Source organism: Setaria viridis, chromosome 8 (genome assembly GCF_005286985.2).
Source record: "Setaria viridis chromosome 8, Setaria_viridis_v4.0, whole genome shotgun sequence".
Lineage (NCBI taxonomy): Eukaryota > Viridiplantae > Streptophyta > Magnoliopsida > Poales > Poaceae > Setaria > Setaria viridis.
Window position 1 is genome coordinate 37,770,828 of NC_048270.2, and position 72,089 is coordinate 37,842,916.

The 72,089-nt window shown below is 44.6% G+C and overlaps 3 long non-coding RNA genes and 1 pseudogene across 3 annotated transcripts; 3 read left to right on the forward strand and 1 right to left on the reverse strand.

Annotated features, from left to right (window-relative positions):
* The first annotated feature begins 5,910 nt into the window (after window positions 1-5,910).
* LOC117866203 (uncharacterized) lies at window positions 5,911-12,392 on the forward strand. The gene is made up of 3 exons (XR_011899082.1): window positions 5,911-9,151; window positions 9,658-9,783; window positions 10,546-12,392. It is a non-coding gene; the product is annotated as an uncharacterized lncRNA (long non-coding RNA).
* A 13,412-nt stretch (window positions 12,393-25,804) lies between these two features.
* On the reverse strand, window positions 25,805-28,679 carry LOC140220157 (uncharacterized). Its single transcript, XR_011896271.1, has 3 exons — window positions 28,490-28,679; window positions 26,778-26,866; window positions 25,805-26,169 (listed from the first exon to the last, which is right to left on the reverse strand). It is a non-coding gene; the product is annotated as an uncharacterized lncRNA (long non-coding RNA).
* A 16,483-nt stretch (window positions 28,680-45,162) lies between these two features.
* Window positions 45,163-48,490, forward strand: LOC140220309 (uncharacterized; annotated as a pseudogene).
* A 15,225-nt stretch (window positions 48,491-63,715) lies between these two features.
* Window positions 63,716-65,043, forward strand: LOC117834104 (uncharacterized). Its single transcript, XR_004635700.1, has 3 exons — window positions 63,716-63,948; window positions 64,065-64,109; window positions 64,206-65,043. It is a non-coding gene; the product is annotated as an uncharacterized lncRNA (long non-coding RNA).
* Window positions 65,044-72,089: the final 7,046 nt, after the last annotated feature.

A 72,089-nucleotide genomic window follows, 5' to 3' on the forward strand; every position in this document is an offset into this window, starting at 1 on the left:
AGTGGGCATGTGCATGCACACAGTGCATGGCCTTTGCATGACAGTGCATGTGCATGGCGGGTGTTTAAGTGGCCGGCCAGCACTGAACATGTACATTTGTGCTAGCGGGTGATTATGTGACCCGTCAGCATAGTGGCTACTGTACTGGCGGGTGCTGCCCTGCCAACATAAGGAACCTTTATGCTGGCGGGTGCCAATCATGTCTGCTAGCACAAATCGTTTTTGGCGTAGCGATGGTGTCAGTGCCATTAACTAAAACTCTTTGATATTTCACTTCCATCTATGCTCTTGGAAATGCATTGAGACTCCTTTAGGATTCAACGAAAGCTGTTGCCGCCATACATAGAAACACTCATCGGCTCGGGCTCGACGTGAAGTTTCCTAGCAACGGCATCTTGCTGCTATGTTTTGCAGGAGCCTCACTACTAAGTCTCCCTATCCTGAATTTCTTCTATGCACGTGCACCCCAAGATGTATTTCAAATTACATTGATTACGGAGGAAAATATGTGCCATGCATTTAGCTATATGCACATTTGGAGGCGTGCAAGCCACAATCGTGCTGCCTACAAATAACGCAGCTGCTACTGTCCCGATATCGGCATCAGCGTATATCGCTATCTTTCTAAAACGTGCGATGGCCGCCCGGCTTGTGTTCGTGCCTGCAATGACTTCGTTTCTAAAACATGCGATATAGTCATTGACATCGCCCCTATCCTTTAAACTGTGACTTCCTTCTTACGGACGTGCAAGCGGAAAGTCTCTCGATTATGGCCCGTACGTCCTGATTTGGACGGCGGAAAATCCGTTGCCACCTCTAATTTTCTTGTGCAAAAAATTAAATGGAGCACGTTCGCTCATTGTCCACTCCGATCCCTTGGGTCAATGCGTACAATGCGTACATGTCCACCCCTAGTTGTCTTCCTATGAATTGATTACCCTAATCTCATGTTGGACTTGGCATTGGATCCTAGCCTACAAATAGTGCATCTGCTATAGTGTCCCGGGATCCTGCTGCATGCATCTAGTCCCTGCTCATCAATGGCTTCCGCTAACGGCGCCATGCTTAGGAAGGCTATTCCTGTTGCCGCCTTCATCGTGCTTGTCTTACTGTCCATGGGTCCTCCGGTGATGGCCGACATACAGGATGAATGCCGCGCGGCTTGTCTTCCTCCCTGCAATGACTTCGTTTCTGATGCGTGCAATATCGTCACTCGTATCGCCCCTGTACTTAAACTCAAGAAGTCCTTCTTACGGGAGTGCAAAGAGCAAGTCTCTCCAGTTTGTGTTCCCACCTGCATCAGGTTCTGCATCGGCTTCAGCATGCTGCCTGGCGCCCCGACACCGGCGCCGGCCAGCACCGCCGCGCCACCACCATGCAAGCCATGATGCTGCCAGCGAGTTACTTCTTAAATATTACTAATACATAATATCTATGTAATAAAGTGTCCTATAGCTCCGGCTATGTGCCAACTGCCGTCCAGATGAAGCATGCCTGTAATGCGTTGTCATCGGTGTTCATGAGCTAAGCCTCAAGAATATGTATCTGATCCGGTGTTTAATGGGGGTATAAATTCCCCCCTTATCGTTCTGGTTGTTTTCTAGTTACTCATCTCTGTGTGCAGAACTCTATACTCCCTGTTGGGGAACTGATCTCCGTGTTGAGTTCTTTGTCTTTCAGTGTCTAGAGTCTAAGACCTTGGACAAAGATCGAAGGTGATGTGGCCCTTTGGAGAAAAGACAGAGGCTTACAATTCATCAGGTGATATGGTATGTTTCACTCTCCTAAAGCAGAGGAGACTTCACTAGATAAGCAAGAGGGGTTTCGCCAATTAAGCCGGATGGGCTTCGCTTGTCAGAAGAGTGAAAGGTGTCAAGAAGTTACACGAACGTGTGTGGAGAGGAAGAGAAGAAGCTTCAGTGCATATACATGTCACCATGTTCTTGGTAAGTTGGCTTGGAATACAAATCCTCTGAAACAATTTTCTTCCAAACTGCGTATTCATTTTTAAAACTGTTTGCACCAGTATATTATTTATGGTTAATTCAACAAAACTATGTCACACACATATATATTTTTTAAAAATTAAATGTAGAAATAAAGCTTTGGAAATTTTTCTGTTTACTTGAAATTTTTATTCTAAATTAACTTTTTATTCTATCCGGAATATTTCTTTCTTGATCACAATTTTTTCTTTAAAAATATTTGTTCTCAGAAAAGTTTCTATTCTTTGTGGAACATTCTTATTCCTTCCATGAAAAAATTGCTTGGAACATATTTTATTATTGAACAATTTATTTAAATGAAATATTTTCTCAGAATATTTTTCTTGTGCCCACATTTTTTTATGTCTTTATTCGTTGGCTAAATAATAAGCCCAATTGCATCGCTTTAGTTGGACTTAGTGGGCTGACCTATTACCTACATCTAGGACTTCGTCTAACTCCCCGGCCAATGCTATTTGTCAGTCATTCAATCTTTCACTCCATACTTGGTCACCTTTAGATTGGTTCTACCAAGAGGATTCATAGCCTTTTCTTGTTCTCGAGCTTCCTTGAGACCCAGACGCACAACACACCATTAGAGTACAAGCACTAAACTCCCTCTCCCCTCACCTCTCCAATTTAGATGAATCATTTTGGGGCTTCTACGCTGCTTAATTCACCCACATCAGATGGACCTATAGGGCAGCATAATGATTTGGCGTCTGGAGCAGAATGGGGTGGTGAGCTGGGCAACGTCATCCACCTGTACATGTTTTTAGATGTACTGTAGCAACACGCTCGTCCTAATAAATTAATTACCAGCCTCCCCCCAAAAAACTTTCTTTTTCAGAATATCAAGCCACCCCGCGCCCATACAAATTGAAAAGGTTGCATTGGTTGTGGGTGTTGCGCCCTCCCTTCTCTCTCTCCCTTATCTCCCCCCCTCCCTTTCCCTTCTCTCACTTATCTCTCATTCCCTAGCTTCTCTGTCACTCGTCTCCTCCCATTCCCCCCTCCCCCTAGCAGCGCGACAGCTCCTAGCTCAAGCTCATATGCGACTGTAAACTCGGCCGATGTGTGTGCCATTTCTCTGCTAGTTCCACAGGCATCACAGGTAAGGACGAACCACTGTTTCTCTGTCGTAGACGATGGCACGCATGGCGACGCCGATAAGGATTATTATCGCCAGCCTTATCAGGTTGTCAATAAACATTTTTAATACGTGATGTGTCAGACGACATACCAGTACATGCTGCATACACAAATATATATATGTCAGAAAGATCAGCTGCATAGTTTCAGACAGTGCCAAAGCTTACAACCGGTTGTGATTTGGGCGATGGACCATCCTATGCCACCCCCTATAATTTTCAATGTAAGTTAAGATTCTATATCAATGATCGGGGAAAGCAAGCACCACCATTCTGAAACATGGCCAGCAGAGTGTTCCTCCTCCTCGCCGTCACCGGGGTCCTTTCCATCCGTCCGGCGGCGGTGGGGATCAAGCAGGAGTCGTTCAAGGATGACCCCCGCCGCTCCATTCTCTTCGACAGGTTCAGCTCCAGCCGCCACGGTTGGGTGTCTATCTCCGTCACCGGCGCCAAGGCTTCGTCCACGCATCCCGAGCCAGACCCGTCGCAGCTAGGCTTCTTCCTCCTCTCCGACGAGGCTCTCTTCAAGGCCATCAGCCTTGAGCCGCCGCTGCCCATGGATCTGTACCGCAACCCAGAGTGGTCGTCTCCCAGTTGCGTCCTCTACAGAGCCTACATCATAACTCTCTTCACCTTTGCCTACCTCGACGACGAAGGCCACTTCAACTGGACCTTCACCGTCACCCATGCCAACGAGTACAGCCTCTTCTTGGGCAGCTGCATGCTGGAGGCCAAAGTCACCATGGAGGTCCAGACCCACATCTACAACACCAACCCAAATCATTCCGTCGGCACGGCCTCCGTCCGCTCAAGCTCATATAAAACGTATCATGGACAAATGCAACGAAAAGCCAGGAGAGCATATGCCAGTGGTTCCAAAAGAACAATTTTTGGATCAAACAATAAAACTTGCTAACATACCTGGTAACATAATTTCAGTTGTTACCTTTTGTCATATATACATACGTAGGTTTTATAAACGTGCATGTTGTTCTTTAGTGGGGTGTAATTTTACCTAGTGGTTTCCTTATTTTAGACACATGCTTGAGATGAAGCATGTATAAGTATGATGAAATTCTCCAAATTTCTCTATTATCACAGGTGTTTTCTTGACACAAGGCTTTATTACTTATTAGTAGAACAGTTATTATTTGTACATTTAACTGATGAAAATATCTATCGCATATTTAAGATCACGGCCGGTCCTGATTCGGGTGGCAGAAAATCGCATTGCCACCCACTAATTTCATATGCCAAGATTGACTATGAGCGCTAAGTGTTAACTCCAACTCCCTTCAGTCAACAATACGGGTGCCTGTTAGAAACTAGCTCCCCAAGTGTTAGTACCAAGTGCTTCCTCCGTTTCAAATTTTAGTTCGGTGTGGCATTTCTTGATATATATAGTTTTTGCTATATATGCATCTAGATATAACGTATATCTAGATGCATAACAAAAATATTGAACTTAGAAAAGTTAAAATAACCTATAATTTTGAACGGAAGGAGCATTGTGAAAAATATGTGCGTAGTTAGCTTTATGTACATTTATTATCGTATCAACCACAGATCTGTATTTATTATCGTATCAACCACAGATCTGTCGCGTAGCACAATTGTGGACTCTCAAAAGGCCATAGACGTTTGACATCAGCTCATACTCTGTCAGCCTTTCTATCTTTCCGTTGCAGCCATCGTCGTGCTGATCCTGTTGTCCACCCCGCCACCCCCCCCCCCCCCCCCCCCCCCCCCCCCGCCCGCAGATGACGCCTGCGTGTTACTTCATGATAATATTGCTACTGCATAATCACGATGTCTCTATCTTAATAACAATGATCAGGAAAAGAAAACATCTCATCGTTCATCCCAGGGGACCAAATTATGATTATGCATATTAAAATAGCATTGTTTAGGTCTCTGATAACACACGCCATCTCATAAAGAAATCCTACAAGGCTCATCATGGAGTCCTTCGGTTTTGACCACGTCTATCCATATTGAAGGCAAGTTAAGAAAAAACATGGGAACTCTTGTCCTCCAGCCGTATACCTCATTATTCTACTTGAATCCGGGTTACCTTGGCCGCCAAAAAAACCACCAAGGAATATAGGTAAACCATCACACTAATTGTCCTAGACAGCCAACTGCCAAGTAGAGACAGCCTAGGAGAAATAATCTACTTGTCGGCTGACTACCAAGAATTATTTCCTTTGCTGTTTGCCTGCCGAGCTAACTAGGCAACGTTACAAATTTCCAATGTGTTAAGAAAATATTTCAACCGCTAACAAAAAAAAACTAACTCAAGGTATCCACATCGATGTGTGTCACCATGTAGAACACATTTACATGTATGTAGATCAAACACATAGTTAAAAGTTAAGGTTTCAACTAAACACATCAAACGCATAGAGATGATATGCAAATGGAAAAACTATGAATCAAGAAAGAAATGTTATAAAGTAATCGGTGACTAAATTATATAAGGACCAGATTTAGAGAAGTATTTATATCAGAGTATAGTATTAGAATATGAACAAGAGAGAGCAAAGATAAGTCATACTGATTTAGAGCACTTGCGCAAATTGTCAACTCCCTTCTGTCAACGGTACGACGGTACTCATTGGAAATTATTAGCACCCAATGCAAGTAGTCATTCTATGTATCCAATTAGCTCTATGAACATTAATTTGTTGGCGTATCAGCCACAGATGTCTACTTGCACAACTTGTGTATACTCTGTCTGGTCTGACATTGGGCAAACTCGATCGATCGTTGCCTACAAATAGCGCAGCATGTGTTGTCCCAACAAGGCCATCACTTAGCTGATACTTCTCCCCTGTTCCTCTAGGTACCCAAGCTACATCGAGTCCTGTTGATCAATGGCTCCTGCTAATGGCGCCGTGCTTCAGAAGGTGGTTCCTGTCGCCACCTGCATCGCGCTGGTCCTGTTGTCCATGGGTTCGCCGGCGATGGCTGACATCCAGGACGACTGCCGCGCAACTTGCCGTCCTCTCTGTGATGGCTTCAGTTCGGACGTGTGCAATGCCGTCATTGGCATCGCCCCTACTATCCTGAATAATCTCAACTTCTTCTTCACGACGTGCAAAGTGAGGGTCTCTGGGCTGTGCACTCCCGTCTGCGTCAACGTATGCAGCCTCAACACCCTGTCGCCGGGCGCCCCGACACCGGCGCCGGCCAGCACCGCCGCGCCACCACCATGCAAGCCCTGATGCTGCCTGCGTGTTAACTTCTTAAATATTACTACATAATATCTATGTAATAAAATCTCCTATAGCTCCGGATATGTGTGCCAACTGCCGGCCAGATGAAGCATGGCTGTAATGCGTTGTCATCGGTGTTCATGAGCTAAGCCTCGGAATATGTATCTGATCCGGTGTTTAATGGGTGTATAAATTGCCCCCTCATACAAAGGTCGAAGGTTCTGTGGCCCTTTGGAGAAAAGGCTGAGGCTTTCAATTCATTAGGTGATATGGTATGTTTCACTTTCCCAAAGCAGAGGAGACTTCACTAGATAAGCAAGAGAGGTTTCACCGATCAAGCTGGATGGGCTTCGCTTGTTAGAAGAGTGAAAGGTGTCAAGAAGTCACACGAACGTGTGTGGAGAGGAAGAGAAGAAGATTCAGTGCATATATATGTCACCATGTTGTTGGTAAGTTGGGTTGGAATACAAATCTTCTGAAACAATTTTCTTCCAAACCACGTATTCATTTTTAAAACTGTTTGCACTAGTACATTATTTATGGTTAATTCAACAAAACTATATCGCACACATATATATTTTTTAAAAAATAAATGTAGAAATGAAGCTTTGGAAAGTTTTCTGTTTACTTGAAATTTTTATTCTAAATTTACTTTTTATTCTCTCCGGAATATTTCTTTCTTGATCACAATTTTTTCCTTTAAAAATATTTGTTCTCAGAAAAGTTTATATTCTTGGTGGAACATTTTTATTCCTTCCATGAAAAAATTGCTTGGAACATTTTTTATTATGAAACAATTTATTTAAATGAAATATTTTCTCAGAATATTTTTCTTGTGGCCACATTTTTTTATGTCTTTATTCATGGGCTAAATAATAAGCTCAATTGCATCGCTTTGTTGGACTTAGTGGGCTGACCTATTTGTTTAAAAGCACCTACATCTAGGACTTCCTCTAACTCCCCAGCCAATGCTATTTGTCAGTCATTCAATCGTTCACTCCATACTTGGTCACCTTTAGATTGGTTCTACCAAGAGGATTCGTAGCCTTTTCTTGTTCTCCATTCGAGCTTCCTTGAGACCAGACGCACAACACACCATTAGGGTACAAGCACTAGCGTCCCTCTCCCCTCACTTCTCCAGTTTAGATGAATCATTTTGGGGATTTTACGCTGCTTAATTCACCCCCATCAGATGGACCTATAGGGCAGGATAATGATTTGGCGTGTGGTGCAGAATGGCGTGTTGGGTGGTGAGCTGGGCTCACTCCTATAGTCCAGGTAGGCTCCGTGCTCCCTGGACGAGGTGCAGCTGCTAGGCACCTAGACCTGAACAAGAGGGAGAGCATGGATGGTGGGTTGCTCCACTGCTATAAAAATGATTTGTAGGGAGCTCCTAGTTCTTCTTCAGGAGTGGATGAAAACTTCATCCACCTATACCTGTTTTTAGATGCACTGCAGCAACCCGCTCACCCTAAAAAATTAATTTCCAGCCCCCCCTAAAAAAACTTTCTTTTTCAAAATATCAATGCTAAAATTTAAGCCACCCCACGCCCATGTAAATTGAAAAGGTTGCATTAGTTGTGGGTGGCACGCCCTCTCTTCTCTCTCTCACTTATCTCTCCCCTCATCCCCTTCCCTTCTCTCACTTATCTCTCATTCCCTACCTTCTCTGTCACTTTTTTCGAATCGAAACACATCGAAATGGTACCAGCCGTACTTAATAATAGAAGGATTTGTCTCCTCCCCCCCACCCCTAGCAGCGCGCCAGCTCCTAGCTCAAGCTCAGATGCGACTGTAAACTCTGCCGATGTGTGTGCCATTTCTTTACTAGTTCCACAAGCATCACAGGTAAAGACGAACCACCGTTTCTCTACCGTAGATGATGGCACGCATGGCGACACCGATAAGGATTATTATTGCCGGCATTATCAGGTTGTCACTAAACATTTTTAATACGTGATGTATCCGACGACATCATTGTACATGCTGCATACACAAATATATATATATATATATATATATATAGTAATACTATATGGTGTCCTGGGTAGCCCTCTCCCACCGAGCTGCTCGCACCGCGTTCCGCTGGTTTTTTCTTTCGGTTTTTTTGGCTCGTTTTTTCTTAGTCGATCCCACGTTTCCGAACTAATCTAGATCGTGTCTCCTCGGTCCGTTCAGTTCCTGGCATTGCCGGTTCCATAGTCGCCGCCCTCGCTCTGCCAACCGCGGCAGCGATGTGCCGACCCCGGCCGCGACTCATCGCTGCCGGCGCAAGGTGCCACTCATGCCCTTGGCCACCCGATTCCAGCACCCCAACGCCGCTAGCTTGCAAGTTGTTCTCAGTTCATCCGCACATCGTCATCTTCAATCCAGCATTGGAAGGACTCCGTTGCCTGAAGAACAAAGCTGCTGCAGATTTCGTTGGTCTTCGCCATCGGTGAGCCCCGCCTCCATTTGAATTCTGAGTTCGCTGATTCCCAGCAAGAGATGATCCTGATTTGATCTCCTCCGCACCCTCCAATGGAGTCGCCTTCTTTATCCGTGGCCAGCCGTCGTATGTTTCCTGCCTGTGGCTGAGCTCGCGCGCGTCAGCAGATCACTCCTCCAAGCCTTCCTCCTCCCGCTGTCCGTCTCAAACACCTTGCTGGTCGAGTATCTGCTCGACAATCTCCCCGCAGATGCTCATCTCGAGATCAGCATCTTATCCATCGATCTCACCCACCCATTCCTCTCCAGGTTCGGCAGTCGGCACCAAGATTCTGTGGTGGCATCAATAGACGCGCATGTGGAATTTCAGGTATAAAAGAGTCTAAGTCCATCTTGTTCTTTCATTTTACAAGTTTTATTTTCAATCGTGCTGTCAAGCGGCTGGTTTGCTTGATTTGTTGATTGAGAGATGGTTGGCATGCTTTGGTCATTAAGTTGTGTTTGACGGAAAGATACATTTATTTGGCGAATAGCATGTATCTCTTTGCCGATTTATCAATGAATTAATTACTAACTTGTATCTTTGATATATATAGTTGCACTCAGTTTTTTTTTTGTCGTCCTCAGTAAATTGGAGCCTGATGCATCTCAGTCCCACAATTTGAGCATGCTATTAGTCTGACAATGTATAATTGTTCAAAGATTCAATGTGCAGATCATATATGCTGAGAGATGTGTACTTTAGGAAGCTCATCTTTGTCACATTTGCTCGTTCATAATCTACTCTTACCTAGAAAGTTCGGATGCATAAGTGTTATAGTTTTGTATGATCATATTGGCAGATTTAAAATGACCATGTTTTATTTGCATTTTCAGTTACAGCTGGACTGCAGGAGCTTGGTCAAGTTGCTGACATATGACGTGAAGGTCATGGCAGCAACCAGTGGTCAGCATGGTTGCAGCAGGTTATCGTGATGGGCGACCCAACCGCACAGGCATAATGTAAGCCACCGCATTGAACTGAACCGTTTTTTCACATGGTTGCGAACTATGAGCTCACTACACAAGATTAAGCTTATTATAATACGCCATTAGATTTGCAACTGATTTGAGATTGAGTGTTAGATTTGGAACGGGACCATATGTACCCCTAAAATGTAGAATTCTCCATTCAGATCGATGCCAGTATCATTCAGTGAAATTTTGCCACTTGGTAATGCGCATCCACGCTCCTGTCATTTTTAGAGACGATCGATCATTTTTCTCTAATTTTTAATTTGAGGTGCTAATCAGAAAATATGCTAATAGAAGCACACAAAGCTTTATTTTGAACTAGAAGGACTAATGTTTGCTTTCCAGGAAGGACAGTATGCATTTTTTGATCTGGTGTTCTTGATGCTCTGTGTTGTGTTTCCGACCAGTTGAAGTGCAAAATGGACAATGGATAATATAAAGTAGGATTGATTTTTTTACTTACTCCATTTTCAGCTGTAAGATTCGTATGTGGAAATGCATGTCTGCTCCATTTTTAGTTTAGGTTAGCTAGTTTTCACTATATGTCACAGTGATTCATAAACCTTTCTGATATCTGAAACTTTTCTAATTTCGTTATGTCAAAAGGACCAGCTTAGATGTCTTATATGCAGTCGTACATATATCTTTCTGCTAAGCATTATGCTTTAAAATAATCTACTTGTTCAGTATCACAAGTCTGACTAATCCTCAATGGAGTTTTTGATTATTTTATATGCTTTTCTTTTTCAGATTTATTTGGGTGCACATGTGCTGCTGCATCTTAGATGTAAGTACTCGTGCCTGATGGAGGATATGAGTAATGTCTGACGAACTTCCTGCAGTAACCTGCAAGACCCAAGAAGCTCCTCAATTCTTTGGCATTAGTTGGTTGTGGCCAATTTGTAATGGAGGTGATCTGTCTCTGGCCAAAAGAACACTTGGATAGTTTAACTTGCCATTGGTCAGCAGCCAGCAATTGGAGTACAGCTCTGAGGTGGGCAAGATGCTCTTCGAAGGTTTTGCTGTATACTAAGATGTCATCGAAGAAGACCAGAACACATTTCCTGAGCAATGGCTTGAGAGTCGAGTTCATAGCGCCTTGGAAAGAAGCAGGAGCCCCACATAATCCAAATGACATCACCATGAATTCAAAATGACCAAAGTGAGTTTGGAAGGCTGTTTTGAATTCCTCTCCAGATTTCATTCGGATTTGGTGAAAGCTAGAATTAAGGTCCAGGGAAGAAAACCAACTTGCTCCAGACAGCTCATCAACAAGTTCATCAAAAATAGGAATGGGAAATTGACCACGAATTGTGAGTGTCGACACATGGTCGCCAGGAACCATCCTTTTTCTTGACTAGCAACAGTGGGGAAGAAAAGGGGCTAGTAATGGGTCTAATAATTCCCTTGTCGAGCATCTCTTGAATTTGCTTTTCAATTTCATCTTTAAGGGCTGGTGGATAGCGGTATGGCCGAATAAAAACAGGTTTTGCTCCAGGCACCAGAGGGATGAAATGATCAAATAGTCTAGGCGGTGGCAAGCCATCTATAGGGGCAAAGACTGCAGCAAACTCTGAAAGGAGGGCAGCAATTTGTGGGGGGAGGTCTTGCCCATTGGGATCTGGTTGGTGAGAAGAATCAATGGGACAAACTTGAACCATGAGGGTATCTGGATCAGAAGAGAGACCATGCAGAACTGCTGAAGACCCATGGTAAGGTATGGACATCCATTTGAGTTTCTAGTGCACTTTCATTGGGCTGAACTTCTCAAGCCAATCCATTCCTAATATAAGATCATAGTGGTCCAAGGGAATAATCTTGATGTCAGAAACAAAACTGAACTCCTGAATAAACCATGTCCCATTTGGGATATGGGCCACACATTGTAAGACAGCACCATTAGCAACCTGAACCCGAACAGAGTCAGACAAGGGAACCACCCATCCAGTTTGTGAGTAATGTGGTGACTGAGGAAAGTATGGGAGCTGCCTGAGTCAACTAAAATTTTCAGAGGTATATTCTGGATTGATCCTTCCAATTGCATGGTGCGAGGGCCCTCGGTACCAGCTGATGTATCTTTGGAGAGTGCTAGAAAGAGTTGTTCCTAAAAATGATGATCAGAACCAGCATAATTGACACTGTCAGGTCCCTGGGTGACTTTTGAATGGCGTTGAGCTGTACAGTAGCTGAACACTTGTGGCCATGGTGCCATTTTTCGGCACATTTGTCACACAGTCCTCGAGCCCGCCGATAAGCTCGAAGGGAAGCAAACTTGTCCAACTAAGACTTGTTGAAATCTGTAGGATGAGAGGCTGCAACAGTATTGGAAGGAGACATCACAGCCTTGTCAAGACGGGGAGGGGTTGGCAGAGGTAATGGTCCCCTTGGCGGAGGTCTTGGAGGAAATCCCGGTTCGAGACGACGCCAATCCCGTCGTTTGTAAGGATCCGCCACTTCTTCCTGCAGCAAAGCAAGAGTGCAAGCAGTATCGAGAGTGGAAGGACGCTGAACTAGAACAGTGGAGCGAATATCATCATGTAAGCCATCAATAAAATGAGTGATGTAATATAGTTGATCAATAAAGTGGCCATAAGCTATGAGCTGATCTATTAATTCAGTAAACTTGGCAACATATTCAGCAACGGTGCCAGTTTGCTTGATGTGAAACAATTGTCGGATTAGGAGCTCTTGTTGGTCTCGCCCAAATCTATCAATTAACATAACACTGAATTCAGTCCAGGGAACTGTTTTAACTGTCTGTCCACTGATAAAGCCCAACGAGAGGCGGCACTAGATACCTCAAATTGCATGACAGCAACCTTAACCCAAATTTTAGGATCGACGCGGTACATCTCAAAGTAGCCCTCTTATCTAGATAGCCACAAATTAGGATTGTCATCCTCAAAAACAGGAGACTGTAGTTTGGGTAAATTGCGAAGATGCACACTATCCTGATAGAAATCGTCCTGATGATTTCCATAAGGGCGCGAATGCGAACGAGGAAAAGTAGGGTTGGGGATGGGAGACACACCCTTGACCGGGATTGAGGTATGGGTGAATACTGACCCATACCCGTCATCCCGGTGTATTTGATCGACGCGGTGCCCATGAGGGCTGTCGGTGGTGAGATCCGAAGCAGATGGGCGCTCGGACGCCGACTGAGGCTTGGGAAGAGGCCGGGTTCCGTGGACGCAGAGTCGCGTACGGAACAGTCCCAATGGCGAGTCAGCTTGCCGAGTTCAAGCTTGACGTCATCGATGGCGGCGTCGACCTGGGGGCGCCATTCTTCGGAAACCTTGGACGCGGCCTCGAGCTTGACGATGCGGTCACCATGGAGGCGCTCCGCTTCCAGGAAGCGTTGCTCCCACTTGAGGTCGCTCTCCGCAAAACGCTTGTGGAGTTCGTCGGAGAAGCACTTGTGGATTTCGTCGAGGAGAATTTTGGTGTTGGGATCCATCGCTCCTGCGCGTTTCTGCAGTCGCGTGAAGTGGTGGTGGGGAGGGAGGGGATCCAGGATTGGGACTCTGATACCAGGATGTTAGCAGCCGAGTAGTGGGGAGGGAATCGGCAGCGAGGAAGAAGAAGGATAGGGAGGAACGACGAAGGTTTAGATGAGTTTTGTTCTTGTTCTTGCATACATGCGCACATCGGCGCCGCGCTGCTGTTTATCTTCAGCTGAGCGCATCACGCACGCAACTCACACGCGAGCACTTACATGGGCCTTTACCACTCTGAGCCCGAGATTCGGACATTAGGGATGATGGGCCGTAGGGAACGGCGAGGCCCAGCTTGGACCTTCTCCGCTGGCTTGTCAGTAGCAGACGCAGACGCAGCATGATCAGACGTCTTGACACAAGCATGCCAGCAAGCTAAGAACAGCTCGTCCTTATCTTTATCTACATCCATCTTGGGTAATATGTCGACCTATCGAGGCTTCGCTACCAGGTCCTATGCCATCCTCCTGTGCGGCGTGTGGACTGTGGAGCACCCTCCTGGAGTCCTTCCCAGTACAATGCTCGTGGGCACTTCAATTTTGCGATCTTCAACTGTTGAATGCTCAAAATTTCTCAGTGGAGGTTCTTATATGTTGAACATGTCATGTCACAATAATTTCAATATAAGCTGGCAATCACAAAATCATTTTATTCAAATAGCAATAGGTTTGTATTTAATACCATGTCTGTCACGAAATATTTGTATTCAAATTATAAAGTACTTGTTTTTAAGACCAGTGCCAAGATGCGTTAGCTAAGATGTATTCAAATTATACGTGGAAAAAACACATAGAGTTATATTTTATTTCACTTGGTGTTAGCTAAAGCGAATTAGCTAAAACAAATATGCCCTGCACTTCTTCCATCTTGGCGAGCTGTCCTCCTGGTCTGCGTCTGGAAACCAGCTCTTGTTGTCTTCGCTAATTCCGTGGCATCTACGGTGGCACCGGCTCTAGGCACGTCGAGGAATAGGAGGAAGCGCCGCTCCTCGTCGGCGTAGAGCTCACTGACGTCCACCGTGGTGGTGCTGCCCTCCTCGTCGACACGGCTCTCGTAGCGGCCGGACTTGACCGCGTGGAGGCGCACGCCTGGGTGAAGGCACTCGACAGAGATGTGCGCCCTCTACAAGATGATGGAGAGGAGTCCACCGTCATCAAAACTGCTGCTGTGCGGTTCCAATAGATGGCGTGCGCGGTGGATGGCCGGTCGGTCTGCAGGTTTGTCGCCCGTCAAAAAAAAAAGGACGACGGTCTGCGGGGTTCGCTCACGTGGGACGGTGCGGGGAGGGGGACGGGGCTCGGGTACGAAATAAGCTATACCACCCCCTATAATTTTCAATGTAAGTTAACATTCTATATCAATGATCGAGGATAGCAAGCACCACCATTCTGACACATGGCCAGCATGGTGTTCCTCCTCCTCCTCATTGTCGCCGGGGTCCTTTTCATCGCAGGGCGGCGGCGGGGATCAAGCGGGAGTCGTTCAAGGATGAGCCCCGCTGCTCCATTGTCTTTGACAGGTTCAGCTCCAGCCGCCACTGTTGGGTGTCTATCTCCGTCATCGGCGCCAAGGCTTCATCCACGCACCCCGAGCCAGACCCGTCACAGCTAGGCTTCTTCCTCCTCTCCAACGTGGCTCTCTTCAAGGCCATCATCCTTGAGCTGCCGCTGCCCATGGATGTCCCACCCTTAAATTTTTGAATTTCAGGATATGATTAAAATAGATAATTAAACAATAATTTTCTCATAATTTTAAAAATTTTCCCAACATTTATTTTTTTTCTTCTTTACAGGAAATTTAGTATAGGAAAAATAATTGTTTGCTTTTCTAAATTAAATAATGTTGTTCTATGTGTTGTGCATTCATGCCAATGCATCTTGGTGTTTCTTGAGTGCAAAAGTTTTAAAATTACGTTTAGACGATGTCTAGACCCTTCTGAGAATTTTTCAGCTTTTACTGGAATTTATTCTCCTTTTTTCTAGAGCTAACTCCAATTTTTGGATGGTTCTAGAATTCTTTTCACGAGCTTCAAATATTTTATTTGGGTTTCTCATATCCCAATCTACCTGCAGGATTTTTCCTGGAATTTTTGGGATTTTCAAAGTATTTTTTTGACTTAATTGATTTATCTAGATTTTATCTAGATTTATTTGTACACAGGAAAATATTTCTGGAGAAAAGAAGAAATCCTAACCCTATGGGCCGAGCCCTTGAGGCCCGACCCTCTCCGGCCTGCCCAGCCGGCCTGCTTCAGGCCCAGCCGAGGCCCATCTGGCCGTCGCGCGTAGGTGTTATAAACATGCATGTTGTTCTTTAGTGGGGTGTAATTTTACCTAGTTGTTTCCTTATTTTAGATACATGCTTGAGATGAAGCATGTATAAAGTATGATGAAATTCTTCAAATTTCTCTATTATCACAGGTGTTTTCTTCACACAAGGCTTTATTACTTATTAGTAGAACATTTATTATTTGTATATTTAACTGATGAAAATATCTATCGCATATTTAAGATCACGGCCGGTCCTGATTCGGGTGGCAGAAAATCCCATTGCCGCCCCCTAATTTCATATGCCAAGATTGACTATGGGCGCTAAGTGTTAACTCCGACTCCATTAAGTCAACAATACAGGAGCCTGTCAGAAACTAGCTCCCCAAGTGTTAGTACCAAGTGCTTCAAATTTTAGTTCAGTATGGCATTTCTAGATATATAGTTTTTTTATAAATGCATCTAGATATAACGTATATTTAGATATAACGTATATCTAGATGCATAATAAAAATCGTGAACATAGAAAAGTTAAAATAACCTACAATTTGGAATGGGAGGAGTATTGTGAAAAATATGTGGTAGTTAGCTTTATGTACATTTATTATCGTATCAACCACAGATCTGTTGCGTAGCACAATTGTGGACGACGTTTGACATCAGCTCATACTCGGCAGCCTCTCTCTTAATGTTGCTGCCATCGTCGTGCTGATCCTGTTGTCCATGGGGCCCCCCGGCACCACCTTAGACGCAAGATTGATGATTCATGCGTGTTACTTCATAATAATATTGCTACTGCATAATCATGATGTCTCCACGTAAGAAGTGGTAGAATTATGTGCTCCTAAAAGATTTTTTTTCTAACTTGGAGGGGGCCATGGCCGACTTTGTCTAGTACTGAGCTCCGCCCCTGATCAACTGCTTGCAGATGTATCTATCTTAAGAAATTATAACAATGATCAAGAAAAGAAAACATCTCACCGTTTATCCCAGGGGACCGAATTATGATTATGCAAATTAAAATAGCATGATTTAGGTCTATGATAACACACGGCATGACATCAAGAAATCCTACAAAGCTCATCATGGAGTTCTTGGGTTTTGCCCACGTCTATCCATATTGAAGGCAAATTAAGAAAAACCATGGGAACTCACATGGTAGCTCTTGTCCTCCAGCCGTATGCCTCATTATTCTACTTGAATCCGGGTTACCTTGGCGGCTTTGGCCGCGCCAAGGAATATAGGTAAACCATCACACTAATTGTCCTAGACAGCCAACTGCCAAGTATAGACAGCCTAGGAGAAACAATCTACTTTGGCTGACTACCAAGAATTATTTCCTTTGCTGTTTGGCTGCCGAGCTAACTAGGCAACGTTACAAATTTCCAATGTTTTAAGAAAATATTTCAACCGCTAACAAAAAAAACTAACGCAAGGTATCCACGTCGATGTGTGTCACCATGCAGAACACATTTACATGTATGTAGATCAAACACATAGTTAAAGTTAAGGTTTCAACTAAACACGCATCAAACACGCAAGTGGAAAAACTATGTATCAGGAAAGAAATGTATATAAAGTAATCAGTGACTAAATTATATAAGGACAAGATTTAGAGAAGTATTTATATAAGAGTATAGTATTAGAATATGAACAAGAGAGAGCAAAGATAAGTCATACTGATTTAGAGCACTTGCGCAAATTGCCAACTCCCTTTTGTCAACGGTACGACGGTACTCATTGGAAATTATTAGCACCCAATGCAAGTAGTCATTCTATGTATCCAATTAGCTCTATGCACATTAATTTGTTGGCGTATCAGCCACAGATGTCTACTTGCACCATCTTGTGCATACTCTGGTCTGACATTGGACAAACTCGATCGATCGTTGGCTACAAATAGCGCAGCATGTGTTATCCCAACAAGGCCATCACGTACTTAGCTGATACTTCTCCCCTCTTCCTCTAGGTACCCACGCTACATCGAGTCCTGTTGAACAATGGCTTCTGCTAATGGCGCCGTGCTTCAGAAGGTGGTTCCTGTCGCCACCTGCATCGCGCTGGTCCTGTTGTCCATGGGTTCGCCGGCGATGGCTGACATCCAGGACGACTGCCGCCCAACTTGTGTTCCAATCTGCCAAGGCTTAGCTACGAATGTGTGCAATGCCGTCATCGATCTCATCCATATCCAGCTTCCTGTGGATATCTTCCCGACGTGCAAAGTGCGGGTCTCTGCAATTTGTGATCCCGTCTGTATCAACGTATGCAGCCTCAACACCCTGTCGCCTGGCGCCCCGACACCGGCGCCGGCCAGCACCGCCGCGCCACCACCATGCAAGCCATGATGCTGCCTGCGTGTTACTTCTTAAATATTACTACTACATAATATCTATGTAATAAAGTGTCCTATAGCTCCGGGTATGTGTGCCAACTGCCGGCCAGATGAAGCGTGCCAGTAATGCGTTGTCATCATGAGCTAAGCCTCAGAATATGTATCTGATCCGGTGTTTAATGGGAGTATAAATTGCCCCCTTATTGTTGTGGTTGTTTTCTAGTTACTCATCTGTGTGTGCTGTACTCTATACTCCCTGTTGGGGAACCGATCTCCGTCTAACCCCATCCCTGCCAAAGTGTTAAGTTCTTTGTCTTTCAGTGTCTAGAGTCTAAGACCTTGTACAAAGATCGAAGGTGCTGTGGCCAGGGGTAGTAATGGATCATGGCCTTCATGCCTCCTTCACAATTCAACTTAGCCCTATTTATTTTTAGTTCAAAATCATATAATATTATGACCCGATTCTTATTGAGCTCGATCCTTAAATTTGTTAGACTAAATTAGAAGGCCGTTTATCACACCTAACTGTGGCCCTTTGGAGAAAAGATAGAGGCTTTCAATTCATCAGGTGATATGGTAGGTTTATTTCATTCTCCCAAAGCAGAGGAGACTTCACTAGATAAGTAAGAGAGGTTTCGCCGATCAAGCCGGATGGGCTTCGCTTGTCCGAAGAGTGAAAGGTGTCAAGAAGTTACATGAACGTGTGTGGAGAGGGAGAGAAGAAGCTTCGTGTCGGGGATGGATCCCCAGTACCGGTAAGGAAGGAAGAAGCTAGACTCCTACTAGGATTCTCTTGTAATCATACTAGGACTCATACCGTGTCATCCTAATAGAACTCCTGCATTGTAACCGGCTCGTAATCCCAGCCCCTAGAGTATACCTAGATCGGCAGACCATACAACAAACCAAACAACACCCATGTGCAGGGTGTAATATACAACACCCCAAATAGGTTGAAGGTATTATGCTACTCTAGCGGTCTGAACCTATATAAATATATATGTGTCTTGTGTCCTCGCTTTTACCATCAAGCTCCAGGTCTAAAGATCCCTCACCAACCAATCTACTAATTTAGGATACCTCTCAGTAGGTTACCGGGTTTAAAATACCGATACTTCGCTATTGAATGGCGGCGATGCAAGGGGAGGCCATTACATCATCATCATCAAGGTGTTCTAAGGATCACGGTGCTCCCGAATAACTCTATAGAATGTGGTCGTTGAAGGTTTACTTGTCGTAAAGTGTAAAGTTGATGGTCCGGTAAATAGGGATGCCATGGTGATCCTTAATTGAAGAGGCAATATGGGTTGCTATCTTTTCCTAGTTGGCTTAAAAAATGTCAACACTCACGGCCTTCTACCCATAGATATATGGACTTTGAGTATTATAGAATAAAATTAAGCCGGGGGAAGACTTTCATATGCCCCTCACTCAAGCAACATCCAGCCAGCTCTTTATTGAATATTGTGTGGTTCTTATATTTCGGGACAAAATTCAGAAGCCATAAACCCTTATATTCATGAACGGAGAAAATATATAAAATTAAGAGAAGGAGGGGGGCGGGGGGGGGGGGGGGGGGGGGGGGGACTTTCATATGCCCCTCATTGAAGCAACATCCAGGCAGCTCTTTATTGGATATCGGGTGTTCTTATACTTAGGGACAAAATTCAGAAGCCATAAACCTTATATTCATGGACGGAGAAAATATATAATTATATTTCAAAAGTTACCTACCATATATTATTTATATCATAATATATTTAAATAGATTCTTCCTTACACTTCTAGACTCATGTCATCTACTCTTGTTCTCCATCTTACCCCCACACCTCCTTTCGTAGCCTCTCTGGTAACTCGGATATTGGATCGGGAAAGGGCTTCTAGCCTAGTGGTTAGAGCACCTGAGTAGCACCTAGTAGTCTCAGATTCGACACCCCGTTGGAGTGTACTAGACAGGTTTGGAATAAAAAAAATTATAAAATAATAGGTAGGAGCTTTCCCCTGCTGATTCAGATGGGTTGAGTTCTTTGTCTTTCAATGTCAAGAGTGTAAAACCTTAGTGGCCAACATTCAGATGGGCAAAGATCGAAGGTGCTGTGGCCCTTTCGTGAAAAGGCAGAGGCTCTCAATTCATCAGGTCATGTGGTAGGTTTCACTCTCGCAAAACAGGAGACTTCACTAGATAAGCAAGAGAGGTTTCGCTGATCAAGCCGGACGGGCTTCCCTAGTCGGAAGAGTGAAAGGTGTCAAAAGTAAAATCTTCTAAGCACGACTATTTGGGGGATATACAAATCGATCTCAACAGCACTAACCTTGACTGGCATAGCCATTATTCGCTGTTTGTAGAAAGAATGCATGTGCGACTCACACTGATTGCTGCGTCAGCCACGCTTGAAACGATGCTACTTGCGCAACGCTGTTCGTTAGCTAGCTGTATTATACTTGCTGGGCGCTACTTGCACAACTGTATTATACTCTGAAGTAACGTTACATCGGAGAACCCTTCCCCGATGTAATGTTACGTTCATTTTCATGGAGTTGAATCGCAAGGGCTGCTCTAACCTCGTTGTGTTCAAGCCTCCAAGAAACTTGTTTCCCAACATCAGCACTGTTTCCCTATATTACACTTGTATTTTCTGCACATCATATGGATATGAACTAGCCGTGAGCTATTATTTTAGTTCGAAAACCAAAAAGATCGATATGTTGCATTGATTCAGATTGAATTTTACGCCAGGCTTAGAGGGTGATCCTGATTGAATTATTTATCGTAATTTTTATATGGGGTTGCTGAATCAGGCGAGCCCATTAAGGGCCCGTTCGGTTTGGCCGGAATGGCCTGGATTGCAGCCCAATCCGGACGGATTGGAACGGCCCGGAATGAATACGCCCAATACAAAAATTGTTGTTCGGTTGGCCTGGCCCGGACCAAACCTGGCCCGGAACGATTTCAATCCTACCCTCCTTGGCCCGGAATCAATCCGCACCTCATCCCTGTTGGATCGCTTCCTGGCCACACGCGACGCGAGGAGAGGAACGCTTCGCTGGCGGCACGAGGTGGCGGCGTGGCGGCGCGAGGTGACGGCATGGCGGCGTAGCACATCTTCGACGGCCACCACCGCGACAATGACTGCCGCCTTCTCGCCGGTGAGCCGTCACCTTCTCTTCTCTCCTACTCGCCGGCTCCGTCGTGCTGTCGTGCGCGCCTGTAGTTGGCTGCCATGGCCTGATTGCATTTCTTGATCTCGCGTGAGAGGCATGAGAGGCACTCAAAGGCGAATCACCAGCTTTCCCTTGGCTGGTTGGTTGCCTCCGCGGCGGTTGCAACCGATTGGGGTGGAGCGACACCGTGATGGTAGTTCCTTTTCCTCTACTTAACTCCATTGTTGGTGGATTCGTGCGTGGACTGTAGTTGGCGGAGGAGCCAGAGAGCCGAGATGCAGATCTGGTGTTCGTTGAAATGTCTCAGTGGACTATAGTGGCCTGATTTGTTGTCTTGTGTCTTCTTTTCCTAAGTCAGAACCTGATGAACTAGTCGATTCCATCACAAAGGGGATCTCCATTGTACTGGGGATAAACGGTTCAGCTCCTTTCAGACCTGGTTCAGACCAATGCTGGTAGATTTCGGTTGGCTCCGGAGGTACCCGAAGGGCCTCAATGTGATTTCAGCGGGCAAGGCCGGGAGTGCCCGAACCTGATGAGGGCCTTCCAGGTCTGGTGGCGGCGGTCATTTGTAAGATCCTCACGGCTAAATAGAAAACGAATCCGTCTCGGAGTCGTACTAGCTGAGTCGTGGATCGTCACAGCTAGTCAAGTCCAACCAAGTCCTCCACCTCCGGTTTTTGAATTCCATGCAGCGGCACAACCTGTACCGTTGCAAGGGAGCAGCAGCAGCAGCAGAATGAATCCACTGTGCTGTAGTCCATCTAGTATTTGTATCTTGGAGTCCAACCTGTACCGGCTGGTGTGGTCGATTCAGGTGAATTCAGTGTTTCAGCTTGGCTCTGTTCTACCTTCCATGGAGTCATCATGTTCCAGTAGTATTTGAGTTCCAATGTATTAATTTGTCCATGGCGTGCACGCATCCATTTCCATTACGTGTTCCTGCTTAATTATTCGCAAGTTGTGGATCCAAGTAGCAGTGCTATTCTCATCCTTAGAATCAATTTCCTCGTAATATCTCGATCTCTAGATGGTCCTGGTCTGGTGGCGGCGGTCATTTGTAAGATCCTTAGGTAGCAGTAGCTGAGTGGGTTTCAGTTCTGCAATTCATCATCTGAATGTGTGCATGCGTATGTGCTTTACCTGGTGCCTGATTTCTGATTTACCTGGTGCTGCTGCTACAGCCTGCAAGAGCTGCAGCAATGGCCTGGCGTGCTCTCTGCTTGATGTGGCCAAGAAAAGAAGGCAATGAGTAGCAGCGTTAACTAACTAGTCGTAATAAGTTCTGATATAACCTGTTTCTGTTAAGGTATCTTTGTTCTGACTAGGCGCATGTGGCATATATCAGGTCGCAACGAGTCAGTATAGGATTGTGAAATCATGGTTGGACATATAGACATGAACTTTAGATGTTCAGTTATGGCACGAGGTCATACATGTAGTTAGACAGCCTAAGATGTGGTTTACATCAGTAAATATAAAATTAAGTTTTTGAGAGTAATACACTAGTGAGAAATATAATTAGTTCCTGCCTACTTACTTTCATCCCCAGCATGATCTTTCCTGTAACAACCAATCATGGAATCATTGCTATACGCTTGCTGTGTCGCGCCCATCACCCTCCCTCGGCAGTTCTACTTGCTGCCTCGCATGTCTATACGAAAGCAAAGTAAGCTTTAGGTTCTTGAATAACTGTCATATTGACAGTAGCAGCTGTACTTGTATAACTCTTGAATTGAATTGAATGACTAGCTCTTCATTTCTCGGAAAGGCTACTCTTAAAATACTAGTTCCTATTTATTGATATTACTTGTTCTGACTTTTTCAGCTACTCTTAAAATACTAGTTCCTATTTATTGATATTACTTGTTCTGATTTTTTCTTGTTACTTGTAGATCCCACCAGCACCATTAAGAGTTGGGGAAGGTGAACCACCCCCTTCTTCTTGGGATCCGGTACCAACTCCAATAGGTACACAATTCTATCTATGTTTAAGTCTATTCCAATGAGTAATTTTTTCTATTGCAATGAGTAAAATTGCCATGACAACCTGTTTAGCCTTCCATTTTATCTATTTAGCTTCTATCTGACTATAAATTTATATGCTTTAGTTCTGCAATGAATATCTCATTGAGAGATCGTATTAGAAAGAGGAGGGAGGAAGAAGATGATGACATGATGATGTTTCTATTCCCTGCCTTATATCTGATGGGTTCTGCTAGAGAAGGAGTAAAGAAGAAACGTCATACATCAGAAGAAACAGGAGAGGTTAAGGTTCGTCGACTCCTTGAGGGACATATCAAGAACTGTCAAGTTACATTTAGGATGGAACCCCACATCTTCAAAGAGTTGGCGACTTATCTTAGAAGGAAAGGACTCGTTGTTGATACAAGGATTACGGTGGAGGAGAAGTTAGGTTTCTTCCTATACACGTTAAGTCGCAACGCCTCATATGAGGATCTTGCAGTGACCTTTGGGCACAGCAACGACACCTTCCATCATCACATCAACCACTTCTTCACATCAACCTCATATGATGATTGAATTATTTATCCTAATTTTTATATGGGGTTGCTGAATCAGGCGAGCCCATTAATTAGTAACACATCTTGTCGGCGGGTCAACCGTGTTAACGTGCATGCTACTTGCACAACTGTATTATACTCTGACGTTTTCTGCCTACAAATAGCGCATCTGCATTGCTATCCCAACATGCACTTCTTCTCCTCTCCATCTCTTCCTATAGCTATAGCTGCAACAACTAGTCCTGATCACCATGGCTGCCGCGATGCTCAAGATGGCCATTGTTGCCGCCTGCATCGCGCTGGTCCTGCTCTCCATGGGTCCGCCGGGGGCGATGGCTGACATCCAGGACGACTGCCGCGCGACTTGCCGTGGTCTCTGCGATGGCTTCGGTACGAACACGTGCAATTCCGTCATTGGCATCGCCCCTGCTGTCCTGAACAATGTCAACTTCTTCTTCACGACGTGCAAAGTGAGGGTCTCTGGGCTGTGCACGCCCCTCTGCGTCAATACCTGCAGCCTCAACACCGTGACGCCGGCCAGCCCGCCGCCACCACCATGCAAGCCATAATTGGTCCATGCGTATTACTGCAGCATGAATGTCTCAAGTAATTCAAGTCCCGGCCGTAGATCCGGGCATTTGCGTTCCATTTTAATTTCCCTTTAATTGTGGTGTCACCAAGTACTAGTCATCATTGTGCACACCTCTATATGTAATTTTATTTGAAAAGATTATTACCTATCTTGAGAAATTTACTGCTATTATTTATTTTTACCACGATATATTTACCTGCATTGTACCTTCCACCACAATACTGTGGGTTAATTTTTCAATTTCTCTATCTTCTATCTCTTCCCAAAAGTTTGATCTGATGTGCAACCCTATTTCTCCTAATTTTCATATACAGGGACTGGATGACAAGTTCATTATAAACTCCCTCAGTCAATGGTGCTCATTAGAAAATGTTATACATGCTGGTATGCTGGTGTGTATGCATGTAATATCGCATTAACTACTACAATCGAATGAAATGCATGCTCATCTTACTGTAATGCATTCAAACGACTCTAAGGGTTTGTTTGTTTCCCTCCTAGATTATATAAGCCGGATTATGATTCAAGGGTAGGAGGATAAAAGATCATTATGGGATCACTAGGGGACAATATATAATCTGAAATAAGCTAGCCTTTGGTAGCTTATTTCAGATTATACGTGGTCCCAAAGTGATATTTTACTATAGTACCCAAGACCCATAATCCAACTTATATAATTTAGGTGGATTATAATCCCAAACAAACAGGACCTTATTCGTGTGTAATTTATCTTATACCTTCTAATGCGCTTGAGTTATAGAAAGCATGTGCGACTCATCACACTGCTTGCTGCGTCAGCCACGCTTGCGAACGTGCGTGCTACTTGCACCACGCTGCTCGTTAGCTAGCAGTTTGTAGCACTAAGGCCATGTTACCATTTTCTATCAACGAATCAGCAGCACGCATACACGTACGTGATGGAACAATTGTGTACAGCGGATGCCTATATCTTGCTAGCTAGACTAATAGGAGAGAGTACTTTTGGAATGTCGATGCTAATCATAGCGATCAAAATGCGCTAAAAAAAATTGATAAATCCTTCTTTTTTTGTTATCTACCATTATATATGATTCCTTATGGTATTTGGCTGCATGGATGGAATGAACTTGGGAATATTGATAGGATTAACAGGAACACTAGGTGCTAATCTAGCAGGTAAAACACTTAGATTAAAACAACATTGGACCATAGATCTACAACAGGGGCTTCCTATTGGGGAGAGTGAGAGGATGACCGACTGTTGGGCTTCATCGGCAAGGAGGACACCATGGCAGTGTTGGTGATGGCGACGTTAACACAGAGGCGGAGGCGGCGCGGTTAGGTGTTGGCGGTGCTTCCCGCCGCTGATAGTGCCTCCACTAGATTGGCTAGGGTTTGTTGGTGGGTCTTGTGGGTATGGTGAACCTTGGATTGCGTTCCCCCAGCCCGCACCTTTCCTTTTATTTGGCACTGCATGACAGAGGCCCACCAACCATGAGTTGGTTGTGCGCCCCCAATCAGGGCGCGAGATAAGGCTCGGACTCATATGTTGGGAGATCAAACTAACATTCTCCCTCTTGATCTCACCTTTCATTTAGACTTAGACTTAAACTTAACTTGGCAGCCATTTCATCACAGATCAGTGTGTAGATCATGTCTCATCATAATAGCTAGTTACGTACTATCAAATTCAACAGCTACAACACACCTTTCTGTTTTGAAACAGATTCTTGTTCTAGGCCCTTAGTATCCAGGTATCATAGGCTTTTGTCACACCCGGTTTTAAAACAAAACCAAGTGCTACCTATATGTATGCTAGGATCAAGTTTCATACATATAGTGACATCATCAGTGAATAACAGCAACAATATCACATAAAAGATACAAGTAAGACTTACGACATTATCAGAGATACACAGCTTAAACACGGAATCGGAGGTTCCAAACTTCACAGGCAAACGACTGGGGGTTGCATACGCCTAGAACTCAGCATCATCTTCACAACTTCACACACCTTCTTCTTCTGAGCAGCGATAAGCAAGGGTGAGTACACTTATGGTTGGTACTCAGCAAGGCCACAAGAAATAACCAGAATAGTGATTTAACTCCATCTTCAAGTATATTAATCATGTGAGGGTCTAGGCCGCTCTTGACCGTGAGCACGGCTGTTATAACAGTTTTACACTCTGCAGAGGTTGTACATCTTTACCCACAAGTCGCGTAAAAGTTCAGAAGAACTTTAGACCCAACCATGCTGTGTAAAAGTAGGCACAATACCATACTTCCGAGGTGTGGTTGCATAGGGACGCTACGAGGCCTTTACAAAGATTCACTAGTAAGTGGTAACCCGCTAAGATTTCAGGTCGAAGCAGAGCATAACAGTCCCCTAGTGAGTTCAGTATCTTAGCAAAGCCCACGTCCCAAGAGAGCGAGTGCTATACCCCATCAACGCCTCCCCTCTTGCCCTTTCGGTAAGATTACCCCAGACTAGGGTTTCTAATTATTCAGCCAAGACCAGAGCCATTTAGTCTTGTGGTAGCACTGTTTTCCTGGGTGGTCGCTCCATGTTCCAATTAATGCAAGATATTCTTGTAAATAAGCATAGATAGAAGGATGGTTAGGGACACTTGCCTTTCTCCAACGAAAAGTTACTCTCACTGCTCTTCGGCTCCTGCTCTCTTGAAACTCTTAACCTTCAAATCTTCCGTGCAGCGATCCTTCTACTCGAAGCAATCACCGGCACAAACATACAAGCAAACAAACAAGTACAACTAAGAACAATACACCAAACAAAAGAAAGCTTTAAAAGAGCGTACTAAAGAATAGGGTGCAATTCTAGGATTACGTGAACGTAGGAAACACTGAAACGGATCTATGGTTGAAAAGATAGAGCTATCGAGTGATTTGAATTATAAAAGAAAAGACAAGAGCTACAAGCTTCATTTATTTTAGTTGAGAAAAATAATATAAAGATATTTCAGAGAAATATCCTTAGTTAGAATTAATCAAGTCATATTTATATTTTCATAAGAAAAGACGGTGTAAATCTTAGTCCAATTTTATTTATAAATATTTATGTACAAGTTATACAAATTAAACATTTAATTTGAAAATAAAGTATATGAACATCTAAGCGCATAACTTTATGATTTGGATTGAACTAACCAAATTATAATTTAAAAACATATTTATATCCATATTAGCCAAATTAACATTTAATTATGAAAAATCGAGATATAACCTATGCAACTTTTATTTAGAAAATGAATTGGATAAATATTAATCAAATTGAGTTTAATTTATGAAAAACCGAGGTATAACTCTAATTGACTTTTAATTAGAAAATGATATGAAGTAGGCATTAGTCAAATTGATGTTTATTATGAAAACGGTGTAGATCACTAAACAGATTTTATTTAGAGAAGAACGCGTTTATTAGGCATTAATCAATTTTAATATAAAATTTATTTTTAAAAATATGCGTGAAAACATTACCACTAACATGTAATTTACGTTATTATGAACCTAACGCAACTTGAACGAATAAAAACGGAGTTAAAACGTGGATTCTACGAGGTACAGAAGGTTGCAGGGCCCTAGTCATAATTAACTATATACGTCAGGGGCTAGCAAGGAAGATTGGCAAGACACATGTAATAGCGCTTGAGATTTGGACAAAGCTCAGGGTTAGATCTAGAAAAGTGTGAGTCCCGGCTTAGATTGAAAGAAACCCGAAAGATTGAGGGTTTTTCTGCAAAGTTGCAAAGACACAAGGAAAAGATTACTAATTACAGATTCTTTCGGAGATCCATTTGCAAAATGGCTTATCTCCTTCCTTGCGGACGGGGCATCTTTGGCCAGACAACTACCGGCAGCGACGGCCGAGGAAACGCAGGCGAGCGTGGCCGGCCCGATGCTAGCTTCTGGCGCGTGCGGAACGGCCAAGGCAGGAGCACCGCACGGCAACGGGGCCGGCAGGCGGCGGTGCGGCCGGCTTCCAGGCAAGGACGGCGGCGGCGCACGGTACTGCGTCCCGGGGTGCCTCGGCAGCGGCGCAAACGGCGCGCAGCAGGGCGTCTCGGCGGCGCGGGTGGTAACGGCGGCGGCGGGCAGGAGCAGGCGGCGCGTGCGGCTCGGGAGGCGAGGCGAGGCCCTAGGCGGCGGCGGCTCTCAGGGGCACGGCCAGGCCATGGCCGGGTGGATGAACAGGAACGGACCGAATACAGGGGAAAAAAAAGATTCTGCCGATAACGTCCCCTAGTCTTGCGATTGAACGGCAAAGTCTTGCGATTGAACGGCAAAACGGAACAGGGGCGACGAGATGAACGCGTTGATGTGCTCACCTTCGACCGGGGATGAACGATGGTGGCGGAAAAGCTTGCCGGAGTTCGAGAAAAGCTCGTCGGAGTTGAGGAAGACGACGGAGCCGACACCGGACTCGCGCAATCCACCACATCACGGTGTAGAGCTTGAAGAGAGGAACTCCGTGGTGGTGTCGATGGAGCTCGGAGAGTCAACTCGCGAAAATGTCTTTAGATAATCCTCACGTCGAATGAACGCGGTGATATGTATATAGGCTGGGTTTGGGAAAAGATATTTTCGGGATGACTTTTATTTTTGGAATTTCTGATTTTATTTATCTGCGTGAAAACAATTCTGGAAATAGCCGGACTCGTTTTCTAAAGCAAGAAAAATATCTAGAAACTTCGAAAAATCCCAAGATAAATCTCAGAGTTGAAATAGAACACAAGGAATCCAAATAAAATACTTGGAGCTCGTGAAAAGGAATCTAGAGCCTTCCAAAAATTAGATTTAGCTCTAGGTAAATGAGAAAAAATTCCCGAAAAAGATGGAAAATTCTCAGAAGGGCCTGGACAACGTCTAAACGCATTTTTGAAACTTTTACACTTATGTAACACCAAGATGCATCAGTCATAAATGCACAGACACCGAACAACATTATTTAATTTAGAAAATCAAATAATTATTTTTTCCCTATACTAAATTTCTTGCAAAGAAAAAGAAAAATTGGGAAAATTTTAAAATTGAGAAAATTATTGTTTATTTATTCTTTTTATTCACATCCTAAAATTTGAAAATTTTAGAGTGTGACAGCTTTCCCGTAAACCCATGCCGACTAAGTGTTCTCTGAGCATATTGGGCGGTAAGCCTTTTGTAAGCGGATCCGCGAGCATTTCTTTGTTCTTATATGCTCTAAACTTATGGTATGATCCTGGATTCTATCTTTCACAACATAAAACTTAATGTCAATGTGTTTGGCAGGACCACTTGACTTATTGTTGTGATCATAGAATATTGTTGGCTCATTATCATAGTACATCTTGAGTGGTATTTGAATGTTGTCTACCACTCTCAACCCGGGTACAAACTTCTTTAACCAGTTTGCCTGCCCCGTGGCCTCATAGCATGCTACAAACTCGGCAAACATCGTGGATAATGCTGTGACGGTTTGCTTGGAGCTTATCCACGATATAGCTCCACCTGCGAGAGTGAATACATAACCTGACGTTGATTTTCTATCGTCTACATCTTCCGCAAAGTCTGAATCTGAGTACCCTTCGGAATCAATTCTTCTATACGTTAGCATGAGGTCTTTCGTGCCTTGTGTATAATGCAATTCCTTCTTTACCATTTTCTAGTGATCTATTCCTGGATTATCTTGATATCTGCCAAGTACCCCGTAACAAAAGCTAAGTCAGGGTGCGTACACACTTGAGCATACATTAAGCTTCCGACAGCTGAAGCATATGGAACCACTTTCATTTGATCGATCTCATATTGGTTCCTGGGACTTTGAAAATTTCCAAATCTATCGCCCTTGACTATGGGAGTAGGTGTAGGTCTACTCGCATGCATGCTATACTTCTTCAGAATCTTCTCTAAGTAAGCCTTTTGCTATAATCCCAATACCCCCTTTTTTCTATCTCGGTGAATTTCAATTCCTAAAACAAATGAAGCTTCACCAAGATCTTTCATATCAAAGTTTGAGGACAAGAATTTCTTTGTCTCCAGTAGTAGACTAACATCACTACTAGCAAATAGAATGTCATCTATATACAGGATAAGGAAAACGAATTTCCCACTCTTAAACTTTGCATACACGCAATTGTCCTCCTTATTCTCACTAAATCCAAACTTTCTTATTGTCCCATGAAACTTCAGGTACCACTACCTGGAGGCTTGTTTTAATCCATAAATGTATTTCTTCATACGACATCCATATGTTATTTTCCTTCCATGACAAAACCTTTGGGTTGTGCCATGTAAATATTTTCTTCTAGGTCTCCATTGAGAAAAGCCGTCTTTACATCCATCTGATGTAACACTAAATCATAGTGTGCCACTAAAGCTATTATAATTATGAAAGAATCCTTACATGAGACTGGAGAAAATGTCTCATTATAGTATATTCCTTCTCTTTGTGTGAAACCTGTTGCGACAAGTCGTGCTTTTTATTTTTTGACATTCCCTTTGGAGTCACATTTTGTTTTGTAGACCCATTTACAGCCTACTGTTTTGGCTCCTTTAGGAATTTGTTCTAAATGCCTGACTTTGTTGCTACTCATGGATCTCATTTCATCTTCCATGGCTTCAAGCCACTTTGATGAGTGAGAACTTCTCATGGCTTCTTCAAATGAGGTGGAATCTCCCTCCACTTGAACTTCTTCACTGACATAGACTTCATAGTCATTAGGAATGGCTGGCTTTCTTCCTCTTGGAGACCTTCTGGGGGCCTCAACATTTGGCACATCTTCCATGTGGGGCTGTTGCTACTCTTCCTCATGTGTGACAATAGGTTCGATAGGATCCTGAAGGATAGGTTCCTCATCTTCATTCATTGTTGCCACAGGAGAACTAACAACAAGTGTTGTAGCCACAATGTCCTGTACTGTCAGTGCAGCAACAACATGTACCGAGAAAAAAGGTTCCTGAATCATCGGAGTGGGTACATATACCCACTTCTCTTCAAGGTTAATTTCTCGAGGTACCGTACTCCTCCTAATCATCTCATCTTCTAGAAACACAATGTGTCTCATTTCTACAAACTTATTATGTATGTCAGGACAGTAGAAAAGATAACCTTTTGACTTTTCAGTGTAGCTAATGAAATGGCAACTAACTGTCTTAGGATCTAATTTCTCAATGTTTGGGTTAAAGACTTTAGCCTCAACTGGACAGCCCCACACACGCAAATAATTAAGTGAGGGCTCTTATCTAGTCCACAACTCATACGATGTTTTAGACACCGACTTACTAGGAACCCGATTAAGGATGTGAATGGTGGTTTTTAACACCTCCATCCACAAACTAACTGGTAAAGTGGAGTAACTAATCATGCTTCTCACCATATCCATTAGGGTACGGTTACGTCTTTCAGCTACTCCATTCTGTCTATGCTATTTTCCTTTAGAAACCTTGCAAAAGGTCCAGGAACTTGTCCATATGGGGTATGTCGACTGTAGTACTCCCCCATGGTCGATTCTTACCATTTTAATCTTTAAACTAAGCTAATTTTCTACTTCAGCCTTAAATATCTTGAATTTATACAACGCTTCTGAACGCTCTTTAATTGGATTAATATAACCATAACACGAATAATCATTTATGAATGTTATAAATGAATCATAACCATCCACAGATGTCACAGGAAATGGACCACAGATATCCGTATGAATTATTTCTAAAATTCTTGCGCTTCTTTTGGCGTCTTTCATAATTTTCTTAATGAACTTTCTCTTAATGCAATCCATGCATTGATCTAAATCTAAAAATTCTAAAGGCGGAAGAATTGATTCCTTAACTAACTGTTCTATTCTCCTCCTCAAAATATGGCTAAACGACAGTGCCATAATTTCGAAGATGCATGATCAATTCTTTCCCGCTTATTCTTTACATTCATAGACGAGGAGGCCTTCTAATTCTCAGCGCTTACAACATTCACATTCTCAAAAAGTGATAATAAATAAAGCTCATCTTGTCTGAAGGCAAGACCAATAATCTTATTATTAAACTTGATTTTACATTGTCCATCACCGAAATGACAAGCAAAACCATCATCATCTAAACGCGATACACTTATTAAGTTCCTATGCAAAGAGGGTACACAAAGAATATCTCTCAAATGAAGTACAAAACCATTTGCTAATTCTAATGGGAGTTCTCCAATGGCTTCGACTTCAGCTTGGACGCCATTTGCAACTTTAATGCTTCTATCTCCTCTTTGCAGGGTCCTCCTCGTATGGAATCCCTGTAATGAATTTGCAACATGAACAATTGTACTTGAATCAATCCACCAAGTATATTTTTCATAACTTAAATACAAGGACTCATCTACAAATGTAATAAGATCCTCACCTCTATAACACAGATGCTTTAGGAAATCCACACAGCCTTTCTGGTAGTGTCCTTTCTTCTTGCACCACTTGCAAGTGTCCTTGTCCACCACCTCTTCATGGTTTGATCTTTGATGGTGATCATACATTGGAGCCTTTCCATGTGCCTTAGAAGAAGAGGCGTTCCACTGAGGTTTCCCTTGTGGCTTAGAATTCTAAAAATTGCTCTTATTGTTTTGGCTTAGGTAATTGATAGTATCACCGGACGAGCCCTTAAGACTCTCTTCTTCTTGCACACACATGGCAATCATCTTCTTAATACCCCACTTTTCAGGCTATGAGTTGTAATTCACAGCAAAGGTCTCAAACTCTTTGGGCAGTGAGGTAAAGATTAGATGGACTATAAACTCTTTTGGAAGCTCCATTTCCATAGACTTAAGCTTGGAAGACATATTGTTCATTCTCAATATGTGATCCCTTATTCCACTGCCAATATACTTAATAGTAACAAGCTATCTTATGAGAGTGCTTGCATATGCCTTTGAAGATCCAGTAAACTGACTCTCCACACTCCACATTTGTCAAGTACTCCTTAGATCTACAACACGTACTTCCTAGAGGGGAGAGTGAGAGGATGACCGACCGTCGGGCTTCATCGGAGGACGCCATGGCGGTGTTGGTGACAGCAACGTTGACGCAGAGGTTAGGTGTTGGCGGTGCTTCCTGCCACTGACAGCGTCTCCAGTAGATCAGCTAGGGTTTGTTGGTGGGTTTGGTGGGCATGGTGAACCTTGGCTTGCATGCCCTCGGCCCCCACCTTTCCTTTTATTTGGTGCTGCGCGACGGGGCCCCACCAACCATGACTGGTTGTGCGCCCCCGATCAGGGCGCGAGATAAGGCTCGGACTCGTCCGTTGGGAGATCAAACTAACAAATACGAGTGAGCGAGTGAGCGAGTAACACTTTATCTTTGGATATGATCCCAAATTACATGCTTTTTTTTCCCAGGTGCATAGTTGTATGATGCTTGAGCTATAGCATTGCCAAATTCATCACTGCTTTCCCTATTACACAGGTATTTTCTTCACATCAAATGGATCCACTAGCCAAGCTATTATTTTTTTGTTGGAGATCGAAAAGATCTGTTGCATTGATTCAGATTGAATTTACTACAAGCTTAGAGGGTGATCCTGATTCGGGCGTGCAGCAGGCAATCTTGTTTATCCTAATTTTAACTTGTGTCTCCATGCAAGATATGTTAAAGCAGCAATAAGCTGCATAGCCTGGCATTAAATGCGCACTATATGTGCAGAAACTTATATTTTCACTCAAAGATCACAGCGATTAGGCTCGAGCTTGCAACTCAGAAAATAGAGAGGCTGGAACAAGCGATCAAAGGCTGCGAATAACACTCAGAATAAGCTATGCTCAGTCTAAACCCCCTCCGCGCAAAAGGATGAACGGTGGGGTGACATTTTTCAAATCGAAAATTCATCTTGTCCTTTCGCACAAAGGCTTTAGCCTCAGCTAAAACTATCGCAGCAACGCAAGAAGGTGACGTTTTTCAAAAAGGCATCCTCACTCCCCTTTTTCCTCAGGTCCTAGGCTCGATCCTGACTATGATTTATGTTAGCTCACTTACAATGCTCGAAAAGAGCATGCCAAGCCACAAATAAACCTCATAGTGTAAGCCACGAAGTCGGTAACACCAACCCAAACCAGCAACCTTGTAAAATTTCATGGTTGAAGCAACTAAGGGTGCGATATCAACCAAACTGCAGTTACTTTTTAAGTCAACAAAACTCGAAAATAAGTTTTTCGTTGACTTATCTTGACGATTATCAAGATTCACCTAACCTCGCTCCAAGAAAAAGTTAAGAAGGGTGGACTGACATTTTTTGGAAAAAGTAAAGCTTGTTAATTCTGTCTTTCGCTGTCTGTTCCTAAAAAACAAAAATTTTCAACAGCAGCATCTAAGCTCATTTTTTCGTGGAAAAGAATGAAAAGGGGGGTGACATTTTTTAACAAACAAAATCGTTATCATCCTCTTTCCACGAAGAAACAACCTCGAGTAGGACCTGCGAGCATGCGACATGGGGTTACATTTTTCAAAAAGTGCTTCTCATCCCTTTGTGATCAGAATTTTGGCCCAAAGCCAACAAGCAAATTCCCGTCGCCTAACTCAAGAAACTGGCACAAAACTAAAAATCTACGCGCAAAGGAGCAAAGGGGGTTGACGTTTTTCAAAAAGAAAAAGCAACCCTCGCTCCTTTGCACTATAAATTCAGTTAAACAAACATTTAAAGACCGAGGTAAAAAGAAACCGGCAAGGATAATCACGTTAGAAGCAACTAGTCTAAGCAGGAGTTCTGACCAAGCAATCAATATTTACAAGCCTGGTCTACAAAAGCAGCCCCATAAGTATCAAATGTATCACAGTGATCTCAATAACAAGCATCAGCCCCTAGCTAGCTCCGACAAGCTACTGCTCCCCTTGATCAGCACCTTCCTCCCCGCCTTCACCTTTTGCTTCCTCCTCCTTGGTCTGCGGAAACATGAAGACCAACATCAGGTGAAATACGAGACAAAACAAAACAAAAAAAAACTACGACCTTTGCAAGCCGCTCCTGAGCCACCAGCCTCGTTTACTCTCACCCAGAAGTAGCCCAAAGCTATTTGAAAAAAATTCATCTTCGTGGCCCTCACATTTTTTTTATTTCTCCCTTGCACCAAGTTCGGAGGCTGAGGGGAACTTGTAGGAGTGGGCCGCAACTGTCAAGAAATGAGAGCAACTATTCTCTTCAAGAAGCTGGAACATGCTATCAAAGCAGAACGAGGCTGCAAAGTCGCTAATACTGATTATAACCGCAGGCAGGCCTTTGATTTTCTCATCCATCCAATCAAACATTGCCTTAGCAACTTCATTGCTTGGAAATGGAAGAGGCTCTGCACCGAAATCGACAAGAGCAGCCTTGTATCCTTCATAAATCTCGGCAAACCTTTTCTGAATAATCTGCTCCGCATCCTCAATAAAGATCTTCAGCTGCAGAAGCTTTTTGCCGAGGACATGAATGGGTTGGCCTCAGGGTGCAGAGGGGGCGCAGCAACCTTGGTCTGAGCTTCCGTTTGAGGGACGCTTGCCTCGGGAACTGAAAAGGGAACCACAGATAAGTCCACATCTAGAACAACATCATCATCAATGGCCTTGCCGATGCAAGACTTTCTTGCAGACTTCTTCACTTTCAAACTGGCCAACGCGCCGGCAGACTTGAGTTCGGATTTTGTCGCAACCGGGACAACTTTGGAGACAGGGGGCGCGCAGGATTTTGCAACCTCGCTCGAAGTGCCTTGTCCAAGCTTTTCTTTCTTCTTCTGAGCCTTGAGGCTGGAGGTCTTTAGTTTCGCTTTTGCAGCCTCGAGCACAACGATCGCTTGGCTGTCATCCTTCTTTGAAGTCCCTTTCGTGACCTTAGGAGCAATCCTCTCGACTTTCCTCTTTTTCCCTTTGCCACTGCCACCAGCCTGCTCCGAGCCTATTGTGCTATTTTCTCGCATCCGTTTTGAAATCTTACAAGGTTTGGGGTGAGGCGCAACCTCGACCCCAAGTTCTTCAAACACACGATTGACTTGAAGCTCGTGTGCGACGATCCTCCGGGCTGATGACAGCTCAGTCTTAGTGCAGGGGCCAATAATATCAATGTCATGTCTCTCAATATCCTCTGCAAAAAGACCGGGGTTGGCACCCTTGGGCAGCTCCACCCCGAAGCGAGGGCAAGGGAGTGGGCTAGTACTCCACGGAACCTCCTTCGGCACAATCTCCAGCAGACACCACCCATTGGAAAGGGGCCAGATGTTAGCTGCCACATACTCTTCAATGAGATCCCGCCCGGGGATCAACTTCAAGGCTAGGAGGAAAGTGCACTCGTGTTCCTTGACTACCTTGGACCTCGTAAAAGCAGAGGTAGTACTAATGTCCATAGGGCCTAAGGGAGCATAGTAGGGATAGAAAGGTCGGCTGATACCAGACGCATCGGCCATGTCAATCTTGATATAGAACCAGTAGCTTAGCCAATCGTCTTCCCACCTATTCCTCTATGCATAAGAAAGCTCAATCCTCTTGATTCCCTGCTTCTCATTGTTCTTCCTCTGAGTCACGAAGGTACAACACCCAAACCGTGTCTCAAAAATACCTTCCTCATCATCGAACATAACTCTCTTCCTCTGGATATGGAGTGATATTTTACCATAGTAGCAAAGACTCATAATCCAACTTATATAATTTAGGTGGATTATAATCCCAAACAAACAAGCCCTTATTCTTGTAATTTATCCTATACCTTCTAATGCGCTTGAGTTATAGAAAGCATGTGCGACTCACACTGCTTGCTGCGTCAGTCACGCTTGCAAACGTGCATGCTACTTGCACCACGCTGCTCGATCGTTAGCTAGTAGTTTGTAGCACTAATTAGGTCATGTTATCATTTTCTATCAACGAATATAATCAGAAGCAAGCATACACGTACGTGATGGCACAATTGTGTACAGCGGATGCCTATATCTTGCTAGACTACTAGGATAGAGTACGTTTGGAATGTCGATGCTAATCATAGCGATCAAAACGCGCTAGAAAAAATGGATAAATCCTCCCTTTTTTTGTTCTCGACCATTATGATTCCTTATGGTATTTGGATGGAATAAACTTGGGGATACGAGTGAGTGAGCGAGCAACACTTTATTTTTCGATATGATCCCAAGTTGCATGCTTTTTTTTCCCAGGTGCATAGTTGTATGATGCTTGAGCTATAGCATTGCCAAATTCATCACTGTTTCCCCTATTACACTGGTATTTTCTTCACATCAAATGGATCCACTAGCCGAGCTATTTTTTTTGTTGGAAATCGAAAAGATCTGTTGCATTGATTCCGATTGAATTTTACGACAAGCTTAGAGGTTGATCCTGATTCGGGCAGCAGGGCAATCTTATTTATCCTAATTTTTATATGGGGTTACTGAATCATTGCGAGCTCATTATGAACTGCCAGCAGTAGTCAACGGTACTCCTGCTAGCACCAAATCTTTTAATTCTATTATTGGTGTGGGTGTGGGTCAACCTGTTTACGTGTTGCATGCGCGCTACTTGCACAACGGTACATGAACTGAGGGGGGAACGTTGTTGAAAGTCTAGTCATTCCTCACAGACCAAATACTCCAGGTCATCAGGATAGTGATCTCCATGAAGAAGGGTACATTCAGCTTGTGTTGGATGGAGCTGAGTATCCGGAGTGGATGTCTGGTTGTAATCGTTGTTACTCCAATGGATGACCAGCAGGTATAGGAATGCATCTGAAAAAGAGATGTGCCCTTGTCTTTCTTTTTTGAAGGATGCAAAGCTCACAGGTATAGGAGTCAAGGCTCATTGTTTTCCTACCTATGATATCCTTGTTACTTAGTCTGTCTTTAATTAGCAGCCTGAAAAACACATTATGTTTCTTTTGGTATTTCGACTTCCACAGCCATCGGTGAATTGGGTGGACACTTCTCGTGCCCGTCAAGGCCTTGTAAGTTTTCACAACTGAGAAGAGGGGGTTGCCCCAGATGTAGGTCTACTAATCTCTGTCCTGCTGAGTGACAACATTCCTCATTCTATTTTGCAAAGTAGCTGTTGATGGGCTTCCTCCAAGAGTGGCAGATGGAAGTTGTGAGATAGGGAAGGTCTGCTAATGGCCTCTTTGTATGTGAACAGATGGAAGTTGCGAGTTAGGGAAGGTCTGCTAATGGCCTCTTTGTATGTGATCAGCTTGTTTTTAGCAAACGAAAAGAGCTGGGGAAATTCCAAGGAGAGAACTTGCTCGTTCCAAGTGTCCATCCAGAATAAGACAGTGGAACCATCCTATTAACACCAAAATTTGGAAATATGCTCTGGAAAGAAGGAATCGGCCGATGATGCAGAAAAATGACAAAATCTCCTAAATAAGGCTATTTGTGAGCTGGCCATAGAAATCAGGAACATGTGCATGAAGAAAGAGAAAGCAAGAAAGCTAGAGGAATAAAAGAAGGAAATCAATGCACGCATGTACACGGCAAGAGTTCCAACAATTTGACATCCAAGGGAAGCGCACGTACGGGAGGTTATCTTATAGAATAAAATATTCTGGAAATAGGGTTGGTTAGGGATAAGCTTGATTAGAGATAGAGTTGGATTAGTTAGAGATAGAGTTTTGATTAGAAAAGATTGTGAATGTGACATGCTTTGTACATGGTTAGATGCCAACTATGTAACGTCAAAGGCCGTCCGTCCTATAAATATAAAGGGTCGTGGCCATTGTAAGACATCACACGATGAAGACACCATATTTACCTTTACGCATCTACCTTTCAGCTTCACGCCATTGCCCTAGGAGTAGGAGTAATGTAGCTTCTTGAAGAGTTCCTTCTAGCAAGCTGGGCTGCATCAACCTCGATCTCCAGCAAGATGCAAGTTCCCGTCATCAGGTGTACTAGACTTCAACTTCCGGCGTATCGCTATCGTTGGGTCTGGTTTCATTTACCAGTTATCGAGTATCTTGGATCCTTGACTTATGGCACACTGCTTCTATCTTGATCTACGGTATTCACAATTATCCTACCTTGATTAAGTTTGCATCGGCTGATATTTATCTGTTCTATCATCTTACCGTCTAGTTTGCTTTAATTAGCTCTAGATCATATCATCGTAGACGATAGATCACTTAATAAACTGTTGCATCTTAATCTTGGTTACCCCTCGAGTGTTGTTGGAATAGAGTTCTATTGTGATTGGATTCATCGGCTGGCGGGGTCTAAATTGATGTCCTGCTGAGTGTTTCTAGGCTACAACTACCGGGCGCATCGTTGTGGTTTCACCTAGAGATATTGGTAGTGATGTTAGTTTGAATCTCATTGGCTTGTGGCTCTGGCTATGGTGGAGCGAGAGCTCGATGGAGCTCTATTTCCTATTGGCTTTCTAGCCGATAGTTTTTGCTATATTATGGTGAATTGGCTTCGATAGCCGATGAGACACCCATGCTCATCAAGATATTGGAATCAGCTTCATAGCCGATACATTTATTCACTATGCTTTATTTTGCTACGTCGTCATCATCGCTGGTGCCAGGATCATATCAGCGTGATCGGCCGATTTCCTTGAACTTCGAGAGGATTATTTTCACCTTGTCAGTTGAATGGTCAAACTTACTGGCACGCCCGCGTATACCACGCGCACCGATCTACAACCTGTACTTGAGCGAAGCAGTACTCTCAGGTTTCGTGTGTTAGTACGTGAAGGTCACCGCATGATTTTTGCATCAACACACTTTCCGAAACCCATACTAAGGCTATTCCTTTGTATTTCTCCAGTTATTTAACTATGTCTTTGCACCAGAATGAGCCTTTTTGTTTATGTCCAGGCAGTTTCCCATTATGATAGTAGTTGTCTCAGACTAAATGTACCCATGGGATGTCTGCCTTCATGAAGAACTTATGGAGGAACTTGAGCAGGAGAGCCTCATTTTGGCTATTCAGATTAATGACTCCAAGTCCTCCTTGCTGTTTGGGCAGGCATACCATAGGCCAGGCCGCCTTGGATGGCTTTTTAGATGACAAGTCAGATCCTCGCCAGAGGCAATGCTTCCTATATTTGTCCAATTGAGAGATGACCCCTTGTGAAGCTTCAGAGTAGCCATATGGAACATTGGTGAGGACGAGAACACTGAATTAACCAGCTCTAGTTTGCCTCCGTGGGATAGCATGTTGGAGATACCCCCTATCCTTCTCTCCACTTTCTTGATTAGGGGTAGAAATTCCTCAATATTAGGCATCGTTGTTCCTAGTGGGAGTCCCAGGTAAGTGAAAGGAAAGCTTACAACCTGACCGTCAAAACTGATGAGAGTTGTTGTAGTTTTTCCTCAAGAGTGTTCAGGGGGACCATAATAGATTTGTTGTAATTGACCTTAAATCCTATTGAGTTTGCAAAAAGGTTTAGCAAATGCTTTAGATGCAGCAGCTGAACTGGGTCAGCTTCCATGACCAGTAAGGTATCATCTGCATATTGGATAACTAGGAAATCTAGACTAACTCTTTTAGGTATTGGCAATAGTAAGCTTCCTTCCTCTTTGGCCTTATTCAATATAGATTGAAGGAGGTCCACTGCTAGCACAAAGAGGAGTGGAGACAGCAGATCCCCTTGCCTAACCCCTCGTCTGTAGTGGAAGACTTTTCGTGGTACTCCATCGAGTAGAATTGAGGATGTTCTAGAACCCAGGATGTCCTTAATCCATCCTTTACATCTATCCCCAAAGCCCTTGTGTTTTAGGATGTCCAAGATGGCTTGGTGTTCTATTTTGTCAAATGCCTTCTCAAAGTCAAGCTTGAGAATGATGAGCTCCTTCTTGGAAGTCTTACAAATGTGTAGATATTCAAATGCTCAGGCTAAACAATCTTGAATAGATCTGGATTTTATGAAACCATATTGGTTTCGATGCACTAGTCTTAGGATGATCTTCTGAAGCCGTTGTGCTAGGATCTTGGTTATTAGCTTGATGGTTGAGTTAAAGAGGGAGATAGGTCTGAAATCTCCGACTTCCATGGGGCAATCTTTGTTGGGGATGAGTGTGATGTAGGAGGCATTGATACTTTGAACACATACTCTTTTTTCGTAGAACCCCTCACATAATTCATAGAAGTCTTCAGCAATTACCTACCAGCATGTCTTGAGGAGTTCCCCATTGAAGCCATCTGTGACAGGTGACTTGTTGCTTGGAAGATCCTTGATAATTTGGTCAATTTCTTATTTTGAGAAGGGATCTTCCAGCCATTCTAAATCCAGAACTGGTGTCAAAAGAGAGGGGAGTTCAAAGTACATGTGGGTAATTAAGATCTCATCCTTTGTTTGTAAGCTTCCCAAAGGAGGCAAGCTTTAGCTTCATGATCGGAGAAAGACTGCCCATTGGCATATGTTAGTGAGGAGATGTAATTGATCCTATTGTTGATAGAGGCCCGAGCATGAAAAAATCTTGTACTTTCATCCCCCATTTTTTGCCCAGTTAATAGAGTTTTTCTGCTCCCAATAGACCTTTTGTTGACGAAGAAGGCTATTAAGATGTGATGATATGATTTCCCTAAAGTTCCACTCCTGCGGGGTGAGGTCTCTGGTTTCTTCGATGATATCTAAGAACTGCAGGACATCTTTTGTGTTCTGAATTATTTTGGCCAAACTGGGAAGTTGAGACTTCCAAGTCCTAAAAACCTTTCTCATGGTTTTGAATTTGGCTCTATGTTCTTTGCCTTGTCAGAGCTGGGAAAAGGTGACACCCATCCTTGTTGGAGAATGAAAGGGGATTGATCATGCTCTAGCCAGTAGTTCTCAAAATGGAAGACCTGTGGTGTTGGTAGGCTATTAGAGATCGACACAATGCAAGGGATATGATCCGACGAGTCCCTGGATAACGAGGGAAAAATGTGTTGGGATAAGTTATAATCCAAGAGCTAGAGATGAAAAATCAGTCTAGTCTATCTAGCAAGGGGATGATTTGTTTGTTGGACCAAGTCTACTTGCAACCTTTAAGTTGTATCTCTGTTAACCTAAGCCTGCTAATTGCTTCCTTGAAGAGAAGCATTTCCTAGACATTTCCTCCCGGTTTGTTTTTGTCCTCTGGTTCCCTGAGAAGATTGAAGTCCCCAACTATTAACCATTTTTCATCCTCAGGCATTTCTATCCGTTTGAACCAATCTATAAAAGACATCTTCCCCTCTGGGGTGCAAGGAGCGTAAATATTAGTGAGGATCCACCTGTCTCCTTATAGTTTGCATTGTAGTTCGATGGACTGAGAAAAGTTGTTTTGGAAGATCACCCTTGAGCTTGGAGCCATTCCATGCTATTAGAGTGCTCCCCGAGTTACCGGTGGACGGGAGAAAGTCAAACAGATCTAGTTGGGGGTGGCAGAAATTCTACTGTTTACCGAGTGTCATCTAGGGAACACTCGGCAAAGAAAATTTATATTTCATGAACCACTCTCCTCCTTCTTCATAACGTGTTCTACTAAATTTATTACGATGAACTTTGAAAATACCTTGTCAAATTCACTCAACAATGCATAATTGATTTTTCTATGAATATGATTCCATTAGTTCATGCAGTTATAGCTCAAATTCAATTTATATCAATTAAAATTTTATAATTGCAGTTAATAAATCAAAATTATCAAACAGATCCGGAAAATTTACCAAAATTTGACATGAACCAATCTATGTTGTCTATTGCCTATACAAAAAAGTTTTGAAGTCAAACCCCAATTCAATCGTCAATTTGACTCAAAATATTACGGGATCCTTCTCAACGCTATGATTCTTCTTCGGAGATGCTTCGGTTTGTAAGCATCGTACGTGACAAATTATGTGAAATCTTCTCAATTGTTTACCACAGCCTCCACATATGATATCATGAGATCTTGACAAATCTCGTGATTTTCATACTTCGTTTGATTCTTTTAGAATTTAAAAATCATTCAGCCACACGTTCATGTTCGTATTTCTAGAACAAGATGTTCGAAATTTCCTTTCATTTCCTGGGTAAGGCCTCACACTGGACTCAAAAATATGAATATTATTTTTCCACTCATTTTATTCCATTATTTGAATCACTTATATAGCAATAAATTAATTAAATATAGCAAACAGATTGAGAAACATATCAAGGGGTACCACATGTTGTATGTGGAAAGTAGAAAAGTGTGGAGGGCAGGGGAAGGAAAAAACTTATTATTTTGTCGAGTGCCTGGTCCCAACACTCGGCAAACATAGGTTATTGCTGAGTGCCTGATGAAAACACTCGGCAAACATAAGTTGTTGCCGAGTGTCGCTAACGGACACTCGGCAAAGTTCTAACGGCCAGCACGCCGTTTGGCAAGCGTCGCATGTGCCGGTCACATGGTGGGTACTTGCCGAGTGTCCGTTCTTTGCCGAGTGTCATATTGGTTTTTGCCGAGTGTTTTCTCTCTGACACTCTGCAACTACGTTTTATGTCGAGTGCAATATATACGCCTAGTGTTTCCATGGAGACACTCGGCAAACTCCTCCTTTGCCAAGTGCCCGATGAAATACACTCAGCAAATGAAAAACACTCAACATATCTATTGTTTCTGGGAGTGAGGTGTCAACAAGTTGCAAGAAGAGTAAAATCTTCTAAGCACGACTATTTGGGGGCTATACAAATCGATCTCAACAGCACTAACCTTGACTGGCATATAGCCATTCGCTGTTTGTAGAAAGCATGTGCGACTCACACTGATTGCTGCGTCAGCCACGCTTGCAAACGATGCTACTTGCACAACGCTGTTCGTTAGCAATCTAGCTGTATGTCAGGGGGTCAACCGTGTTAACGTGCTAGGCGCTACAAGAAATTTTATGCCTAAAAGAAAGACCTCTATATAAATCATACAAGTTACCTCTTGAAAAGACCTCTATGTAAAGCATATTCTAGTAATGTAGTACTGGGTGAGTAAGGATAATTGCGGAATGTAAAGTGTCCTCCGAGACACTATAAAAGATTCGGTCGTCGGTGTCGAGCCTCGCCCACGAGGGGCTACTGTTGGGGATCGTCCAAAAAAGATGGTCACCCTTGAGGTCGTTTTGTTTACCATGATCAACTCAGCCCCGCAAAATAAGTAGCCTTGGGTGAGGGTTCCTAACCTCGAGGAACAAATCTGGCATGAAAGAAAGCTCTAACCTCGTGACGCTGCCGCGAGGTCAGTCTCGAAGCCGGGAAACAATTACTGATTGTCAAGCACTGATGAAGCTTACCCTTGAGCGCTCAAAGCTGACTCCGAGCGCCGAGTTGTCCACTATCTTATGCAGGGTCGTTGAAACAAGCCGAGGTTCACGGCGCGGAGGTAAGGTCTCTTTGGCCCGAGGCTAAGGTGGTCTCGGGCCAGAGGTCAAAGTCATGGAGGTGCTAAAAACGTGGGAGCATGATTCGCGGGACTTGCTGAGAGCGTGATTCGCGGGATTGCCTGAAGGCGTGGGAAGCATGATTAAAGGAGGAGACCAAGTCATACAAGTTACCTCTTAAAAAGACCTCTATGTAAAGTATATTCTAGTAACGTAGTGGGTGAATAAGGATAATTGCGGAATTTAAAGTGTCCTCCGAGATACTATAAAAAAGGAGAGCCCTACCCAATGCAACGTTACATTCATTTTCATGGAATTGAATCGCAGCAACTGAAACTTGTTTCCCAACATCAGCACTGTTTCCCTATATTACACTTGTATTTTCTGCACATCAAATGGATATGCACATCAAATGAGCTATTATTTCCGTTCGAAACCAAAAAGATCGATATGTTGCATTGATTCAGATTGAATTTTACGCCAAGCTTACATGGTGATTCTAATTGAATTATTTATCCTAATTTTTATATGGGGTTGCTGAATCAGGCGAGCCCATTAATTAGTAACACATCTTGATGTGTCGGCGGGTCAACCGTGTTAACGTGCATGCTACTTGCACAACTGTATTATACTCTCACGATGGACAAATTTTCTGCCTACAAATAGCGCATCTGCATTGCTATCCCAACATGCACTTCTCCTCCTCTCCATCTGATCTCTTCCTATAGCTATAGCTGCAACAACTAGCTAGTCCTGATCACCATGGCTGCCGCGATGCTCAAGATGGCCATTGTTGCCGCCTGCATCGCGCTGGCCCTGCTCTCCATGGGTCCGCCGGCGGCGATGGCGGACATCCAGGACGACTGCCGCGCGACTTGCCGTGGTCTCTGCGATGGCTTCGGTACGAACACGTGCAATAACATCATTGCCATCGCCCCTGCTGTCCTGAACAATATCAACTTCTTCTTCACGACGTGCAAAGTGAGGGTCTCTGGGCTGTGCGCGTCCTTCTGCGTCACTACCTGCAGCCTCAACACCGTGACGCCGGCCAGCCCGCCGCCACCACCATGCAAGCCATAATTGGTCCATGCGTATTACTACAGCATGAATGTAATTCAAGTCCCGGCCGTAGATCCGGGTAATTTGCGTTCAATTCTAATTTCCCTTTGATTGTTCCGGTTGTCGTGTCACCAAGTACTAGTCATGCATTATTGTGCACACCTGCATATGTAATTTTATTTGAAAAGGTTATTACCTATCTTGAGAAATTTACGGCTATTATTTTTACCGCGATATATTTACCTGCATTGTACCTTCCATCACATTACTATGGTTAATTTTTCTATTTCTCTATCTTCTATCTCTTCCCAAAAGTTTGAGCTGATGTGCTCCTCCCTCCTCTCGGACACAATTCCACTACTGGATACTCCCTCCATTTTTATTTATAAGGTGCACACACATATCAAGATTCAAACTTTGCAATCTTTGACCAATAACATGACCATTAATCTTTTATTTGTATAATATAAACTTTGTATGGTTGGATTCAAAATCAAATATACTCTACTGTGATTATAAGTTTATAATCATAAGTAATATAATATAAGAAAAATGAATGTCATCAAAGTGTTATTTAGAAGATCGTGCCAAATCATACTATACCTTATAAAAATAGATGGAGGGAGTACTACCCTAACTGCATTAAATAGATCGTTGATGTTTCGCCACCAAAACCCCCAATGTTGATCTTCCACCACCATGGCTAGAGGCACAACGCCACACAACCCCCACCCTACCCCCCCCCCCCACTCCGATGCCTCCAGCAGGCTAGCATACGCCCATGGTCTCCCCCTAAGCGTGCGCCTCATCCAACCTGAACCCTAAACATCGCCAATAAAAATTGGACAACATAGCTACAACCCTCGACTGTATGTGGTCGCAGAGGCTTGATATTTTTTTTCCACTTTCTAAAAAAACAATAGCAAACCCTGCCGATCGTGATATGGACAGTCAGCAACCCTATTTCTCCGAATTTTCATATGCAGGGACTGGATGACACGTTCATTATAAACTCCCTCAGTCAATGGTGCTCATTAGAAAATGTTACACATGCTGGTACGCTGGTGTGTATGCATGTAATATCTCATTAACTACTACAACGAATGAAATGCATGCTCATCCTACTGTAATGCATTCAAACGACTCTAAGGGCCTGTTTGTTTCCCTCCTGGATTATATAAGAGCAACTCCAAGAGTTCCCCAAAAAATTCTTCCCCAAAACGAGGTATTGGGAGCTATGCTAAAAATTTTTTCCCCAAAAAACATATCAGCCCGGAGCAGATCGCTAAAAACTACTCCTCAATAATTTAAAAGAGGCCACGTCATCGGATTGGGCCCATTAGTATCGGTTGATTTTTTTTCTCTAGTACCGTGTCCTGAGCCCGTCAAAAATCCTTCTCCGGTACCCTATCACGCCGCCTGCCTGTGCGCACGGAGGTCCCACGCCGCCACCCCCCTGCGCATGGTGGACTAACTCTGGCAGCCCCTGCGCGGCATTCCTGATGCCAGCAGGCCTGCATCCTGCATCCTCCGTGCACTGCGCTGGATCAAAGTAATGATTAACTTCGCAGCATCATTTTCATTTTGTTTTTTTGTTGCGATCAGCTTTGACATGCTATAATGAGGATTCTATCGTAATGAGGTTTTTGTGGCCGCCAATACCTAGGAAAAACAGTTCCTTCGATCGCCAACTTGAATTGAAGATAGGTAAAAAGGAATTGCTATGAATCGATGAAGCCTTTCGATGCATCTGGTGTTAGATTCGTCGTCAGATGATGACGATGATGATTTCTTAATCTCTATCATAGGTCGTCAAGTACTTCAGCGAGATAGACAGGCAGGGCATCAAAGGTTGTATCAAGATTATTTTTCAGATGATCCTACGTACGGACATAGTTATTTCAGATGACGGTATGTAAACAATAGATTTATTTGGACCATTTTTTCAAAAAATTCATATTATACATGTGTCTCATTACTCTTGACATGCAGGTTTCGAATGAGGCGTACACTGTTTGTACGCATATGGAATGCCGTAGAGCAACATGATGAATATTTCATGCAGAAAAGAAACACTGCCGGTGTACTTGGCCTTTCTAGTCTGCAAAAGATTACTGTAGCATTTCTGATGTTAACTTATGGAGTAGCAGCTAATGCTACAGATGATTATGTCCGTATCGGTGAGAGTACTGCTATTGAGAGTCTGAGAAGGTTTGTCAGTGCTGTTGTTGAGGTTTTTGGAGATGAGTACTTGAGATCACCTAATGAAGATGATACTGCTAGATAACTTGCCATTGGAGAGAGTAGAGGTTTTCCTGGTATGCTTGGGTCGATTGATTGTATGCATTGGAGGTGGAAAAATTGTCCTTCGGCATGGCAAGGTATGTATACTGGGCATGTGCATGAGCCTACAATTATACTTGAAGGTGTTGCAAATAAAGATCTTTGGATTTGGCATGCTTTCTTTGGGATGCCTGGTTCCCACAACGACATCAACGTTTTGCACCGGTCTTCTTTATTCGCACGGCTAGCTAAAGGTCAAGCTCCAAAGGTGAATTATACCATTAATAACAATAAATATACAATGGGTTATTATCTTGTTGATGGCATATATCCCTTGTGGGCCACAACTGTGAAGAGCATACCTGAACCACAAGGTAACAAGAAGAAATATTTTGCAACTGCCCAAGAAATTTGTAGGAAGGATGTGGAACGAGCGTTTGGGATTTTACAGTCTCGTTTCGCTATCGTTAGTGGGGCAGCTCGATTTTGGGATCAAGACACCATCGGACAAATTATGAGGGCTTGTGTCATTATGCACAACATGATAGTTGAGGATGAGCACGATGAGGAAGATGATTTAAATTATGATGGGGTGGGAGAAAAGGTGAAGATTTCTCACGATGAAACACCTGAGCTTGAGGAGTTTATTAAAAATTACAAGAATATAAGGGATAAAGATATTCACAATCAGCTTCAAGATGACCTCATTGAGCACCTATGGCAACATCATCCAGACCTCTACAAATGATTTGCCTATAGTTCATAGTAAATGTTACTTTCAATAATTTTTGCTACATTATAATTTTTTTATAATTTGAGATAAACCATACAGACATAAACAATTTGTTGGTACATTACTACTAATTTATTGGATGTTTGCATACTGTCTCTTAAGTTTGTAGAGTGCAAAATTATGCTGCCTGACTTTACAAGGCAAACCATGCAGTTTGCTTCAGAACACCACATAAAGCATCACTGAATTACCAAACCAAGCAAGCCATCATTATTATAACAGAACAAGTCTGAAAACAGTGTAACACATCTAGCATCCGTTTAACTGTGTTCATGAATGCTCCTAACTGTGATTAAGAACAATCAAAATATCAAAATAGGCAGTAATGAACTAATCATTACATCAAGCTGCAACATCTGCATGCATATCTACCTGACTTGGCACAACATAGGGAGCTATAGATTGTCTTCTTGTTAGTCTTTGAACCTGATTCTCAAGATATTTTGGTATGCCGTCTCTCAGAGGCATTCAGAGTCTCCATGTATTGCTACTCTAGTGTCTTCATAATTTCTCTTTCCACAACAGCAACAGCCTGAATATAAGAAATATCAATTGAATCCATTGCAATAGTACGCACATTTATGCTATCAATAATTAAAAATATCAAATGATGTGTAGTTTCAGATTCTCCAAAATGAGACATAAGCTTGTCAACAAAATCTCATATGTTCAAAATTGAATGGCTTCAATGCTGTTCCTAACTTCAAAGTATCAACAGGAAAAATTAATATTCTTACAAGATGCTTTGCTATTGAGTTGTTGTTCATCTCTTTCTGTATCCAAGATGGCGGTCCAATCTCATAGACAGCCCTTGTCCTATTTTCTGTTCGATATTTGTTCGAGAAAATAAATGGCAATGCCGTGTTACAACAATCCTGGGCTAAACAGGTCAAGACTCATTGCCAGGTTGGGCATCGGAATCAGGCTGCTTCTGGTGGCTGCTGCCATCGCTGTCGTTTTGCTCATTCATATCCTTATTAGTATATTATGTTTACCACACATAAAGAAAAAATAAGATTGAGCATTTCAAAGATGATCCCCATAACTTATCCACCAACCACAAATTTAAAAATCAGTGTGAAGACCCTATAGCTTGCTGCTAGCTATTCTTTTGTTGTTTACTAAGTTTAAAGGACGGTGTTCAGAGGAACCCAGGAAATTTTTAGCTGAACATGGAAAATGGAAACAACAGGGCATCAAATAGTTTGTCTCTGGAATTGCTACTTCAAAATGGTTATCTAGAATAGCATTATCAATACAGTGAATATAAAAAAACAGTATTTGGTTCTACAAAGCAAGAAATACTGTACCAACTAAACAAGACATATCCTCAAAGATCAAGATTTTAGTATAATTATTATACTTCATAAAGATAAGCAAATACATGTCGAGGGACTGTACCCTTTGATCTCCTCAGGCTGAATAAGATATGCCATTCTGAGAACTGCCTGCATATTGACAGATTACACCCATCATCTTATGAAAATAGATATGCAATTCTATTAGTCTTTATCATGAAAAAGAAACAAGTCCTCAGATGCCTACCGTCTTCCTTTCCATCATTGTCCTTTGAGTGTGAATCCTATTACAGCAAAATTACTCATACGTCTGAAAGAAGTGTTATGACAAGAAAGAATTCTCCGCGCATATGCCATGGAGTGGTGTGCAACAAGAGGGAATCAGGGAATCATACCTGCTCGGGAGGCTCGGGGAAGCCTTGCTGCTCGGAGTCGACGGCGACGGCTCGATGGAGACTACCAAAGTGCCGCGGCGGGTGGGAGACGGTGACGGAAGGGGCTGGACAGGTGCCGGGCGCGAAGCAGGCATGGGAGCAGGGCAGCGCAGTGCGTGGCGGCGCGGGGGCCATGTAGGGGTGGTGGGAGAGCGTCTTTCCACCAAAATGAGCCTTTTTGTTATGTCCAAGCAGTTTTCCATTATGATAGTAGTTGTCTCAGACTAGATGTACCTATGGGATGTCTGCCTTCGAGAAGAACTTATGGAGGAACTTGAGCAGGAGAGCCTCATCTTGGCTATTCAGATTAATGACTCCAAGTCCTCCTTGCTGTTTGGGCAGGCATACCATAGGCCAGGCCGCTTTGGATGGCTTTTTAGATGATAAGTCAGATCCTCGCCAGAGGCAATGCTTCCTATATTTGTCCAGTTGAGAGATGAACCCCTTGTGAAGCTTCAGAGTGGCCATATGGAACATTGGTGAGGACGAGAACACCGAATTAATCGGCTCTAGTTTGCCCCCGTGGGATAGCATGTTGAAGATACCCCCTATCCTTCTCTCCAGTTTCTTGATTAGGGGTAGAAATCCCTCAATATTAGGCTTTGTTGTTCCTAGTGGGAGTCCCAGGTAAGTGAAAGGAAAGCTTCCAATCTGACAGTCAAAAACTGATGAGAGTTGTTGTAGTTTTTCCTCAGGCGTGTTCAGGGGGACCATAAAAGATTTGTTGTAATTGACCTTAAGTCCTGTTGAGTCTGCAAAAAGGTTTAGCAAATGCTTTAGATGCAGCAGCTGAACTGGGTCGGCTTCCATGACCAGTAAGGTATCATGTGCGTATTGGATAACTAGGAAATCTAGACCAGCTCTTTCAGGTATTGGCAATTGTAAGCTTCCTTCCTCTTTGGCCTCATTCAAAATAGATTGAAGGAGGTCCGCTACTAGCACAAAGAGGAGTGGAGACAGCGGATCCCCTTGCCTAACCCCTCGTCTGCAGTGGAAGACTTTCCCTGGTACTCCATTGAGTAGAATTGAGGATGTTCCAGAACCGAAGATGTCCTGAATCCATCCTATCCATCTATTCCCAAAGCCCTTGTGTTTTAGGATGTCCAAGATGGCTTGGTGTTCTATTCTGTCAAATGCCTTCTCGAAGTCAAGCTTGAGAATGATGAGCTCCTTCTTGGAAGTCTTACAAATGTGTAGATATTCAAATGCTCAGGCTAAACAATCTTGAATAGATCTGGATTTTATGAAACCATATTGGTTCCGATGCAGTACTCTTAGGATGATCTTCTGAAGCCATTCTGCTAGGAGCTTGGTTATTTTCTTGATGGTTGACTTAAGGAGGGAGATAGCTTTGAAATCTCCGACTTCCATGGGGCAGTCTTTTTTGGGGATGAGTGTGATGTAGGAGGCATTGATATTTGCACGCATACTCTTTTGTCATAGAACCCCTCACATAATTCATAGAAGTCTTCAGCAATTACCTGCTAGCATGTCTTGAGGAATTCCCCATCGAAGCCATCTGGGTAGGTGACTTGTTGCTTGGAAGATCCTTGATAATTTGGTCAATTTCTTCTTTTGAGAAGGAAGCTTCCAGCCATTCTAAATCCAGAACTGGTGTCAAAAGAGAGGGGAGTTCAAAGTACATGTGGGTAATTAAGATCTCCCCATCCTTTCTTTGTAAGCTTCCCAAAAGAGGTGAGCTTTAGCTTCATGATCAGAGAAAGACTACCCATTGGCATCTGTTAGTGAGGAGATGTAATTGATCCTATTTCTGACAGAGGCCCGAGCATGAAAAAATCTTGTACTTTCATCCCCCATTTTTTGCCCAGTTAATAGAGCTTCTCTGCTGCCAATAGACCTTCTGTTGATGAAGAAGGCTATTAAGATGTGATGATATGATTTCCCTAAAGTTCCACTCCTGCAGGGTGAGGTCTCTGGTTTCTTCGATGATATCTAAGAGCTGCAGGACATCTTTTGTGGTCTGAATTGTTTTGGCCAGACTGGGAAGTTGAGACTTCCAAGTCCTAAAAACCTTTCTCATGTTTTTGAATTTGGCTCCTATGTTCTTTGCCTTGTCAGAGCTGGGAAAAGGTGACACCCATCCTTGTTGGAGAATGAAAGGGGATTGATCATGCTCTAGCCAGTAGTTCTCAAAATGGAAGACCTGTGGTGTTGGTAGGCTATTAGAGATCGACACAATGCAAGGGATATGATCCGACGAGTCCCTGGATAACGAGGGAAAAATGTGTTGGGATAAGTTATAATCCAAGAGCTAGAGATGAAAAATCAGTCTAGTCTCTCCAGCAAGGGGATGATTTGTTTGTTGGACCAAGTGTACTTGCAACCTTTAAGGTGTATCTCTGTTAACCTAAGCCTGCTAACTGCTTCCTTAAAGAGAAGCATTTCCTTGACATGTCCTCCCGATTTGTTTCTGTCCTCTGGTTCCCTGAGAAGATTGAAGTCCCCAACTATTAGCCATTTTTCAACCTCAGGCATTTCTATCCATTTGAACCAATCTATAAAAGGCATCTTCCCCTCTGGGGTGCAGGGAGCGTAAATATTAGCGAGGGTCCACCTGTCTCCTGATAGCTTGCATTGTTGTTTCGGAAGATAGGCTGACCCTTGAGCTTCGAGCCATTCCATGCTATTAGAGTGCCCCTCGAGTTACCAGTGGATGGGAGGAAGTCAAACAGATCTAGTTGGGGGGTGGCAGAAATTCCAGATGTATCTTGTGTCAAAAGATTCACGTTTAGTCTCATGTAGACAAACCATATCGTAGTTGGACTCAGAAATTTTACTTTTGACTACGTTCCATCTTGTCTGGGAGTTGATGCCCCTAACATTCGAGGATAACATGTTCCAGGATCTTTTTTGGTTCATTTGGAAATGGTGTGTGCTTGGTAATACCTCACTGCCGGCTCAACAAACAGTGGCAAAATAAGCGTGGAAAGGATAAACCTTGAACCAAAAAGCCAAAAAGGAGGGGATGAACCCCTCAAATTCTTTGAAGCAACACAACCACAATAAGGTAAATCCCACATTAACCAAACAGCAAAATAACTATTCCTAGGAAGTTTAAACCACCAACATAGTGTGATTTGCAACATAAAGATAAATGAAAGATACTTGTCTTCACTAAAACAGACCAGCTGGAAGATCTAACCATGTCCTAGATCCCTAGTGCTTCTTGATTGTATCCCAGGCGTTGTCTGTTTTGGCCCGATATTTCTTCGCTTTCCCCTTACGCGGAATATCCACCGAGGCCTTTTCCTTTCCATCTCCAATGGTCTTCTGAGAGGTGGGCTTGGAGATCAATAGATCATCAGTGGTTCAGGCAGAGTCGATGCCACACACCTGCCCACCTAGGTCTTGAATGCTTGAAGAAGAGAGAGATGGTGGCGCTGCATTGCAAGCGAGGCAGTTTCTATCCTGGCAATTTTTTTTGCGAAATCCTCCCCTTCTATCTTTGAGCCTATTGCTTCTCCCGATGCTAGACTCAACTTCCAGCACAGCCCTTGCTCCCAATCTAGCCCTAGCTTTCTTTGGAGCCTTTTGTTTTTCTAGCTCAGGTCCGATTCCTTCAGAGGAGAAGAAGTACCAGTCTCCTCCTACTCATTAAGAAAAATAACCGGGCTGCTACTGAGACACAAAGAACGGATGGCGAAGGCCGTCATGGCAAATGAATCAGTGCAGCTTAGCAATGCCTCCTTGGCTCTGGAGGCTAGGAACTTCTTGGCCGAATCGAAGTGTTGGGGGGATAGCAACACCACTATGAAGAAATTGGCCCAATGTGTTGGTATGTGAACCACCTACTCAAGATATCCTACAGGAGAGAAAACCTGGGCCCAAATCATGTAGACATTTGGATTTTGACTTGGAGCTGAGGCCCTGGGGTGGTAATGTCCTTGATGCTAGGTCCATCTGTCAGAGGAACTGATTGTCTGAGTCTGCCTAAGAGAAGGTCCAGGTCATGTGTGTTTGGTTGAACTGGGGTGAGGACCATGTTGACATTAAGATTAACCTAAAAAGGGGCCTCCTAGGCTTGATTTGGCAAAATGCCCTGCTGTCCTGGGGGGATGCCAGGCAACCCCAGCACCACATCCTGATCCATCTCCATATCATTGAGTTGAGCCCCATCTTGTTCTGCATGGAAGTCCATATTTTGGCCCAATGGGGGCACTGCAGCCACCACATCATCCAATTCCATAATCTGATTGTTGAGAACCGGTGGGTCTTGCACGATAGCTTGTGGAACCCTTGAATTATAGATCACCACTGGAAGAGGATAATTGTCAGGAGCTGAAGAGCTCGAGGAGTTGGTTGGAGGAGACAGGTTAAGGTCACTGGTGGAGGGAGAGCCTGCACTCCACTCTCAACGACAACTGTTGTAATATTCCAAAAATTTGAAATATTATCATGGTTGTAATTTTCTCAAAAATTTGAAAACTTTATGTATGGATGTGTGCGTGTTGCAAACTACTCTATCTCTCTCTCCTAAATTCTAAATTTGAATATGTGTGGCATGATTTGGAGTTATGGATCTTATTTGGAGTTCTTGTTTGAGTGTTGTATAAAAGCAAACTCAATCCCTAAATTCAAATTCATATTCCAAATTCAAATATGAAATCAGATAAAAACAAAAGCAAAACAAACTCCCTCAGCCAGGCCAGCCTACCGGCCCAAAACTGCTTTAAGCTCAGCTTGCCACGCTAAGTAACCAGGCCGCCTTCGGCCCAACTTCAACCACTGGCCCGCCTACCCTCTTTCCTCTTTTCCAGCTGCAGCGGGCCACCCACCTTTCTTTCTCTTTTGGCCCAGCCCAAAGCAACCAGCCCTCTTAACCCTTTCCCCTTAGCTTCGTGGGCCGCTCTTCCTTTCCTTCAGGCCGGCTCGCAGGCCACTTTCTTCTTCCACAAACCGCCAGCCCAGCCCGTCTCGATCTCCCCTCTCCTGTTCTTCTTCAACCTCGCACGGACGCAAAAGCTTCACGCACAGGTGCACTACCTCGCAGCTGGGGGTGGCGTGTCCCCTTTCTGGAGGCTTCCACCAGGCGCTTCTGCTACCCCTACTCCACCACCTAACCCCGCTCCCAGGGCCGTCAGATGCGCCGCAACGGGCTCCAGGTGCGCAACCCTAGGATCAACGTCCGGGCTACTCTAAGCCCCTCCACTGCCTTGGCCAGGCTATAAAATGGGGCTTTGGGCATGCCCTAAGGCCATCCCATCCGCTCCAGGGGCTGCCTGTCCACCACCGCCACCCAGTTGAGAGGAGGGCCGAGTTGAGAAGAAGGGTTGGGAGGAGAAGGAGGAGGCCCTGTCGGAGGAGTCGTTGCCGTCCGCGGGAGAAAAATGGCTCTGTCCATGTGAAGTGCCGTCGCCAACTTCTTCCTCCTCGCCGCCGTCTACCTCGTCTACTCTGCCGCCACCTCTTCTTCCCCTTCACCGAGACAGCCTCGTAAGCCTCCAAGATCTCACCTTTCCCCTCTCTCCTGACTACCTGAAACCCTAAAGCCATGGCCTTTGTGCTACCCTTTGCCTGCTCCGCCTGTGGAAGCGCTTTGTCGCCACTATCCTTGCACTTGAGCTCGCGTGCACCTCCTTGCTTGCTCTGGCCTCGCTACTTGCGCTGCTCGCCTGGCTTGCCTTTGCCGTTTTCGCGTGCGCCAACTCTGCTGCTTGCCTTTGCATGCACCGCGCCCGCACACCGCTCGATCGTGTGCCCACATCCAACTAACGCGACGTCGCGCGAGGTTCGCGGTCACCGCGGCTGCTGGCTGCGGCATCGTGACACTGGTTTGCGGTCACCGCCTGCGCGTCGCGCCGCACAGCGTGTTGTTCGCGCACCATAGCTCGCCGCCTGCCCGCCGTGCGCGCTCCGCACCTCGCCGTGACACGCCACGGCGCGCCAACACTCGCCGCCGTCGTCGCAAGCCACGTGGCCACCCCATCACCGCCATGTGATAGGTGGGGGCCCACCTGTGGGTCCGCTCGTGGGGCGTACCTTGTGGGGCCCACTGTTGACCTATGGGGCCCATGCGTTGACCGTTGACCATTGACCCAGTAATGCTTCTTTCTCCTCTTTGCAGGGTCCTCCTCGTATGCAGTCCCTATAATGAATTTGCAACATGAGCAGTTGTACCTGAATCAATCCACCAAGTATATTTTGCATAACTTAAATACAAGGACTCATCTACAAATGTAATAAGATCCTCACCTCTATAACACACATGCTTCAGGAAATCCACACAGCCTTTCTGGTAGTATTCTTTCTTCTTGCACCACTTGCAAGTGTCCTTGTCCACCACCTCTTTATGGTTTGATCTTTGATGGTGATCATACATTGGAGCCTTTCCATGTGCCTTAGAAAAAGAGGCGTTCCACTGAGGTTTCCCTTGTGGCTTAGAATTCTAAAGATTCCGCTTCTTGTTTTGCCTCAGGTAATTGACAGTATCACCGGGCGAACCCTTAAGCCTCTCTTCTTCTTGCACACACATGGCAATCATCTTCTTAATACCCCACTTTTCTGGCTATGAGTTGTAATTCACAGCAAAGGTCTCAAACTCTTTGGGCAGGGAGGTAAAGATTAGAATGGACAATAAACTCTTTTGGAAGCTCCATTTCCATAGACTTAAGCTTGGAAGATATATTGTTCATTCTCAATATGTGATCCCTTATTCCACTGCCAATATACTTCATAGTAACAAGCTTTCTTATGAGAGTGCTTGCATATGCCTTTGATGATCCAGTAAACTGACTCTCCACATTTGTCAAGTACTTCTTAGATCTACAACAGGGACTTCCTAGAGGGGAGAGTGAGAGGATGACCGACCGTCGGGCTTCATCAGAGGACGCCATGGCGGTGTTGGTGACGGTGACGTTGACGCAGAGGTTAGGTGTTGGCGGTGCTTCCCGCCACTGACATTAGGTGTTGGCGGTGCTTCCCGCCACTGACACCATCTCCAGTAGATCAGCTAGAGTTTGTTGGTGGGTTTGGTGGGCACAGTGAATCTTGGTTTGCGTGCCCTCGGCCTCCACCTTTCCTTTTATTTGGCAATGTGCGACGGGGCCCCACCAACCATGACTGGTTGTGCGCCCCCGATCAGGGCGCGAGATAAGGCTCGAACTCGTCCGTTGGGGCGAGTCTGTTGGGAGATCAAACTAACAAATACAAGTGAGCGAGTGAGGGAGCAACACTTTATCTTTGGATATGATCCCAAATTGCATGCTTTTTTTTCCTAGGTGCATAGTTGTATGATGCTTGAGCTATAGCATTGCCAAGTTCATCACTGTTTCCCCTATTACACAGGTATTTTCTTCACATCAAATGGATCCACTAGCCATGCTATTATTTTTTTGTTGGAGATCGAAAAGTTCTGTTGCATTGATTCAGATTGAATTTACTACAAGCTTAGAGGGTGATCCTGATTCGGGCGTGCAGCAGGCAATCTTATTTATCCTAATTTTAAGTTGTGTCTGCGTGCAAGATATGTTAAAGCAGCAATAAGCTGCATAGCCTAACATTAAATGCGCACTATATGTGCAGAAACTTATATTTTCACTTAAAGATCACAGCGATTAGGCTCGAGCTTGCAACTCAGAAAATAGAGAGGCTGCAACAAGCGATCAAAGGCCGCGTTAACACTCAGAATAAGCTATGCTCAGTCTAAACCCCCTCCACGCAAAAGGACGAATGGCGGGGTGACATTTTTCAAATTGAAAATTCATCTTGTCCTTTCGCACCAAAGCTTTAGCCTCAGCCAAAACTATCACAGCAACGCAAGAAGGTGACATTTTTCAAAAAGGCATCCTCACTCCCCTTTTTCCTCAGGTCCTTGCCGACGCGAGACTTTCTCACAGACTTCTTCACTTTCAAACTGGCCAACGCGCCGGCAGCCTTGAGTTCGGATTTCATCGCAACCGGGACAACTTTGGAGACAGGGGGCACGGAGGATTTTGCAACCTCGCTCGAAGTGCCTTGTCCAAGCTTTTCTTTCTTCTTCTGAGCCTTGAGGCTGGAGGTCTTTAGTTTAGCTTTTTCAACCTCGAGCACGACGATCGCTTGGTTGTCATCCTTCTTTGAAGTCCCTGCCGCGACCTTAAGAGCGATCCTCTCGACTTTCCTCTTTTTCCCTCTGCCACTGCCACCAGCCTGCTCCGAGCCTATTGCGCTAGTTTCTCGCATCCATTTCAAAATCTTACAAGGTTTGGGGTGAGGCGCAACCTCAACCTCTAGTTCTTCAAACACACGATTGACCCGAAGCTCGTGTGCGACGATCCCACGGGCCAATGACAGCTAAATCTTAGTGCAGGGGCCAATAATATCAATGTCATGTTTCTGAACATCATCTGCAAAAAGACCGGGGTTGGCACCCTCGGGCAGCTCCACCCCGAAGCGAGGGTAAGGGAGTGGGCTAGTACTCCACGGAACCTCCTTCAGCACAATCTCCAGCGGACACCACCCATCAGAAAGGGGCCAAATGTTAGTTGCCAGAAACTCTTCAATGAATCCCGCCCGGGGATCAACTTCGAGGCTAGGAGGAAAGCGCCCTCGCGTTCATTGACTACCTTGGACCTCGTAAAAGCAGAGGTAGTACTAATGTCCATAGGGCCTAAGGGAGCATAGAAGGGATAGAAAGGTCGGCTAATACCAAACGCATCGGCCATATCAATCTTAATATAGAACTAGTAGCTTAGCCAGTCGTCTTCCCACCTATTCCTCTATGCATAAGAAAGCACAATCCTCTTGATTCCTTGCTTCTCATTGTTCTTCCTCCGAGCCGCGAAGCTACAGCACCCAAACTTTGTCTCAAAAATACCTTCCTCGTCATCAAACATAACTCTCTTCCTCTGGATATGGAGTTCAAACAATCTCGTGAAACCATCGACATCAATGTGACCGCCAAAAGTACGCTGCACCCAATAGAACTTGGACAGAGCAACAAAGGCATTCGGAGTGAGATGATGAAGCCTTGCCTTGTATTGGTCCAAGATCATATGCAATTCCTTGTCACACCAAAATCTCAATCCGACAATGAAAAAAATCCTTGAACACAATAGCCTCGCCTACCCTAGGCGCTAGCACATCTTCGTCACCAGGTGCCCTAGCGAAACCCTCGGGGAAGTAGCCCTTGTCAACATAATACTTTATCATGTTGTTGGAAACTAAAGACTTCTCGAACTGCATGGTAGGGACGTATACTTCCTTTACTGCCATTAGCTCTAACGGATCTGCCTCGACGCCTGTAAGGTCCTCTCTACTTTCGGAGCTACTCTCAGAGTCACCGCTGCCTGCGTTACCCTCGTCACCGTAGGTTAGCTTCGCGGCGTCCTCGATGGCCTTATCCACATCCAGGTCTTCCTTAGCCTTGTTGGAAAGCCTAGTCTGTTCAGCAAACTCCTCTGATGTCATGGGCCTTGTGGTTCGCATACTACAAGCCAGCTGCAAAGCATCAAAACATCATCTCAGAAATAAAAGCAAAGGAAAAACTCACAGTAAAAGAGAGACACAAATAACATCATTACCTTCGAGATTCTTGAGGCCAAGGACAACAGCATACGCCACACGAACCTCAAAGCACGGAAGCAACGAGCGAAGCAGGAGTACAAAAGGTCTCAGCCGTGAGGGTAAAAACAAAAGCGACCTGCACCCCACCCCCCACCCTTTATAGGAGCGTTAAAGGGCGCGAAACGGCGCCTAAAACCTCGAGCCAAATATGAAGGGTCATCCAATAGGAAAGCGACACAATACACCAAAAAGGTAACCGTTGGCTCATTTCTAACCGACGCTCGAGGGTGACATTTTTTAGGATCAGATCGTTAAGTCGCGGGTTCGGTCGTCGGTGTCGAGCCTCGCCCACGAGGGGCTACTGTTGGGGATTGTCCAAAAAATATGGTCACCCTTGAGGTCGTTTTGTTTACCATGATCAACTCAGCCCCGCAAAATAAGTAGCCTCAGGTGAGGGTTCCTAACCTCGAGGAACAAATCTGGCATGAAAGATAGCTCTAACCTCGCGACGCTGCCGCGAGGTCAGTCTCAAAGCCGGGAAACAATTACTGATTGTCAAGCACTGATGAAGCTTACCCTTGAGCGCTCAAAGCTGACTCCGAGCGCCGAGTTGTCCACTATCTTATGCAGGGTCGTTGAAACAAGCCGAGGTTCACGGCGCGGAGGTGGGGTCTCTTTGGCCCGAGGCTAAGGTGGTCTTGGGCCAGAGGTCAAAGTCATGGAGGTGCTAAAAACGTGGGAGCGTGATTCGCGGGACTTGCTGAGAGCGTGATTCGCGGGATTGCCTGAACGCGTGGGAAGCATGATTAAAGGAGGAGACCAAGTCATACAAGTTACCTCTTAAAAAGACTTCTATGTAAAGCATATTCTAGTAACGTAGTGGGTGAGTAAGGATAATTGCGGAATTTAAAGTGTCCTCCGAGATACTATAAGAAAGGAGAGCCCTACCCAATGTAACGTTACGTTCATTTTCATGGAATTGAATCGCAGCAACTGAAACTTGTTTCCCAACATCAGCACTGTTTCCCTATATTACACTTGTATTTTCTGCACATCAAATGGATATGCACATCAAATGAGCTATTATTTCCGTTCGAAACCAAAAAGATCGATATGTTGCATTGATTCAGATTGAATTTTACGCCAAGCTTACATGGTGATTCTGATTGAATTATTTATCCTAATTTTTATATGGGGTTGCTGAATCAGGCGAGCCCATTAATTAGTAACACATCTTGATGTGTCGGCGGGTCAACCGTGTTAACGTGCATGCTACTTGCACAACTGTATTATACTCTCACGATGGACAAATTTTCTGCCTACAAATAGCGCATCTGCATTGCTATCCCAACATGCACTTCTCCTCCTCTCCATCTGATCTCTTCCTATAGCTATAGCTGCAACAACTAGCTAGTCCTGATCACCATGGCTGCCGCGATGCTCAAGATGGCCATTGTTGCCGCCTGCATCGCGCTGGCCCTGCTCTCCATGGGTCCGCCGGCGGCGATGGCTGACATCCAGGACGACTGCCGCGCGACTTGCCGTGGTCTCTGCGATGGCTTCGGTACGAACACGTGCAATAACATCATTGCCATCGCCCCTGCTGTCCTGAACAATATCAACTTCTTCTTCACGACGTGCAAAGTGAGGGTCACTGGGCTGTGCGCGTCCTTCTGCGTCACTACCTGCAGCCTCAACACCGTGACGCCGGCCAGCCCGCGGCCACCACCATGCAAGCCATAATTGGTCTATGCGTATTACTACAGCATGAATGTAATTCAAGTCCCGGCCGTAGATCCGGGTATTTGCGTTTAATTCTAATTTCCCTTTGATTGTTCCGGTTGTCGTGTCACACCTGCATATGTAATTCAAGTCCAGTCATGCATTATTGTGCACACCTGCATATGTAATTTTATTTGAAAAGGTTATTACCTATCTTGAGAAATTTACGGCTATTATTTTTACCGCAATATATTTACCTGCATTGTACCTTCCATCACAATACTATGGTTAATTTTTCTATTTCTCTATCTTCTATCTCTTCCCAAAAGTTTGAGCTGATGTGCTCCTCCCTCCTCTCGGACACAATTCCACTACTGGATACTCCCTCCGTTTTTATTTATAAGGTGCACACACATATCAAGATTCAAACTTTGCAATCTTTGACCAATAACGTGACCATTAATCTTTTATTTGTATAATATAAACTTTGTATGGTTGGATTCAAAATCAAATATACTCTACTGTGATTATAAGTTTATAATCATAAGTAATATCATATAAGAAAAATGAATGTCATCAAAGTGTTATTTAGAAGATCGTGCCAAATCATACTATACCTTATAAAAATAGATGGAGGGAGTACTACCCTAACTGCATTAAATAGATCGTTGATGTTTCGCCACCAAAACCCCCAATGTTGATCTTCCACCACCATGGCTAGAGGCACAACGCCACACAACCCCGCCACACAACCCCCACCCCACCCCCCACCCCCCCACTCCGTTGCCTCCAGCAGGCTAGCATACGCCCATGGTCTCCCCCTAAGCGTGCCCCTCATCCAACCTGAACCCTAAACATCACCAACAAAAATTGGACAACATAGCTACAACCCTCGACTGTATGTGGTCGCAGAGGCTTGATATTTTTTTTCCACTTTCTAAAAAAACAATAGCAAAAACAATAGCAAACCCTGCCGATCGTGATATGGACAGTCAGCAACCCTATTTCTCCGAATTTTCATATGCAGGGACTGGATGACAGGTTCATTATAAACTCCCTCAGTCAATGGTGCTCATTAGAAAATGTTACACATGCTGGTACGCTGGTGTGTATGCATGTAATATCTCATTAACTACTACAACGAATGAAATGCATGCTCATCCTACTGTAATGCATTCAAACGCTCTAAGGGCCTGTTTGTTTCCCTCCTGGATTGTATAAGCCGGATTATGGTTAAAGGGTAGGAGGATAAAAGGTCATCATGGGACCACTAGGGGACCCCAAATAAGCTAGCCTTTGGTAGCTTATTTCAGATTATATGTGGTCCCAAAATGATATTTTACCATAGTATTCAAGACCCATAATCCGACTTATATAATTTAGGTGGATTATAATCCCAAACAAACAGGCCTATACCTTCTAATGCTCATCACACTGCTTGCTGCGTCAGCCACGCTTGCAAACGTGCATGCTACTTGCACCACGCTGCTCGTTAGTCAGCAGTTTGTAGCAGCCATGCATGTTATCATTTTCTATCAACGAATCTCAGGAGCAAGCATACACGTACGTACGTGATGGCACAATTGTGTACAGCGGATGCCTATATCTTGCTAGACTAATAGGAGAGAGTACGTTTGGAATGTCGATGCTAATCATAGCGATCAAAACGCGATAGAAAAAATTGATAAATCCTTCTTGTTCTTCTTTTTGGTCTCGACCATTATGATTCCTTATGGTATTTGGATGGAATGAACTTGGGGATAAGAGTGAGTGAGCGAGCAACACTTTATCTTTGGATATGATCCCAAGTTGCATGCTTTTTTTTCCCAGGTGCATAGTTGTATGATGCTTGAGCTATAGCATTGCCAAATTCATCACTGTTTCCCCTATTACACTGGTATTTTCTTCACATCAAATGGATCCACTAGCCGAGCTATTTTTTTTGTTGGAAATCGAAAAGATCTGTTGCATTCATTCAGATTGAATTTTACGACAAGCTTAGAGGTTGATCCTGATTCGGGCAGCAGGGCAATCTTATTTATCCTAATTTTTATATGGGGTTACTGAATCATTGCGAGCTCATTATGAACTGCCAGCAGTAGTCAACGGTACTCCTGCTAGCACCAAATCTTTTAATTCTATTATTGGTGTGGGTGTGGGTCAACCTGTTTACGTGTTGCATGTGCGCTACTTGCAGAACTGTACATGAACCGAGGGGGGAACGTTGTTGAAAGTCCAGTCATTCCTCACAGACCAAATGCTCCAGGTCATCAGGATAGTGATCTCCATGAAGAAGGGTACATTCAGCTTGTGTTGGATAGAGCTGAGTATCCGGAGTGGATGTCTGGTGGTAACCGTTGTTACTCCAATGGATGACCAACAGGTTTTTGCAAAGTTGCATCTGAAAAAGAGATGTGCCATTGTCTCTCTTTTTTGAAGGATGCAATGCTCACAGGTATAGGATTCAAGGCTCATTGTTTTCCTGCCTAGGATATCCTTGGTACTTAGTCTGTCTTTACTTAGCAGCTAGAAAAACACCTTATCTTTCTTTTGGCGTTTCGACTTCCACAGCCATCGCTGGATTGGGTGGACACTTCTCAGGCCCATCACGGCCTTGTAAGTTTTCGCAACTGAGAAGTGGGGGCTGCCCCAGATGTAGGTCTACTGATCTCTATCCTGCTGAGTGACAACATTCCTCATTCTATTTTGCAGAGTAAGTAGCTGTTGATGGGCTTCTCCGAGAGTGGCAGATGGAAGTTGTGAGATAGGGAAGGTCTCCTAATGGCTTCTTTGTATGTGATTAGCTTGTTTTTAGCGAACGAAGAGAGCTGGGGAAATTCCAGGGAGAGAACCTGCTCGTTCCATGTGTCCATCCAGAATAAGATAGTACAACCATCCGAAACCCATACTAAGGCTGTCTAGTAATTTAACTACGTCTTTCCACCAAAATGAGCCTTTTTGTTTATGTCCAAGCAGTTTTCCATTATGATAGTAGTTGTCTCAGACTAGATGTACCTATGGGATGTCTGCCTTCGTGAAGAACTTATGGAGGAACTTGAGCAGGAGATCCTCATTTTGGCTATTCAGACTAATGACTCCAAGTCCTCCTTGCTGTTTGGGCAGGCATACCATAGGCCAGGCCACTTTGGATGGCTTTTTAGATGATAAGTCAGATCCTCGCCAGAGGCAATGCTTCCTGTATTTCAGTTGAGAGATGAACCCCTTGTGAAGCTTCAGAGTGGCCATATGGAACATTGGTGAGGCCGAGAACACCGAATTAACCAGCTCTAGTTTGCCCCCGTGGGATATCATGTTGGAGATACCACCTATCCTTCTCTCCACTTTCCTGATTAGGGGTAGAAATTCCTCAATATTAGGCTTTGTTGTTCCTAGTGGGAGTCCTAGGTAAGTGAAAGGAAAACTTCCAACCTGACAGTCAAAAACTGATGAGAGTTGTTGTACTTTTTCCTCAGGAGTGTTCAGGGGGACCATAACAGATTTGTTGTAATTGACCTTAAGTCCTGTTGAGTCTGCAAAAAGGTTTAGCAAATGCTTTAGATGCAGTAGCTGAACTGGGTCGGCTTCCATGACCAGTAAGGTATCATGTGCTTATTGGATAACTAGGAAATCTAGACCAGCTCTTTCAGGTATTGGCAATTGTAAGCTTCCTTCCTCTTTGGCCTTATTCAAAATAGATTGAAGGAGGTCCACTACTAGCACAAAGAGGAGTGGAGACAGTGGATCCCCTTGCCTGACCCCTCGTCTGCAGTGGAAGACTTTCCCTGATACTTCATTGAGTAGAAATAAGGATGTTCCAGAACCGAGGATGTCCTTAATCCATCCTATCCATCTATACCCAAAGCCCTTGTGTTTTAGGATGTCCAATATGGCTTGGTGTTCTATTCTATCAAATGCCTTCTCAAAGTCAAGCTTGAGAATGATGAGCTCCTTCTTGGAAGTCTTACAAATGTGTAGATATTTAAATGCTTAGGCTAAACAATCTTGAATAGATCTGGATTTTATGAAACCATATTGGTTCTGATGCAGTAGTCTTAGGATGATCTTCTGAAGCCATTCTATTAGGAGCTTGGTTATTATCTTGATGGTTAAGCTAAGGAGGGAGATAGGTTTGAAATCTCCGACTTCCATGGGGCAGTCTTTTTTGGGGATGAGTGTGATGTAGGAGGCATTGATATTTGCACGCATACTCTTTTGTCATAGAACCCCTCACATAATTCATAGAAGTCTTCAGCAATTACCTGCTAGCATGTCTTGAGGAATTCCCCATTGAAGCCATCTGGGCCAGGTGACTTGTTGCTTGGAAGATCCTTGATAATTTGGTCAATTTCTTCTTTTGAGAAGGGAGCTTCCAGCAATTCTAAATCCAGAACTGGTGTCAAAAGAGAGGGGAGTTCAAAGTACATGTGGGTAAATAAGATCTCCCCATCCTTTCTTTGTAAGCTTCCCAAAAGAGGCGAGCTTTAGCTTCATGATCGGAGAAAGACTACCCATTGGCATTTGTTAGTGAGGAGATGTAATTGATCCTATTTCTGACAGAGGCCCAAGCATGAAAAAATCTTGTACTTTCATCCCCCATTTTTTGCCCAGTTAATAGAGCTTCTCTGCTGCCAATAGACCTTCTGTTGATGAAGAAGGCTATTAAGATCTGATGATATGATTTCCCTAAAGTTCCACTCCTGCAGGGTGAGGTCTCTGGTTTCTTCGATGATATCTAAGAGCTGCAGGACATCTTTTGTGGTCTGAATTGTTTTGGCCAAACTGGGAAGTTGAGACTTCCAAGTCCTGAAAACCTTTCTCATGTTTTTGAATTTGGCTCCTATGTTCTTTGCCTTGTCAGAGCTGGGAAAAGGTGACACCCATCCTTGTTGGAGAATGAAAGGGGATTGATCATGCTCTAGCCAGTAGTTCTCAAAACGGAAGACCTGTGGTGTTGGTAGGCTATTAGAGATCGACACAATGCAAGGGATATGATCCGACGAGTCCCTAGTCTTTAAGCCTATTGCTTCTCCCGACGCTAGACTCAACTTCCAGCACAGCCCTTGCTCCCAATCTGGCATTGGCTTTCTTTGGAGCCTTTTGTTCTTCTAGCTCAGGGTCTGATTCCTTCAGAGGAGAAGAAGTACCAGTCTCCTCCTACTCATTAAGACAAATAACCGGGCTGCTACTAGGGCACAAAGAGTGGATGGCGAAGGCCATCATGGCAGATAAATCAATGCAACTTAGCAGTGCCTCCTTGGCTCTGGAGGCTAGGAACTTCTTGGCCCAATCGAATTGTTGGGGGGATAGCAACACCACTATGAAGAAATCGGCCCAATGTGTTGGTATGTGAACCACCTGCTCAGGATATCCTATAGGAGAGAAAAACTGGGCCCAAATCCTGTAGACATTTGGATTTTGACATGGAGCTGAGGCCCTGGGAGTGGTAATGTCCTTGATGCTAGGTCCATCTATCACAGGAATTGATTGTCTGAGTCTGCCTAAGAGAAGGTCCAGGTCATGTGTGTTTGGCTGAACTTGGGTGACTACCATGTTGACATTAAGATTAACCTGAAAAGGGGCCTCCTGGGCTTGATTTGGCAAAATACCCTGCTGTCCTAGGGGGATGGCAGGCAACCCCAGCACCACATCCTGATCCATCTCCATATCATTGAGTTGAGCCCCAGCTTGTTCTGCATGGAAGTCCATATTTTGGCCCAATGGGGGCACTGCAGCCACCACATCATCCAATTCCATAATCTGATTGTTGAGAACCGGTGGGTCTTGCACGATCACCACTGGAAGAGGAGCTGAAGAGCTCGAGGAGTTGGTTGGAGGAGACAGGTTAAGGTCACCGGCGGAGGGAGAGCCCGCACTCCACTCTCAACCACAACTGTTGTAATATTCCAAAAATTTGAAATATTATCATGGTTGTAATTTTCTCAAAAATTTGAAAACAGTATGTATGGACGTGTGCGAGTTGCAAACTACTCTATCTCTCTCTCTCCTAAATTCTAAATTTCAATATGTGTGGCATGATTTGGAGTTATGGATCTTATTTGGAGTTCTTGTTCGAGTGTTGTATAAACGCAAACTCAATCCCTAAATTCAATTTCATATTCCAAATTCAAATATGAAATCAGATAAAAACAAAAGCAAAGCAAACTCCCTCAGCCAGGCCAGCCTACCAGCCCAAAACTGCTTTCAGCTCAACTTGCCACGCTAAGTAACCAGGCCACCTTCGGCCCAACTTCAACCGCTGGCCCGCCTACCCCCTTTCCTCTTTTCCAGCAACAGCGGGCCACCCACCTTTCTTTCTCTTTTCGCCCAGCCCAAAGCAACCAGCCCGCTTAACCCTTTCCCCTTAGCTTCGTGGGCCGCTCTTCCTTTCCTTCAGGCCGGCCCGCAGGCCACTTTCTCCTTCCACAAACCGCCAACCCAGCCCGTCTCGACCTCCCCTCTCCTATTCTTCTTCAACCTCGCACGGACGCAAAAGCGTCGCGCGCAGGTGCACTACCTCGCGGCTGGGGGTGGCGTGTCCCGCTTCTGGAGGCTTCCACCAGGCGCTTCTGCTACCCCTACTCCGCCACCTACCCCCGCTCCCAGGGCCGTCGGATGCACCGCAACAGGCTCCAGGTGCGTAACCCTAGGATCAACGGCCAGGAAACTCTATGACCCTCCACTGCCTTGGCCAAGCTATAAAATGGGGCTTTGGGCGTGCCCTAAGGCCATCCCATCCGCTCCGAGGGCTGCCTGTCCACCACCGCCACCCAGTTGAGAGGAGGGCCGAGTTGAGAAGAAGGGTTGGGAGGAGAAGGAGGAGGCCCTGTCGGAGGAGTCGCTGCCATCCGCGGGAGGAATAAGGCGCCGTCCGAGGGAGTACCTGCGCGAGAAGAAGGCACCGTCCGAGGGAGCTCCAGCGAAGAAGGAGGCGCCGTCCATGTGAAGCGTCGTCGCCAATTTCTTCCTCCTCACCACCGTCTACCTCATCTACTCCACCACCACCTCTTCTTCCCCTTCACCGAGACAGCCTCGTAAGCCTCCAATATCTCACCTTTCCCCTCTCCTGACTACCTGAAACCCTAAAGCCATGGCCTTTGTGCTACCCTTTGCCTGCTCCGCCCGTGGAAGCGCTTGTCGCCACTGTCCTTGCATTTGAGCTCGCGTGCACCTCCTTGCTTGCTCGCCCCTCACTACTTGCGCTGCTCGCCCGGCTTGCCTTGGCCGTTTTCGCGTGCGCCAACTCTGTTGCTTGCCTTTGCATGCACCCGCCCGCGCACCGCTGGGTCGTGTGCCCGCGTCTAACCGACGCAACGTCGCGCGAGGTTCGCGGTCACCACGGCCGCTGGCTGCGACATCGTGATGCCGTTCGCGGTCACCGCCTGCGCGTCACGTGGCACAGCGCATCGTTCGTGCACCGCACTCGCCGCCTGCCCGCTGTGCGGGCTTCGCAGCTCGCCGTGACACGCCACGGCGCAGCAGCACTCGCCGTCGCCATCACAAGCCACGTGGCCGCCCCGTCAGCGCCATGTGGCAGGTGGGGGCCCACTTGTGGGTCCGCCCATGGGGCATACCTATGGGGCCCACCGTTGACCAGTGGGGTCGATGCGTTGACCGTTGACCATTGACCCAGTAATGCTTCTTTCTCCTCTTTGCAGGGTCCTCCTCGTATGCAATCCCTATAATGAATTTGCAACATGAGCAGTTGTACCTGAATCAATCCACCAAGTATATTTTGCATAACTTAAATACAAGGACTCATCTACAAATGTAATAAGATCCTCACCTCTATAACACACATGCTTCAGGAAATCCACACAGCCTTTCTGGTAGTATTCTTTCTTCTTGCACTACTTGCAAGTGTCCTTGTCCACCACCTCTTCATGGTTTGATCTTTGATGGTGATCATACATTGGAGCCTTTCCATGTGCCTTAGAAAAAGAGGTGTTCCACTGAGGTTTCCCTTGTGGCTTAGAATTCTAAAGATTCCGCTTCTTGTTTTGCCTCAGGTAATTGATAGTATCACCGGACGAACCCTTAGGCCTCTCTTCTTCTTGCACACACATGGCAATCATCTTCTTAATACCCCACTTTTCTGGCTATGAGTTGTAATTCACAGCAAAGGTCTCAAACTCTTTGGGCAGTGAGGTAAAGATTAGAATGGACTAAAAACTCTTCTAGAAGCTCCATTTCCATATACTTAAGCTTGGAAGACATATTGTTCATTCTCAATATGTGATCCCTTATTCCACTACCAATATACTTCATAGTAACAAGCTTTCTTATGAGAGTGCTTGCATATGCCTATGAAGATCCAGTAAATTGACTCTCCACATTTGTCAATTACTCCTTAGATCTACAACAGGGACTTCCTAGAGGGGAGAGTGAGAGGATGACCGACCGTCGGGCTTCATCAGAGAACGCCATGGCGGTGTTGGTGACGGCGACGTTGACACAGAGGTTAGGTGTTGGCGGTGCTTCCCGCCGCTGACAGCGTCTCCAGTAGATCAGCTAGGGTTTGTTGGTGGGTTTGGTGGGCACAGTGAACCTTGGTTTGCGTGCCCTCAGCTCCCACCTTTCCTTTTATTTGGCGCTGTGTGACGGGGCCCCACCAACCATGACTGGTTGTGCGCCCCCGATCAGGGCACGAGATAAGGCTCGGACTCGTCCGTTGGGGCAAGTCCGTTGGTAGATCAAACTAACAAATACAAGTGAGCGAGTGAGCGAGCAACACTTTATCTTTGGATATGATCCCAAATTGCATGCTTTTTTTTCCTAGGTGCATAGTTGTATGATGCTTGAGCTATAGCATTGCCAAATTCATCACTGTTTCCCCTATTACACAGGTATTTTCTTCACATCAAATGGATCCACTAGCCAAGTTATTATTTTTTTGTTGGAGATCGAAAAGATCTGTTGCATTGATTCAGATTGAATTTACTACAAGCTTAGAGGGTGATCCTGATTCGGGCGTGCAGCAGGCAATCTTATTTATCCTAATTTTAACTTGTGTCTCCGTGCAAGATATGTTAAAGCAGCAATAAGCTGCTTAGCCTGGCATTAAATATGCACTATATGTGCAGAAACTTATATTTTCACTCAAAGATCACAGCGATTAGGCTCGAGCTTGCAACTCAGAAAATAGAGAGGCTGCAACAAGCGATCAAAGGCTGCGATAACACTCAGAATAAGCTATGCTCAGTCTAAACCCCCTCCGTGCAAAAGGACGAATGACAGGGTGACATTTTACAAATTGAAAATTCATCTTGTCCTTTCGCACGAAGGCTTTAGCCTCAGCCAAAACTATTGCAGCAACGCAAGAAGGTGACATTTTTCAAAAAGGCATCCTCACTCCCCTTTTTCCTCAGGTCCTTGCCGACGCGAGACTTTCTCACAGACTTCTTCACTTTCAAACTAGCCAACGCGACGGCAGCCTTGCGTTCGGATTTCATCGCAACCGGGACAACTTTGGAGACAGGGGGCACGGAGGATTTTGCAACCTCGCTCGAAGTGCCTTGTCCAAGCTTTTCTTTCTTCTTCTGAGCCTTGAGGCTGGAGGTCTTTAGTTTCGCTTTTTCAACCTCGAGCATGACGATCGCTTGGTTGTCATCCTTCTTCGAAGTCCCTGCCGCGACCTTAGGAACGATCCTCTCGACTTTCCTCTTTTTCCCTCTGCCACTGCCACCAGCCTGCTCCAAGCCTATTGCGCTAGTTTCTCGCATCCATTTCAAAATCTTACAAGGTTTGGGGTGAGGCGCAACCTCAACCCCAAGTTCTTCAAACACATGATTGACCCGAAGCTCGTGTGCGACGATCCCGCGGGCCGATGACAGCTCAGTCTTAGTGCAAGGGCCAATAATATCAATGTCATATCTCTCAACATCATCTGCAAAAAGACCAGGGTTGGCACCCTCGGGCAGCTCCACCCCGAAGTGAGGGTAAGGGAGTGGGCTAGTACTCCACGGAACCTCCTTCGGCACAATCTCCAGCGGACACCACCCATCAGAAAGGGGCTAGATGTTAGCTGCCAGAAACTCTTCAACGAGATCCCGCCCGGGGATCAACTTCGAGGCTAGGAGGAAAGCGCCCTCACGTTCCTTGACTACCTTGGACCTTGTAAAAGCAGAGGTAGTACTAATGTCCATAGGGCCTAAGGGAGCATAGAAGGGATAGAAAGGTCGGCTGATACCAAACGCATCAGCCATGTCAACCTTAATATAGAACCAGTAGCTTAGCCAATCGTCTTCCCACCTATTCCTCTATGCATAAGAAAGCTCAATCCTCTTGATTCCTTGCTTCTCATTGTTCTTCCTCCGAGTCGCGAAGCTACAGCACCCAAACTGTGTCTCAAAAATACCTTCCTCGACATCGAACATAACTCTCTTCCTCTGGATATGGAGTTCAAACAACCTCGCGAACCCATCAACATCAATGTGACTGCCAAATGTACGCTGCACCCAATAGAACTTGGACAGAGCAACAAAGGCATTCGGAGTGAGATGACGAAGCCTTGCCTTGTATTGGTCCAAGATCGTATGCAATTCCTTGTCACACGAAAATCTCAATCCGACAATGAAAAAAATCCTTGAACACAATAGC